The 60,976-nt window shown below is 41.4% G+C and overlaps 1 protein-coding gene across 5 annotated transcripts; it reads left to right on the forward strand.

The window, feature by feature from the left end:
* Window positions 1–47,851: 47,851 nt before the first annotated feature.
* Window positions 47,852–59,991, forward strand: tbx1 (T-box transcription factor 1). 5 transcript variants are annotated; one of them, XM_084055793.1, is made up of 8 exons: window positions 47,852–48,504; window positions 49,761–50,151; window positions 52,713–52,814; window positions 52,988–53,159; window positions 54,623–54,778; window positions 56,756–56,823; window positions 57,991–58,145; window positions 58,691–59,991. In XM_084055793.1, exons 1-8 carry the CDS (start codon window positions 48,324–48,326, stop codon window positions 59,068–59,070), a joined length of 1,605 nt encoding a protein of 534 aa, XP_083911919.1. In that variant the 5' UTR covers window positions 47,852–48,323; the 3' UTR covers window positions 59,071–59,991. The 5 variants fall into 5 exon arrangements, with proteins under 5 accessions (XP_083911919.1, XP_083911920.1, XP_083911918.1 ...); XM_084055794.1 differs by having other exon boundaries at window positions 47,853–48,504; window positions 49,812–50,151; window positions 58,688–59,989; XM_084055792.1 differs by having other exon boundaries at window positions 47,854–48,504; window positions 58,688–59,988.
* The last annotated feature ends 985 nt before the right edge of the window (window positions 59,992–60,976 follow it).

The following is a 60,976-nucleotide window of genomic DNA, read 5'->3' on the forward strand; positions in this document are numbered from 1 at the left end:
TACTCACACATACATATACACAGACACACATGCATGCACACATGCAAGCGCACACGCACGCTCGCACGCACACACTCACAGCTCACGATCAATTTATGACAGCAATTCTGATTGGACAGTTGATAAAAGCAATTCTGAATAGATTAATTGAAGATTTTCATTTCTTGAACAATACCCTAACGCAGGGTTCCCCAATAGGCGGCCCGCGGGGAATTTGTGGCCCGCGAGAGGCAACTGTCCGGCCCGCGACGACTTCTGTCATAAAACATTTTTTTATATATATATATATATATATATATATATATATATATATATATATATATATATATATATATATATATATATATATATAGAGAGAGAGAGAGATAGAGAGAGAGATTTTTTTTAATTATCTGTATTACTGTTCAAACAGACTGTAACAAACATCTGGAAGTAAATTGTTGATTCTGGACTTATTTTGATTTTCAGTATGTACAACTGGCTGCTGTTAATCTGACTGTAACAACCAAATATTTTAAGTAAATGGTTGGTTCTCTTATTTTGTTTCCAGAGTGCATTTTTTCCTTGTGTGACCCTCAACACAGGATTTAAGAATCCCAGGCCTACCTAAAATAACAGTAATAATAGTGTCAAATTAGCTAGATTAGAAAAAAATAATAATAAAAAACTAAACATTTTAGGGTTAAGGTTAGGGTCGTGCGAAAATCGGTCGTGCAAAATTGTGCACTCGCGGGCGCACGATTTCGGCGCCCGCGAGCGAAGGCCCTCGGCTTGGTACCCTAGACATAATTTGGCCCTTGGGGAAAACTAATTGGGGAACCCTGCCCTAACGGTTAACCCTTCACACTCGTGCCTATTCTGCTTCAAACCAGAATATTGCTATCCAACAGTGTATTGTGTAATAAACTACAGGCTACATGTACTGTATTAGCCAGGCCAATAGTGCAAACCCCCAGCACACAACAGTTCTGCTCCATTTGGTGCAGCAGTGTGAACAGTACATTGGTATCCTGCGGTGAAGTGCATGCTGTAACCAAGGTGTCTATGTGCCAGTGTAAGTGGACCCAGCGATAGAGTCATAAGGACTGTGGCATGACCCAGGGCTCACTGATCGGACCCCCACTGTCTACCCCTTTCATCGGCCGCCCCAGTTGTTGGTTTAACTCGGACCCCTCACAGCAGGACCCTGGCACTTGGCTGGATCCTGTAGCCAAAGAGGATTTGGTCTGAGGAGAAGGCAGGGGAGAGGAGAGGGAGGGGGAGGGGAAAGGGGAGAGGGGAGAGGGAAAGTCTGCTGCTCCCCATGCTCTGCTGCAGCTTCTCCAGCATCAAGCACCACCTATTCCCAATCACGCATGAACCCCACCTCCTCCCACAGCCCCAAAACCCTCCCTCTGCCTGCAAAACCTGCAGGACCAGAAAAGGAAAGAGGTTTAGTCACTAAATCTCTTACCTCAACTTGGCTTGGCTAATACACATAGCCTTTAGTGTAAATATATATAGTAAATGGTAGCATAGACAAAGGGAAAGCTTCATTTCAAAACTGGATTGTCCTTTAGAGGATATATGAATTTGCAGACAGGGCTTTATGATAACATAATAAATCAACACAACATGTATTTACAGTATACAATACACATGATCTGATGCAACTATCCATGTGTGCCAACAGGGAATGATCTACATAGAAACCTGGACGCTTGAGGAAAATGTGTGAGTTGGTGTGAGAAGATCTGTACCAGCCAAACATCAGCTGATAAGATCTGAGATCATATCTCAAGACAGTGCAAAAATAAGATCCTCGTCAATGAAAATTGAAATTTCACATAGAAGCAGTAACAGCTACATTGTTTCACATGCATGATTAAGCAATCTATAATTGTAGTGGGGGATAAATTAATTCCTGGTTCTTTCACTTGCTTCCACCGCAAACTAAACACTCAATAAAAGCAGTCTCGCCACCTGAAGCTATCAAAACATACTAGCGTGTATCCAATTAAGTAAGCGACATCAATCAGATCTCGCCTTAGATCTGTCTTAGATGTTATTACCGCGTTTATCTTTTAGCGGGTGCGGGTGCACATCACAGGCAAAGAGATAATGGCATGTTTTATTGAAAATGGAGATGAATACACCCTCTCCTGTCCTCTCTCCCTGGGTGGTCTGCATGGAAGAAACCCCACAGGCAATTAGCATGGCAGTCAGACTGAACATCTCTGGTGTATGCATTACTCACAGCTGGGCTCAAGACGTCGTTCAAGCAGACGATTCTGTGAAGCCACTTTTGTGTGTTTGTGAATCTATACGTTTAGAGGCATACTGTATTATGTGTACATGTGTGCATGTGTGTTTCTGAGCATGCAAGTGCAATACACAATAAAATCATGAGTGTTAATTTAACTCTGAAAATGCAAAACATTTACCCGTACAAATGTATACCGGTACTTAAATCAACCACATTAAAAGGAGTAGTTCACCCAAAAAAAATCTTATTTTCTATCAATTACACATCACATGAAGCCTTTAATTCATGGTGATTCTTTTGTTTATGAACCATTCCTGAGCCAATAATTTGATGACCGGGTCACCGATCGATAGGAGACTCAATGGAGACCTTTTGAGTCTCGTACCGGACGCTCCACTGGTCATCAAATTATTGGCTTAGGAATGTGACAAAAGAAAAACTCCATGAATCTCCATGAATTCAAGGCTCCATGGGGTGAGTAATCGATAGAAAAAAAGTCACTTTGGGGTGATCTATCCCTTTAACCCTAGTGTCCCTATTGTGAAGCATATTTAGGAAAATGTTCCTAAATATGCATATATATACTGTGTGTGTGTATATATGAATATAGTATTATACACACACACACTTTTTTGTATTTTATTTATTTTTCAAAAATAGCAGATCTACAAGTTGTTGCGATGTGACATGCTGTGATCGAATATTTCTTGCCATTTGCTGTACGACAAATGACATAGGGCTCAAGTGGTGGTTGACACTGTGGATTTTGCTGTGTGGGAGAGTTTGAGAGGCACTTGTCCTAAACCATTCCTAGCAGAAGTGGTGCTAGAGAGCCTTGTTCTGTGGCTTCAACGTCCTCTGGCTCCTACAGTAAATCACACAGTGTTTACAGCAGTCTGTCTGAATGGCCAGGATTAGGGAGTTGTGTGGTCTGTGGCCTCAGTAGGCAAGACAACAGACAACACTGTCACAGCCCCAGAGCACAACAACTGCTCATAATACATAGTACACACTGGCATTATACCCACGCACAGTGATGGAAGAAGATATGTAGATATACTCTGTTATAAAATGTACTTGAGCACAGTACTTGTGTACACGTACTTAGTTACTTTAAACCACTGCCCACGCAAATGGTCGGGCAGAAACCTCTTACCTCCATATATCTTTTTTTCCCGTAAATGAATGCCCTATTTCATCATATTACAGTGTCACACAAAAGTAACAAAAATAGAGCTTGTAGATCGGTTATTTTTTAATTTGAGTCGTGAAACAGTTTTGGACATATGAGGACGGTTTCTGCCCGACAGCAACAAACACTGTATGTCAAGGTATAGGAACATGTGTACATAACACACACACACACACGTCAAGGAATACAAAGACACACACACACACACACACACACACACACACACACACACACACACACACACACACACACACACACACACACACACACACACACACACACACACACACACACACACACACACACACACACACACACACAAATGTGTACAGTACATCAATATACTACTGTATTAGACAGTTGCAGACATGCAGATTGTACTACACACAGCTGGCAGACAGTGCACGGGCAGAAATCAAAATAGATAGTTGATTTTATCAGCTGTGTTTCCTACTTCTACACAATCAAAGGCATAGTTGAGACAAGTGTGTTCTCCATTGCCTAGAGGGATCGTCCTGGCTGGGACATGAATCAAAACCACATCCTCTTTACAGGTACAGTGAAGAGATGTCAAAACTCACTACACCAGCGGTTCTCAAACTCCAGGGACCCCCAGGAGTCCTTGAGGGGGTTCCAGGAGGTCCCCAGAAAAATGTGTGAGCATCAAACGGCTATTTGAAAATAGCTACAACACAAATTTTGTATGGGGGTCCCTGGCACAATTCTTTTTTTAGATGGGGGTCCACGGCCAATTACATTAGGGGGTCCTTGACATGAAACAGCTTGAGAACCATTGCAACATAAAAACTAAGTAGTAAGTTTGTGAGTGATTGAGAGTGTGTATTTCAGTGTACTGTGTGTGTGTGTGTGTGTGTGTGTGTGTGTGTGTGTGTGTGTGTGTGTGTGTCTCCATCCTGTAGAATAGAGAGCTGCCACATCAGTCATCATCTCATTAAAGAAGCTAATGCGTAGAATAGGTCCCCACTGTATGGTCAGGAGTAATTCAGTGGACCTCAACGCCTTACACACACACACACACACACACACACACACACACACACACACACACACACACACACACACACACACACACACACACACACACACACACACACACACACACACACACACACACACACACACACACACACACACACACACACACACACCCCTAATTGGCAAGCCGCCCCAAATACACTCAGCCAAAGCCACAAAAGATACCTGCAATTCATTGCCCTTATAATATATTACTATCCATCCAAGTGATGCATGGAATTGCAGGAGTTTGTATTCTATGAGTTGTGTTTATGAAGGGGTGTACATTTAGTATTAGATCAGTGTTCATTACAGTTTTATTATCATGAACTCAGCCAGCCCACCCCCCCAACACACGCACGCCACGCACACACTCTCTCTTTCTCTTTTATTTTTATACCAGTTGGCAAGGACAAAGTAAGGATTTAAAGGTGATATGTAACACCAAAGACTTGGCAGAGAGCCAGGAGACGGTTTTCTCACCACACCATGCGTGTCACTGTGAACCTCCAGCTCACAAGCAGAGGGAGGGAGACAGAGACAGAGAGAGAGAGAGAGAGAAACACTGTGAGGAGAGAACTCAAGCAAGGCGGGCAAAGAGACAGAAAGCTTAAGGTGAGGGGGGGAGGAAGACAAAGAGGGGGAAAGGGAGAGGTCAAAGGAGAAGAGAGGAAAAAAGGAGAGAGAGAAGGGGAAAGAAGGGAGAACAAAAAGCCCAGTGGGGCTTGTTTCCATTCTGGTCCATTGTACTCAATTAATCAACAAGATGAAGCTTGTATTTATACATGGCGAGATGTAGCCACAAACCTGCATAAATGGAGGGTGAGAGGCGAGCGATGGCGCATGGGTGTTCATCTCCTGTGTGATATACCTTAGTTACATAAGCAGTTCCCAAATGGTGTGCCGAGGTACACAGGTGTGCCTTGAGAGTTTGTGGCAAGTTCTGGCAACCATATATTATGATTGGAATATTGTATTTATTCCTACTGTATTTATAACTACTATACTTCTGTATACAAAGCATTATGCAAAAACAAATTATTTACTATATCAGTACACACTTGTTTCCCAATAGAGGCAATCTATACCCTAAAAACATATTCTAACAACTTTGGGCATGTCATAGCCAAAAAATATATTTTTTTCTTTTTTCACAAATGTTCCAAAATAGCTAAAATATCAATTATTCAAGCTCATAGCTTATCTGCCATTTTTTACGATTTTTATACATTTATAAATTATGAAATAGAGCTAAGTGGTTAGACTTCAGTATTAGTCAAAATAAATACAGAGTGATAAGAGTGGCCTTGGGCACAAAAAATGTAAGTCTGAAAACCACTGCCTTGCTCGTCATGCATGGCCATGGGAAGAATGGACATACTACACTGCTAAATGAAACCTAGCACTGGAACCTATAAAACTAAATATGGCAATGGATCCTCTCACCAGACCATGTATTACACCCACAAACGTGAGACATCCTATTTCTAAAATGACGACTACATGTGGTTTCAGATTCTTTCTTCGCAGGTACTAGAGTACATGTGACTGTATATCACTGTATATTTGTGAATAATAATCTGTCAGGGTTTAAGTAACCCAGATATTGTTTTATCTCATGTTTCTTTATGTATTCATACTGTACCGTTTGTGTGACTATTGGTGTGCGTGTGTGTTTCAGTACTGTATGTACCCACATGCATCCATTTGTCTGGGAGCAGTCAGGTGTAGCTCCTGTGCAGGTAGACATTCCAGCAGGATTTCCTCCCGTGGTCTCAGCAGAAGTGACGCACCTCTGCGTTTACACAGCTTAATCATCAGATTTACTGCCATCCGTCTGTTTCACACATCGCAAACACCCTGCTGTCTGGTGTGTTCCCCCATTATGCCCAGCTTATCACTGTTATATAATATATATATATATATATATATATATATATATATATATATATATATGAGAGAGAGACACAAACACACAATCACATGACTTGTCAGGGCAAATTTTAAGGTACTAACACTATGGAAATTGTCACTCACATCCGTACAAAGACCAATGGAAACATGGCACAAAGGAACAGAAAAATTGCACAGATTGTGCAAGTGTACTTTCTTGTAAAAAGTAAAAGATCCAGGATATAAAGACAGTATAGACGTATACAGTACTGTATGTGCAGAGGCATGGACATAGCCATGTGTAACCAATGAGGGTCACTTGGTGAGCACTTCACTACAGGTCTGGAGTGAAACACAAACCCTCTGCTCATGAGCACAATGTGCTCATTAAAGTTGAATGGGCCCCGTCTTACAGTATCTGCACCAGGTATCTAGATACAGTACGTCAACTAAGTAGTACGTTTACACCAAAGGGATCTACCACAAGATATTGACCACGTTAGACATGCCAACAGTATGTATAACCGCTAGAACTCTTGTATCAATATTGTAGATGGTATAATGTGAATATGTATCTGATGTTTTGTTGCGTTATCCTTTTGATTATGGTGGGTCAATTGTATGTTACATGTGACATATGTTTTTAATTTCATGATCAATAAAGATATCAATAATTCAATCAACTCTAAAAGATGAATTAGAAGAGGTGAAGAATTGACGTAATTTTGGTCTTGGTTGGCTACAACTTTGCAGAGCAGATTACAACCTTGGCGAGGGTTATGACAACAAGTTCTTAAACATCTAGTCATATTTCACTTTCACTGATGTGTGTGGCGTGAGACAGCACCTACAGCCAGATCTCCGTGAAATGAAACAGGGCCAACCATTATGCATTCATGACGTTCACACGGTTTTCTACGTCACGCTGAGAGTTGAGAGGGACACTACACAGTTACGAATGCATAATTTAGTGAGGATTATACAGTTTTGTCTCCATTGTGTAAGTGCGCTGTACTATACTGATTCCTATCCTGTATCTGTGTATAGAATCCCTGGTGTACAAGTGAGGTCACGCACCTTCATGCACAATTAAAATTAACCAAAAGCTGCATGGGCAGTAGTCCCTCCTTCTACCTTTATGAATGTCTAAATTGCATTATTCAGGAAAAAAACTAACTCGATTTTTTAGATTTTCCTAATCAGAAGGTGCTGATAACACAGTATATCCACCAGATAATTTCCAGTAGTGGTCTGAGATGGTTCCTGGTACAGCACGATACTTATTAGCTCTATTGAAAAAAACGTGTAGAATAACATGAGCTGTACGTAAAACACTTTGATTGGCAGGGCCCACTGTGGAGCTGACTGGCTGGCTGGCTAGCGAGGGGTTTTCCTTCTCTACAGCTGGAAAAAAAGGGTGGGAGGAGGAGGGGGAATAAAGAGAATGAAGAGAGTGTGAGGTAGTGACACAGAGAGAGAGACAGAGAGAGAGAGAGAGAGAGAGAGAGAGAGAGGCAGCATGGACAGTTGGACACAGAGGCTGGAGCCAGCAGTGACAGAACGTGAAGCCAGCGATTAGCTCTGCTGTTGCATGGGGATCTTTAATAAACACATCCACCCTCATATGCCCCATCTCTCCCTCCTTCCTTCTCTAGCTGCTTCCCCGACCGAAAACTGGGACGTAGTGGAGGGTAAAAGCCACCCATACATATGTCACATGTATGTTTCAACTGGAAAAATGTAAAAAAAAAACAAATGTTAAAAAGGAAAATAGTACGCATCAGTGGATATGAGCACCCAAGGTATTCATTAAGACACCCAAATGTGTAATGTTTACTGTGGGAACTGATCTCCAGTCATGCGTGCTACACATATTTCTGATACCTGTACGTTTCAAAATATACACAAATCTTCCAAAACTATATTTGCAAATATTATTCGGGAACGAGACACCCACAATTATAATTTTTTGTTATACATTTCAGATTCTTAGTCAATAAAAATATATTTTCATCCTTATATTTGCTCCACAATATTAAGTCTTTGACCATTTTTGGATAACCTATGACAGATATCTACAGCATTTCAGTACTGGTATTCAAGACGTTTATGTGATCCATCTATTTATTGGAAGTATCTCAAACTTTCATTTGAATCTTTACTAATTAATTAGTGACAACTAATAACCAAACAACACAGTAATGTCTTCTCTGACCTTCAACCTTGACCTCTTTATGTCTGTCATGTCGGACTCAGTCTCCCCCCCGCCCCCCACAGACACACACACACCCACAAATATTCCCAACACCCCCCACACCCCAGCCAACCCTGTCTCGCCCCACAGACACCGCAGCTGTCAGAGCCCCTGCTGGGGTCAAAGGGGACATCCTAATGTACGTCCCCCTGAGACTGGCACCTGTTAGCCCTGTCTTAGCCTGGCCTTCATAAAGACAACACACGATTCAATAAAGCAGGCTTAGTGCTGTGTGAAGCCAGCCTGACGATTTGGGGGGTGAGGGGGGTGTCTGAGAGAGGCCTCTGCTTCTGTCTCTCCATCCTCCTAGGTCCTCCTTTCCGCCTACTTCCATCTGCTTCGTCCCCTTCACTCCTCACCCTTTCTTTCCCTTCATCTCTACCCCTCCTCTACCTCACACCTGCTTGTCCTTCCATCCTCTCACTGCTCTTAGCTCTTCCTCCTTCATCCATCGTCCTGTCCTTTCCCTGTCTAACCACAGTTCTCTTCCTCCTCTCTTTCTTGTCATCTTCTCCCGCAATGTGTGTTTGTGTATGTGTGTGTATTAGTCACATAACAATTCTTAGGCCACTAATTCAGCTAAGTCAACGTAGTACTGATATATGAGAAATGCGTTCCATAATATGTTGAATTTTTTACAACCATCTATAAAGAGAATTTGAAAGAAGTTTGGCTGTCCACCTGAGAAGAAGGCCATTATTCTAAAGACAACTTTAGAGAGACAGAAGGTTATGTGCAAATCCATGAATCCACTGTGGCTTGTTAGGGAGTAGAAAGAGCCATCAGTTCACTGATCAATGTATGAGATAAGATGTATCAATGTATGAGATAATACAAGTGACTTTGACTATAGAGACTATAGACTGCAGAGAATAGTCAGCATCAACTTACCAATGCCCTGCATGTGCATGAGCTCTTCTGGTAAGAGTGGTTCTGTGGTAGGTTAGATGGATAAAGTAGGCTAACACTCTTATCTGTTAACCACTTAAGCCTGATTTGTACATTGTCATACATCGGTGTCATACTATATGTCAGGTGTAAATAGCAGATCACAAATTGCGACTACACCCCCACCTCCTCTATAATTTATACTTCATAATGGACGGTATGTATCCCATGCCAAAATAGCCAATTTACAAGCTCACAACATGTACGAATAAAGAATAAATGAGGCATAATCAATATATTGCACTGTAGCCCATTCCAGTTGCTATGTACCAAATGTGATGTCATGTGATACCATTTTTGTATTGATTGATTTATATTATATATGTTCTTATTGACAAAAATGCATATACATAGGGCAGGAATTTCATGGAGGCCAGTGGTCTTGATGCCCCGCACACATTGCCATAGCTGACTGTACCATACTGTTTCTTTCCTGTCAATATGTTTTTTTAACACCAGTGTCTTTTGTTGACATTCTGAGTTCTTAACTCATCCTGACTCCCCATTTTCAAATAAGTCCAGTCTGGTTAGTCCAGGACTGAGCGTGTATGAACTTTTGACTCAGTAGTTTCTACCAGTATTTGTCATTTTTAAATACCAATACATTATTTTGTGAAATAAACAGCTTCTTTTTTTTCACAGAAAAATGCATACATTTAATACATTTCTTTATTTCTGTGGACTTAAAATTAGGGATGTCCGATATTATCGGCCTCCCGATATTATCGGCCGATATTAGCATAAAAATTGATATCGGGAAAATATCGGTATCGGGTTTTTTTGCTTTATAAATAAGTTACAGGAGTTCTTACTGTATATGGTGTGTGTGATATGAAATTTGAGCTTACCCTAATCACAATAATCCCCGCATATATCGGTATCGGTTGATATCGGTATCGGTAATTAAGAGTTGGACAATATCGGTATATCGGTTATCGGTAAAAAAGCCAATATCGGACAACCCTACTTAAAATCATTGTTTTATTTGGTGGCCTTCCTGCCCTGGCATTTGACATTTGTGCCTTAAAAAATGGCCAAACACCAAACACCAAGTGGCCGTGCCCCAAAAACGACGAAATTCCAGGCAAAAGGATGGAACACAAAAAAGCTTGAGAGCTTATTTCCATTGTGGTCCTTTGAGTGCAAATGTGTGTAAACTGAGTGCCATGTGTTTTGGGGGTAGCAGAGACATGCAGAGAGAATACAGTCCAACATTAATACAGTCAATTCCAATATGCTAGACAAGTAAGATAGCAAAGAACAACATGGGTACTTTAAAAGGAATGTGTTACAACGCAACTAATTAATAGTTAGGTCCAGCCGCTATTCAGCAAGCTCTTTCTGGAGGACTTGAAGTGGACAATGGAGCTAATTGACTTAGGGATTGCAGGTAACCCATTCCACATAACTGCTGCAGAGAATAAAAAGTAGTCTTTTTACTACTTTTACCTCAATACAAGATACTGCTAACTTGTGTGAAAATAGAAAAAAAGATCCGAGCACTCAAAAAGGAAACAGAAAATAAACACAAACATGCATGCAGAATAAAATAAAGAAATCTTAGAGCTTGATTATCTAAAATAAACGCACTCAAAAAGGAACGGAGGAGAGGACGTCAAATCAATGTACTTAAATCATGTCTGTTACAAAGTTTTAAAAGCCATCATGTTTCGACCGAGCTGGTCTTCATATGGGCAAGTATGAGACTGACAAACATACATGTCCATAAATAGTGTAAGAAAACGTGAGACATGTCCTTTTTCTTCTTGCAGTCATGGTTCCCGTCATTACTAATGTGCAGGTATCACAAATTGTCAGGTTACCCGACCAGGTGAAATATTACGTTAAATATTATATTAAAATGATAATTGGTTTATGACTATTGCGTGAATAGCTAATGTTTTGAATGCATTCATATCTATAGCACACTTGCAGCTCCGTTGCAATAAATATAATAGGACCAAAAACGGTTTGAGCACCTAGGCTGCCTTCAAAGTTATATAGATACCTTTGTTCCAGGCCACAATGAAAGCATTTTCTGTATCAGGAATTGAAGCAGCAACCTTGTCATCTGGGCCCGTAAGGTTCAAGGTTACTTTATTGTTACAACTTGTGTACGGGACCCGGTACATAAGAATACAATTATTTTACTCTTAGCCTACAGTAGCTGCGTAAGATGAGGACATGATGAGTGTTTCTTCCAAACTTCTATATTTATATATATGCACATGCAAGGAGATGATCCCTATAATGGGATATTGGGTATCATAGGATATAAATCTCATTCCCAGCATCTTGTGCACATTTTAGCAACAGTTGTGTTTTTGATTCCATCATTATATGTTGGTCTTATTGACAGACTAATGTGTTTTCAGCTGAGTATAGATAATGTCCTTGACAGACAGGCGTGTTGGTCTAGCTGTGACTCTGACAATGTGTGAGTCAGTCCTCTGATCCCCTGCTTCATTTAAACAAATCCCTGCCACATAAAAGACCAATGAAGAAGAGATTTAGTCTGGGAGGTCCCTCTAAAGAAAAGAAAAAAAGAGTGCCGTGTCTCTTGCTCTGTGTGTTTGTGCGTGGTAACCGAAGATGTTTTCAATTTGCTTTTTCTCTGGTTCTGTGTTTTTATTCTCTCTCTCTCTGCACTCCCCAACGCGCGCGCACACGCAGGCACGAGCACACACACACACACACACACACACGCCCCCTCTGTGCCTCTTCCTCTAACTTCTAATTAACTACAGTTGTTAATGGGCTCAAGAAGAATTTGGCTTGTAACATAATCCTACAATTAGCCCATATTGACTTTGCATAAATGTTGGGGGCCGCTCTCCCCAGGGACTGAAGGAAAGAAGGGCGTCTTTTAGGGGCTTACCAGCCGTGGCCGGACCGCCTGAGATGAAGGGTTGAAGTTCAGGGGCTCTGGCGCGCACGCACGCACACACACACATGGATTTCCAAAAATCTTCCTCTGCATCCTTTGGGCTCACACAGGACACCGGGTTGCTAACCCCTGGGAGCACAGTGGGATTCTCCTATACCACTTAAGACAATGTTTTAGACCAGTTAAACTTTATTTGTATAGCAGCAAGCTCGAGCACAGTCAAACTCAATGTGCCTCACAGTCAGAAAATAAACACCAACATGCATGCAGAATAAAATAAATAAATATTAGAGCTTGAATATTTAAAATAAACATATTTGGACTATAATCTTTTTCACTGGCAGGAACTTATTCTTAATTAAGATATGTTTGGGCTTCTCTGCCGTTATTGGATAGTACAGTTGAGAATGACAGGAAACAGGGAGAGAGAGATGAGAAGTGACACGCAGCAAAGGTCGTCAGGCTCGTGAATCGAACCTGCAACTCACTGTCAGGCATTAGGGTCTATATTATGTGGTATCCGCCTTAACCACTCGGCCATCGGTGCCCAGGGAATTTATTCTTAAGAGCATATTCTGCTAAAAATGTTACGTTAGAATCGTCCCTTTTCCAGTCATGCCTCCAACATGGTGGTATGTCCTTCGTGACCACTGGTAACCACTCTCTAAACATTCTTAGACAGGTAGCAATTTGTGGAAAGGCCTCAGTGCTCAAACTCCTTGGTATGTACTAAATTAAACAAAATTAAGCTTTTTTACCAATGAATTTATTTATTCACATATTCAGATGGTTTACTGCGTATGGTGTGCAGGTTGTGTTGAATAATGAACCAGTGACAGTTAAGTCATTGGTTAAGTACTTGGGTTGTATTTTGGACAGCAACCTGGATGGTAGAAATATGGCCATGAAAGTGCTGAGTTTGATTGATTGATTGAATACGTTATTAACAGTTTGCAAAAAGTACAGCGGTACGATTGTACAATGATGCTAAAACACCTACACCACCAGAGGCTACACCTCTTTGCATTTTGAAATCAGATCTGTAAAGGATCTTTTGCATATTTAGGTGCCAATGTAACAACCTGGACACAGAGATTAAATTAATTCCTAGCCTGAGCACTTTTAAAGAACTAAATCCTGGCTACGAGGGAGCTCCTAATTTATTGCCTTATTGTATTTCAGTGACAATCCCATTTTATTGTAATTGTTTTGTTGTTGTATTGTTTGAACAAAGAATGTAATGTATTTGCTGTAATTTGTTTTTAGCTTTTGAAACATTTTTATTCTCCGTTTTATTTATGTATGTCTAAGTTTTTCGATTCTGTGGAATTAAGTCTATGACTTAACTGTGTTTTATCCTCAATTGTCTTTTGACCTTCCATGTATGTATCAAATGAAAAAAGTTTTAAAACATTTTTTTTATTAGGTTGTAAAAAAGCAAATAATTACACTCCCACTGGGGAAAATATTACAAATATTCATGTGATACCACTTCTGTTGAAGGATCAATTTAATTCAATTTAAAATCTTAAGCAAAAAAATATATACCGTCTTTTGTGGAATGTGCTCCTGTTCCTTTAACCACATTAACCCTGGCGTCCCTATTTTGGCCATTATAGGCAAAGATGTTCTAAAATGTTCCAAAATAGCAGATCTACAAACTCGCTTGCAGATTTTCAACCACACAAATCATTTCAAAACATTTTTAAAAAGGGCTTAAGTGGTTAAACAGGGCACAGAAGAACACAAACACACCGTTGGTGGTTCTCCTCACATAGCTGTGGCTTTTCTCCAGGAAACCAACCAGCTTTTTAATTGTCTCTTCCTTTTATTGGGATGCTGCAGGTTGCAACACGCACCAGTGTCAAGGAAGGGAGGGAGGGAGGAGAAAAGAGAGAAGTGATACTCCTTTTCTCTTCCCTCCCTTCTTTAAACCTCATTTCTTCTCTCCTGTGGGTTCACCCGCTCTCTTTTCTCTCTCCCTTGCTTTGCATGCTCTCTCTCTCGCTCTCTTTTTTCTCTTATCTCCTTTGTGCATTGTTTCTACAACATAAAATCTGAGACTAAACAATGATTGTTTTCCTTACACAAAGACTTTATACCATGTAGTATATCTCTGCTGTCCAGCCAGAAACTGCTAACTACAAAACGCTCATTGTTCAGGAAACGCAAAAACAAAATATACGTTTTTCAGGAAATGAAGAAAACCTTATATTTTTAAAACAAAGCAATACTGCCTCATCAAAGTTGGTATAGTGACTTTATATATTGTCAGATACTTGCATGTGTCATTATATTATCAACACTTTAACCAAATCGCGGGTAAATCAACACTTTACCCAGCGCAAGTGGAGTTAGCAGTTTCAGACGAGCAGAAATCAAGCTGAAGTGGAGTTAGGTGTCCAAACAACAGTAGCTCCACTCGCTGCTGAGGGAGAGGTTTCAAAAGGGTACAAATTCTCAAAAGCTAACAATGGATCTCCAAGCTCACAATGCATCACAACAACGTGTGAATTAATGCCCTGATGCTTCATGCCACTTATTATATAGGCCTACAATAATAAACAGGACTTTAAATATTACAATAACTTCTGCAAAGAGGTAGTAGAATAGCGCCTTTCTTCTTGTCACATTGCTCTCCTCATTAAACACTTAATAGATTTTAGAAATATAATTACTTGTTTTCATAACATTAGCGTCAGTGCTAAGTTTGATAAACAGGTACACTGCATAGTTTTAACAGACTACGGGGAGCTTGTTTACGTGGTCCTCCTCCTCGTTCACTGCGCAACGCGCTCTACTCATGCTGTTGAAAAGCAGCCCTGTAGAGGAGAGGGGGGAGTTGTTTGTTTTTGACGGACAGTTTGAGGATCCAATGGAGTTGGGAGTTTTCGTCAGAGGCGCTTTTTAATACTTTTCACTGGTTCAAATGTTTTGATATTTTACACAGACCTAAAGGGTGTTCAATAGCCTTGATTTATGAAAAAAAAAAAAAAACTGAAAATGGAGTTAGCTGTTCCTGGCTGGACACCGACGATATGCTTTAGTTCATATTCTGCCTGAAGGGATATCTGCATAAAAAAGGTCCATACCTCAACATATGATTCCACTATAAAATAACACCGATTTATATTCTACAGAACAGCTTGGGTAGGGTGCCTTGCTCAAGAGCATATTGACTGCAGTTGTGGAAGAAGGGGAGATTTCTCATTCATTCAAAACAGGAAGAGAGAATGAGAGGGAGCAGGCGAGAGAAGTAAAAGATAGAGGGGAAAGAAAGAATGAGAGAGAGAGTGGAGAACATTGGACACAGAGAGTTCCATGAATCACTGCCAGGGCCAGACAAACCCAGAGTGTATATCAAACTCTCACCGCATGCACACACCGGGACCACAGGACATTACGGCTCTATTACTTCCTCTGATCACACAATTAAGGACCAATCGCTCAAACCTCACACATTCCCTCCACTCGGACCATAAATCAATGGACTGAGCCAACACAGGCACAGTTGGGAAGGGTCTTTTAGTCTGAGAGCTCCAAGGAGCAAATCAATACACGCAGCAAGGACTCAAAAGATCCTCTTCAAGAAGATCTCATTCCGACGGATTGGACTGCCCCGAGTCTGGCGAGAGATTCAAATCTTCTATTGCAATATATAATGTATGAATTTCCAGAGTTGAGCATCTTTTAAGTACAATGGTGCACGCTAGCACACACACACACACACACACACACACACACACACACACACACACACACACACACACACACACACACACACACACACACACACACACACACACACACACACACACACACACACACACACACACACACACACACACACACACACACACACACACACACACACACACACACACACACACACTTGTTTGCATAGGAGACAAATGAGTAGTGGTCCAGGCCTCATATCATACCTCCCAGAGGCCTATGAGTTTATATAACACCAAATGAATCCTTAATGAGGTCATCACTGAAAGGAATGCTGGGATAGGCCTGCGGCAGTGCGTTGAATACATGGGCGTCCCATGCCAAGCAGCCGGCCGATCGCTGGTGATAAACGAGCAGCACAGATTTTTGCTAATGATCGTTTTGGGGGAAAGCAAATACATGGATCTCGATATTTCTTAATTACTGCCGTTTCCTGTGTAACTCTCCATTGACCAAAAGCGGTTCAAAACGATCAATCAGCCATGAGTGGAAGTGAGAGAGAGACACAGAGAGAGAGAGAGTGTGTAGAGAAATGTTAGAGGTAGAGAGAGGGAGCCAGGTAAAAAGAGAGAATAGGAGAGAAAATATGAAGTAAGAGTACACAGAAGAAGACAGAAAGAGAAGGCAGAAACGAGAGTTAAAAAGATGTCTCTCCCAAGACAAAAAGATGGGAGAGAGAAAGGGATAGGGAGGGAGCAAGAGAAGAGGCAGAGCGAGAGACGGGCAAATACAAAGGTAGAAAGTGTAAATGAGACATAAAGAAAGGAAGAGAAGACAGAATGGTGGATGAAAATAGACAGGGGAGACAAAAAGAGAGATATGGAGATGGCAGATACAAAAGAAAGACAAGAGAGAGAGATGGAAGAAAATAAATATTTGATGATATGCTTTTTCTTACACTTGTGCATGTGCACATGTCGTGTGTAAGACAATAGACAACAAGAGCAATTGGAACACAGACCAAGAAAATGTCAGCGTGTGTGTTTTCTTTTTATTTCTATCTATGAGAGACCGATAAGGACAAGCAGAGAGATAAAAGAAGACACAGACATACTGTACAGAACATACACCAGCTGCAGTTTACATCCATGTCTACCCTTCTCTGTCAAAAATTCCAATACCCCAACTTCCATACTCGCTCAGTCCACTCGCAGTCCACTCGTGCATTAGTCCTGAAGCCTACACTCGATGTACACTCGCTGTTTGACGCTGCAAGCACCTAGGAGAGCTCACCCACCCTCCGGTCTCGGCTCCTCCAAAAGCAAATTACCATTTGGTACAAAACTATTTACGGGTTATGCTGGAGGACCGAGTGTGGAGTGAGCGAGTGAGCAGAGATTTGGGTATTAGAATTTGGCTTGTCTCTCTCTGTCTGTCTGTGTCTCTCTCTCTCCTCCTCCTCCTCCTTCTCCTCCATCTCCCTCTCTCTCTTGCCTGCTGTTCTCTAGTCTAGAGCAGAACAAGTCCCCTTGCTAGACTCCCCAGAGTGAAAAGGCCTGGATTAACCTTGGATTTGAGCTGGGCCGCAAGCCCACACTCTCCCCCGATCCTCCCCATACACTGCTCCAATACCTCCATCAGCCCCACCCTAATGAGCTCATCACTCACTTAATGAATAGGCCCCACTCACAGGTGAACTAACACTCGCGTGCACACACACACACACACACACACACTCCTAAGTACCCGTGCGTGCGTGCGTGCGTGCGTGCGTGCGTGCGTGCGTGCGCACACAAACACACACACAAATTCATAAGGTAATTTGCATGCGTAAATAATCACGTACATGCAAAGTCACACACAAACACACACAGTCAAGTCACACAAACAGTCAAAATAGAAAATAATATACAGACACATTGGGGAAAAGGCCACACACACGAGAACGCATTCACACACAGAAGGTCAGTGTCTTAGCAGGGCTGTCTGCCTCCTTTGTGTGCACCAGTCTTAGTTTATTAGTACAGATACCGGCTGTATTGTGGCCTTGTCAGGGCTAAGTCTGACTGGAAGGCAGCTCATGTCAAACCAACATGTCTTAACCCCACACGGCACACAGCAGCACACAGCCGGGCTCAATAGCACAGCACTTAACTTCAGCCACGTCATTGGAGGTTTCTTTTGAGAGCCAAGGAGCCTGGGAGCTTGGCCTGGCTTGTCAAAAGGCGGTTGGGTGCAAATGGCTTAGTGGGGCGGGAGAGACTGCGTGTGTGTGTGTGTGTGTGTGTGTGTGTGTGTGTGTGTGTGTGTGTGTGTGTGTGTGTGTGTGTGTGTGTGTGTGTGTGTGTGTGTGTGTGTGTGTGTGTGTGTGTGTGTGTGAAAAGGGAACACACACACTTTTGCAAACCTTTGGAGACAGGAACACTTTCCCATCCTATCCATATCAGTACATGCACAAAATGCACACCTATATAGGCTACAATCTCAAATGGTTACAAAGGTTTCCACAAATTAATACAGAGCGTTTCACAAACATGCATATGTTTTGATACTGTTCATATACTGTACTGCACTGGTTCTCAAAGTGGAGTCCGGAGACCCCCAGGGGTCCTTGAAGAGGTTCCAGGGGATCCCAGGCTAAATTATTGAGAGTAAAACAGCACAAGGTACAGTCTGACATTTAGGCTAAAAAGGATAACACAAAAAGGTCCTGGGGACTTGTTTCATTGTGGTCCAGTTAGGATACAAACAAACAATGTAAAGTGTTAACCATCAGTGTTAACACTGAAGGGTTTACATTGTAGCTTGGGGTCCCAGAGATCAAAATCATATTATATGATTAATTCTCTCCCTTTCCTCTCTGTCACTTACAGTCTCTTCTAGCATGCATTTAGCTGAGTAGCAGTTTTTATCTCTCTCTCACACACACACACACACACACACACACACACACACACACACACACACACACACACACACACACACACACACACACACACACACACACACACACACACACACACACACACACACACACACACACACACACCTGCTGTGATCTGTAGAGGAGATAGTACTTATTAGTGCCACATAAATCTCCACTACCTCCCAGTGGGGGCCTCACGTCGTATTTTACAGCAACAAGTGCTGTGGCTGTCAGGTCTGTGGAGGCGGATGTGTGTATACCTGGAGGTGGCTCTCTATATATATTGGGAAGTCAGCACAAAATTACTACAATCAGCCAGGGAAAGAAAGAATAAGTGAGAGAAACAAAGAGGAGGAGAGAGGAGGAGAAAGGAGGAGGGGAATGAGGTCAGGGCAAAAATCTTGTCACTCCTGTTCACGCCAAGTTAAACAATGTGACAGTTATCCTCTGCAAGCACATAATAACCATAACTTTAATAACGGCTCCACAATACTGGGGCTTATTTGAAGTTCCCAAATGAGAATTTATTTTACATCTAGCATCTTCAAAATGATTGATAACTTGACAACAAAACGTTTTTTTTTTTTTTGTTGAGACTTTCACTAGAAGAAATAATTATCATTGAATTTCAGGCAGCACTTTTATTCTCCAGGTATTATTGATATTTTTGCTTGCCTATCGGGTGAAGCAAGTTGAATTGTTATTGAGAAAATATTTTTGGTCTTGACTTGATTTAATTAAGCCTTCTTGAATCAAAACCTTTCCATTTACAGCAGGGCCTGGGGGAGGTGCTGTGTAGTGTGAGCCTCTGCAAAGCGCTACACAATGTCTGAAATAAGCCTGTAATCTGAGGTATCGGGTTCAATACGTCTGTAAACCACCCTGGGATAGAATGGAGGCTTTGTGGACGTCCGTGGTTCAGAGGGCCTCATTTGCATGTAATGATAAACGCTGTTTACACTGGGCATGCAGCTCTGGGAAGTGGCAGGTAAACGCAGTGAGAGTGATAAATCTGCTGTCTGAGTCTGAGACTACAGCCTAGCATGGAATCCAGGCACACACGCGCACGGTGCAATGCACATACGCATCTAGAGAGGTTGTACACATGCATAGGGATTAATTTAAGCAACGCAAACAGCTTACAGATAGACAAACAGACAAACCGAATGACAAACAAACATACAGGCATCCAAGGACATGCACACCTCTTTAAGCAACAGGTATGCAAATATCAAAACATGCAAACAAGCGCTCACATGCACGCACGCACACACCATGTGACAAGTACATACAGATATATATAACCTTCAAAGACACATACAGACCAATTTACGTAACAGGTAAGCAAACATAACCTGCACTAACAGTCACACACAATTCAACCAATTCATATCAAGTATCCATTTTCCTGTCTGTGATAAATGCTCAGCTCTTTTGGCTGCGGCTGGCATCCATATTTCCAGTGGCGGCTGCTTTACCAATCTATCAACATTGCGCTCCAACAGTGTTTATTTTCTCCACCATGGCGATATGGGAAACACACACAGATACAAGCAAGAGCTCTTGTGTGGCTGGCGGTGGGCGACAGACAGTACGCTTAATTTATGCTCCGCCAGTACGACGAAGTATAAGACGGGTTTTAACCCATTCAATCCGGGAACGCATCTCCGTCATTTTAGATTTATTTTGGCGATTCAAAAATAGCAAATATACAAGCTGCCATTTTTGAAAAATCGTGAATATTTGAGCAAATCTTTGAATATATATTTTTTAAAGAGAACATTTGTAAAAGTAATTGTTCCAGGGACCCACAGAAGCAAAAGATTCGAGTTACAAATGTCTGCTTTAAAAATATATATATTCAAAGATTTGCAAATATTTTCACGATTTTTCAGAAATAGCAGATCTACAAGCTCATAGTTTATCTGCCATTTTTGAATAGCCAAAGAAATCTTAAAATGACAGATGCGTTCCCGGATTTAATGGGTTAAGACTGGATCAGGCAGACGGGGCGCTGCCTCATTCCAAAATGAAGAATCTCTTCGCTGAGCACACCAGGCAGGTTACAAGGAGAGGTAGAGGACTGGCGCTGATGCACGTTGCCTCAGCCCCAGTTCCAAAAGTGCATGGTGATTTGTCATCATCCTCCCAGAGGAGAGAGGAGAGAGGAGGGGAGAAGAGAGGAGAGGAGAGGAGGAGTGGAAAGCAAGCAGACGGGTGGTGCTGGTAAACGATGGAAGACGAGAGGAGGGGGTGAGGGCAGCGATCTGAGGCAGTAAACGGGTTTTGGGTCACTGGCATCACACAGTGGCCTTAGTCACTCAGCCGCCACACACAGCAGTCCTGGTCTGGGGGGGAGGGGGAGACTTTAGGTTTGGGGGGCGTTTTGTTATACATTTTTTTCATCGTATTTCAGGCAACCCACCCCCACCCACAATCAAACCTCACCCTGCCTTACCTCTAGAACGGTGGTTCTCAAACTGGGGTCCAGGGACTCGCAGGGGTCCTTGAGGCGGTTCGAGGGGGTACCCAGCAAAATGAGGAACAGTTGAACCTCTGAAATCGGCCATGTTCGAAACATTTAAAAAAATGTTTGAACGATTGTGTTGGAAATTGGAATAATTTCGAAAATTTGTAACAGAAATCTTTTATCGGGGATCCTGGCACAAAATATTTTCTGTGGCCAAATACATAAGAATGTGGGTCTCCTTGACATGAAAATGTTTGAGAACGACTGCACTAGAACCTCCAAGACATTAGAAATGATCATTTTAGCCCCACTACACACACACACATCTCTCCCCATCAAAACAAAAGCCAGACTCAGTTCAAAGCCTGGCCAGGCATGTTTGTTTTATAGCACCAGGTAATGTCGTTTGCGGCACAGTGGGTGGGTGGATGAGTGGGTGGATTAACAGAGGGAGGGCTCAGTAGAGCGTGCAGCCATTACAGCTCCAACCTTGCCCAGTAAACTCCCAGAGGGCAATGGTTTCGGGGAAGTGGAGAGGAGGCACCTTGGATGTACCTGCTCACCCTCTCTCTCACTCTGAGTCTGTACACTGTAACATCTTGTGTTCATTTAAATCTGAGTGTACAAATGTAACCAAATGGACACTCTAAGACAACACCAGTACAGTATGTTTGTGTGATGTGCCACCGCAATAAAGTGGCACACTTTTTATTTGATCAATCTTCTTAGTGAATAAAGACATCAACCTGTATGAATCAGGTATCAACTATATGAATAGGTTTGATGCAAAATACATCCTTGATGGTAATTTTTGGACAGTTTATTTAGTCATGCCCCCGGCAAAGACCTTTACGAATAGATAAACGAACACTGAGGATTTTACTGTGTACCACTACTTCTGCCCCCACCCCTCTCTATCTTTCCCTCTCTTGTAATTACTAACCCTGTGCTGTGCTATAAGTGGGACACTTTCCACATCAACCCACCACCCTCCTCCTCTCCCCAACCTAACTGGAGCCATCATGGCCGCTAGCTAAGCTAGCATGACGCAGCAGGCCGTATAAGCGCATCCCTAGCACGGTGGCAGAAATAATATTGAGCTTTCCCATTTCCCACAGAGTCTTGTAGCGCCGCAACGGCGTGGGGGGCTTGATGCTTTCTCATGCGCTGCTGCCAGTCTACCACCGCAGGAATGGTCGATAAATCAAATGGAGGGTAAACATGGTGTTAGAGTCTGACGAGGAAAGAGAAACAAGGCATCAGGAGAATAAAAAAATAAGAAAATGTGAAAGGTCAAAGTTCAAGTGTTTAAATTCTTAATGTATTAACAGGAAAATGCACTGGATCTTAGTGGGTGGGGAGGGTGAAGAATGGCAGAACATTTGCCCAAGAAACTGAATAATTATTGGACAAATAATCTGTAATTATAGCAAGTAAAGACATGTTCTAGACCTGCTGCTTCACTGTGGGGTGCTATGCGAAATGGTATGGCAGATTATATAAAAGACAATTTTATTCATTATTCGATAAGAGGAAAAGTGCAGTGCACTAATGAAGACTGCCATTGTTTGAGAACCTCATATCTCCAAGTAGTCAATATCTCCAAGTTGTTTTCATAACTCCAAGTAGTTCAAGAAAACAAAGGAAAACAAAAGCAGCTTAATGAAATTGAGAATTTTGACTTGACTTATTAAGCTCAAGAATAAAGAACCTTAAAGCTTTTAATTTAAAACCAAATGAATGATTAATGAAATAATCTACCTGGATTTGGGGGTTTCCATGCGTTGGCATCAATAGCTTTCCGGTTTTAATAAAAAACGACATAACAGAGAAGAATCGACCACAGTTTCTCACTAGGTCTCAATGACTGACAAATATTTTGACTGCCTTGGTGGTGTTCCTTTCGTAGACTTGTATTCAATCAAGCAAGCGTGTACGCATACAAAACTAATAATTCAAATTTTTCTTGTTTTTTTATCTGTATTCATAACCACTTTGTGAGTTTCACTTCATAAATAAATACTTGACCGGACTTAGCCCAAGCTAGCGGGGGCCCTCACTGCAGCCTCTGTCTCCATCTATGTCTCCGTCTCTGGGTGGGCTGATTTAAAGTGTCCCCAAGGTCTCGTTCCAGGTACGGAGCAGACAGGGGCCTGGAATCTCCCACCCACCCCTGCTGCGGCTCCTGGTGAGCGAAACAAACCACCTCCCTCAGCACCATGAACACCCTCCTACTTTACTCAGAACAGTTTTTAACAAGCACACATAGCAACCAGGATTTCTCACACTGGGCCGAGGCGCGTATGGTCGCCCCTCGCTCTCTCCCTGCCCCCTGTCCCCCCTGATCCAACGAAGCACCGCACATTCCACCAGTGCCCACGCTTATTATTGGAGGAAATTTATAGGGGCCATTTATTTAACTGGATCTGAATGACATGGGTTCTGGATGAGTGGTCTTAGTGCAAACTCCAGGGCCATGTGGTCCAGAAAAAACAGAACAGGGGATAAATCAACTGAGCGGGAGACAGAAGGAGAGAGAGAGAGAGAGGAGAAAGAGTTAGAGATAGAGAGTGACAGGAAGACTGAAAATTACAGAAAGAGAGAAACGGAATGCTAGCTTAGCTACAGAAATTGAGTAAGCGACGGAGAAAACGTGATTGTCAAATTAAAAGGAATGACACTATCAAAATAAACTTCATTATAAAATGTTGTTACACAAAACTTCAATCTCTCATCCAAACAGATTATAATCATACCATTTCTTGTGACCTCTTACAGCACAAAATAGAGATCACCATCTTTGCCTGCATGGAAAATCTCAGTCTTACATCACATTACATCACTCCCTCACATGTATTTAGATCAGCCAGTCAAGTACAACTACAACTTGGTAACACTATTGAGACCGGTCCCCCAGAGTGAGTCAGCTAGGAAGTTGTTAGCCAGTGCAGCAGAGCCAAGGCGTTGACAGACACTCTTTGTACTGGGAGGACCGACCGTGTCAGCGCCATAACAAGCCAAAAAACTGTGACCTGCTCTACCAAAATCAAGAGGAGCAAAAACAAGCAAACTGCTCCCACCCATTAACCCATTTCCAAAGCTAAACGGCTCTTCTCAATGACATCATCAGCACGACAGCACCGTGAAAAGACCCATGCAACATGCTGCATTTCCAGTGGTGAAAAGTAACTAAGTACTTGTACTCAAGTACTGTACTTAAGTACAATTTTGAGGTATTTTGACTTTAATGGAGTATTTCCATTTTTTTATACTTTATACTTCTACTCCACACTACATCTCAGTGGCAAATATTGTACTTTTTACTCCACTACAATTATTTGACAGCTTTAGCTACTAGTTACTTTGCAGATTTGGATTATTAAGGCGAAACATACATTAACCAACTAAGCCCTATTTTGTACTCCAGCTATTTGAAAATAGCTGATCTACAAGCTCATAATGCGTTGCTCTGCGGCGCATTGTGAGCTTGTAGAACTGCTATTTTCAAAAGATGTTTATACATTTTGAAACCTGAAATGGGACTTTCTGCAATAATGAGTATTTTTTACTTTTGGTACTTTAAGTACAATTTGATGCCAATACTTTTGTACTTTTACTCAAGTAAAATGTGAATACAGAACTTTCACTTGTAACAGAGTATTTCTATATTGTGGTATTGGTACTTTTGAGTACTTCTTCCATCACTGTGCATTTCATCTAGGTCTGCACAGATGCCTGGATTAACACAGTGCCAAAATAGTGCCACCCCCCTCCTCATAGTTTACACCTACAATAGTTAAATAAGACTATAAACACCGTATGCCTACATGAACTTATAGCTAAAGTACTACACATATGATAGCATACCATACCATAGATAGATATGGGCCTACAAATGCTATATTACCCCTCACATTGATGCTCAAATCTGAATGCAAGCAACTCACACACTAATGCAACATGTCATGCTAAATATCATTATTTTCATCATAAATTGACTGTATGGGGACTAAATGCAAAATAATTATAGAGTAGGCCTATGTAAAAATAAACAATAACTGCAATATCAGTCTCTCACTCATACACGCCCGCGCACACACACGCTCCACGCGTTTGTGGCGCTGAAACATAATTTATACAAGGCAATGTCATTCAACACTCAGCAGTGGGTTCTGAATGGCGCTCAACACAGAATAAGCCTTACCTTTAGATAGAATAACTTCTTTCTTGACTATGTGCATTCCAAGTCGTTAGTAAGATCCGTAAAATAAGCTTGTAATGCAGTGGGGCACTTCTCCCATCCTCGTCGGCCGAAACATCCGCACCTGACAATAATCTCACTGATTATGACAACAAACTAAACGCATGCAGGCCTATTGTGAATCATGACTATGTGCTGAGCCTGTGATTGTTTTTCTGTTCATGTTTAGCCTAACAAGTGGCACAAGCACTTGGCTAATGTCTGCATTTTAAATTTCAGCTGTACCAGCGTTGGGCCCAAGACCATCTTTGGCTGGGCTGGGCACAGCATCGATGTAGGCTCTACCTCTACTTACTTAAGATGCTACAATGCTACCTGGCATCTAGAGTTGCAATACCAACCTGACAGCCCATTCATTGAAACCGAAAAGTCCTATCCTAAATGTTGTTAAACTCACCAACATTGCAGCTGTACGGAAAGCTTGTTATCCTCTTTGTATCCACATCATCCATAGACATGTTATGAGCTACTTTCTGTCAATAAATTCCGTGCAGGTGATTGTTCAAAGTTTAGTGTTCTGCCTCCAATAGAGGATATGCGCATGCTTAAAGTGAATGGCACATCGAGTGGCAAAGCAAAATGCAAAGTGAGTTTAACATTGTTTAATGTTGTTTAAGGCAATCAGATATGACTTTTCTGTTTGGATGCATGGGCTGTCAAGGCCAGAAAGTATTTTTTTGACACTCAGTAGGCATTCCTGCATAACTTCCGGGTTTGATGATGATGTCTCACGCATATCCTCTATACATTATGTTCAATTTAGAAACAGGTGGTGTGCAGCATTTTTGAGCTGGCCAAACGTGAAGCTCCTACTACTGATGACTGAAAGATATTCTCTGCCTCAAAATGGCTTAGTTTCATTGTTGAGGGTTATATTTCAAACAACCAAAAAAGATCAATACACCAGTGGACATATCTCTGAAAGGGCAAAAAGTGATGTCAGCTCCTACCTGCCTGGTCACTTGAAGGTATTTTCTGGCTTATTGGTTTCATTCTTGGGGGTTATATTTCAAACATTATAGACCAACCACACAGGAGTAACAATGCATATTATGGCTTGGCCTTTTACATGTATGCTCACTGGTATATATAGATTACTGTGATTCTGGTAAGCTCATATTTCATATCACACACACACACACACACACACACACACACACACACACACACACACACACACACACACACACACACACACACACACACACACACACACACACACACACACACACACACACACACACACACACACACACACACACACACCATACAGTAAGAACTCCTGTAAGTTATTAAAAGTAAAAAAATAATAATAATAATTGTTTTTTTTAATGCATGGCCAGGGACCACCTGCAATATCTCCGCGGACCACCGGTTATAAACCCCTGTCATCATTATTAGGTAGAAACACACTTTTAGTCACCTGGTAGGTACTACAATCACTTTTTAGCAAGAGGAAGTTGGCTTTTTATGACATATATGGCCTGTTAGAGGTCGACTGATTTGGTTATAATGTTTTAAATATAACCCCCAAGAATGAAACCAAGCCATTTTATGCAGAGAATACCTTCCAGTAAACACGTAGGACCTGCTATAACTTTTTGGCAGGGGTAAATAATGCATGTTATGGCTTAGAGGTATGTCCACTGTTTATATTGGTCTGATTGGACTATAATGTTTACTTAAAAAATACAATTAAAATACAGGCCCTATGGTCATAACAGTCACATGAACCATAGCAAAGGTGCCAACAGGAAGTTGGGTGCAAATCCTGAAAGCATCTCCCCAACAATTGATCCACTTTAAATTGAACAGTAGACACTTCACGTCACAAGTCATACTAGGCTGTCATTGTTTTTTTGGTCCCTGCTCTTGGATGCTTGGCTCCTCATTACTGCTTAAGCTATATTTGTATTTTTGTGTTAGTGCGTAGGACCCCTTTTGTTTTTGTTAGCGTTCTTCTTATTCTTCTTCCGCCGCTCCAGGCAAAACTGTGCGGACAGTTTTTATGAAACTTGGCAGTATGGTAGAGGGTCATGAAAAACTCAAGAGAAATGAAACTCACAACCATTGGCCAAAGGGTGGCGCTATAGCACTCAATTGGAAAATGTAAACTTTGAACAGGCATAACTCATGAACCATTTGACCTACAGCCATGAAACTTCATTACACATATACGTCTCAGAATGAACAAGTTTGTCACTTTGACCTCTGACCTTTAGATCTCCCACCATTTTAAATTATATGAAAAACTGTTCAATTCTCCTCCTAGGATTTTTGACGTCACAAACGTTACATGGTACCTGCGAGGCGTACCGTTGCTCTGATCCGCACCAAACTTGGCATCAATTCTGGTCAGGTGTCTGCCATCACAATAGCCACACCAGGGACCACGTGTGGCACCAAGGGGCCCAAAACGCCCCCAAACATGGTAGGTGCTCTTAGACGGCCAATAGGGACAGGCTGCAATTATTTAAGCCACGCTCCTCTGTGTTCCTATTGGCTGGCCTTTAAACAGCCATTACTCCACTTCCCAGCATGCTAAAGGCCCCAAACGTGGTGGATGCTCTTAGGCGGCCAATAGGGACGGCCTGTAATTTGCTGACGCCCCCGCCCCCTCTGTGTTCCAAAAAAAAAACAGCTGTGCAAGGTGTGCATGGGCTACTTTCTCTCGGGTTTCATTTCTGGGATTTCAGTAGCTCAGAAGATATGAGTTTCTACCTATCAGTCAGAAGGTCCCTGTTTCAAATTTCGGCTTATCCAGACTTAATTTAAATTGCTGCACAGAAATCATGACTTGATTAATTAAGGTACGTCCACTTTTTAAAGACAGCATGAAAGGGCCTTTTGACTGTATTTTTTTGTGATGTAATGTCCCAGTGAAACGGACATGGTGCATGACAGAAGACAAAACATTATGCTTTTCAGCAAATTTAAACAAGGCTGTTGTAGCTAAATGGGTAGAGATGATGCCTGGGAATTGTGGGAAACAGAAGACCACAGGTTCGATTCCAGGCCCTGGTAAAAACCGATTGGCCAGGAATAGTGATGAAAAGCTACAGCCTAATTAGAATACTACAATTGTTTCTGTTCTGTAGATGAAGCTGAGAAATTGGCATATTTGTCTTGATAACTGAATATTTATTTTATTTTTAAAGAGTTTTTGCATTTATAAACAACATAATAAAGACATGCATTTTAATATCCACAATCCCTCAGAACTCTGCTCAGCTGTTTCCAATGCTCATTTGTTAATTGCATAGTATTTTTTCTCTCAAATTCAGTCTATTATGTTTCCATGGCTTATTGCGCATATTGCATATTTAATTACTTGGCCCCCGTATTGTTGCAAGCAGCTCTATTTATTATTAGTATTGTGATCTAGTGTCGATTACAGTGCAACATAGAGTATACAAGCTTCAATTCATACCAAATGATGAATGCAGGGGTCAAAACTGCATATTTCTCTTGGTCAGGTGGGGTGTGGTGGGCTGTGGAGGGCTGTGGAGGGAGGGCAGGTCAGTGGATGGATAATGTGGAGAACGTTGGAGGCAGCTGGACAGAACTCCACCCCACCACCCAAGTAGAATTCCATGCCCGCTGCTCTTGTGAAGGCCCCGCCAGCGGCTAATTTGCATCAGTAAACACAACCTCAAAGCACCGACATCACTAAGGCCTGACACGGGAATACCCATGGCCTTGTGTGTGTGTGTGTGTGTGTGTGTTTGTGTGTGCATGCCTGTTAGACTGCTTGCAGGCATTAAATGTCAGTGTGTGTGCGTGTGCGTGTGCGCGTGTAAGAGTGCATGTGTTTGCACATGTGTGCGCCTGTGTCCGTGTGTTTGCATCCATCAACGTGTGTATGTGTGGCCGTACATCTGTCTTTATCAATCTTTCACTGCATGGGGTGTGTGTGTGTGTGTGTGTGTGTGTGTGTGTGTGTGTGTGTGTGTGTGTGTGTGTGTGTGTGTGTGTGTGTGTGTGTGCGTGCGTGCGTGCGTGCGTGCGTGCGTGCGTGCGTGCGTGCGTGCGTGCGTGCGTGTGTGTGTGCGTGCGTGCGCAAGCATACATGTTTGAGTGCACTGCTGTGCCTTTATCTATCAGTGTGTCTGCGTGCGTGTGTGTGTGTGTGTGTGTGTGTGTGTGTGTGTGTGTGTGTGTGTGTGTGTGTGTGTGTGTGTGTGTGTGTGTGTGTGTGTGTGTGTGTGTGTGTGTGTGTGTGTGTGTGTGTGTGTGTGTGTGCAGTGCACGCGTGCCCGTGCAACTGTGCATCCATCAACATGTGTGCATGTGCATCTGCCTGTGCATGTGCATGTGTGTACTCTATGTTTCTTTGGAGTGTTCGCCACCCACAGAGACATGTCAGGTAAATATTTGTAGGGGTGAACAGGGAGGAGTGGGGTGTCGGGGGGAACCACTGAAGTGGCCGCTGTCCAGAGAGGGTACATGCCAACTGAAAGCCCTTTTCCACTCCACCCAGGCCATCAGGCCTAGCCATCTGATCTGTCTGGAGACACCTGATATGGCTTTAGACACTCCAGCAGTCTCTGATGCTCAGCACATCACACAACAGCCATAAACATCACCTTGGACCAAAGAGCCCCGAGACAAATAGCCGGCTGGGTGTGAGTGTGAGTTTACGAATTTGTGTGAGCTTGCACATGCACGAGTGTGTTCACTGCTATATCGGTGTTTACAAATATATAATATTACGTTTGCAACGTTCTGTGTTGTGTTAACACTTACACATATAAATGCACACTTTCATACACATATACACAAACAAATCCTGACTGTTAATTTAACCCTGAGCGTAAAAAAGGACCCGTAAGGTGTCAGCTTGTGAACATTGTGCTTGTCAATATGTGTGTGTCACATTATTTAACACTTACAGCAGATTCAAAGAAAGACGTCAACGAGACTGAGTAATACCAGTAAGACTCCCTAATCGGGAGATAAGCGACCGTAGGTCACATGTGTACAGAAGAGGGCTGTAACGGCGATTGGTTCCTAGTTGTGTGGGCAATGTATAGTTTTGTTTGGTGGTCTAAGAAATGTGGTGGCAGGCATGTTGATGACATGAGTGTACACATACTGTGTAGTGTGTAGCAATTTGCGTGTTTTTAGGGGCAAAACTGTAGGAGTAGTGGGCAAAAATGTGTTGTGAAAAGCGGCCTGAAGGTGGCGCTAGAAGAGGGCCATGTGAGAAATTAGGGGTGGGGTGTCCGCGTTGCCTTGGCGGACGAATAGGTACAGGCCGCGGCTCTCCCGGACGCTCCTAGCCCGAGTTACGGCATTTTATGTGAGCTGCAGTGGCAGGGGGTCCTCCACTGGGGGCGCCACCACTTTTGCATCCGTTCTGGAGCACCAGGAGTGGGTGGTCCCCGGGAATGCCCCGTGAGCAGCCCCGTTGGGGTGGTCATTTGGTAATTTGTCCACATGTGCTCATTTTTTACACTTGGGGGTCCCCGAGGCAGCTGGGGGTCCCTGGAGCTCCGGGGGTCCTTGGAGGGTGTAGTTTGGCAGGTAAGGAGTGTGTGTGCAAAATCTGGCATGGATCGGGGCAACGGGTGCGGAGATATGAGCAGGGCAAAAGTGTGACGGGACGTGTGTGACGGAGGGACGGACGGACACCTGGAGCAGGTTTCTATAGTAAATGCGACCTACGGTCGCAACTAGCCTCGATAACTCCTTTGAGCAGAGGAGAAGGATGCACAGGAAGAGATGTAGGGAACGCTGTCACATGTTTGTCATAAGGAGAGCCTGGTGATGACAGACCATGTCATATCATCAAGGCACACATTTGCATGTACCTGCAGTGAGTGCCATTGTCCCACCACTGCACTGCTGTCTGGAGGCAAGCTAAGTATCCTCTTTCAAACATCAACGCTGTCAGGCACAAATCTTGTACCTGAATAATTAATCTCTTAATGTTTTATTTTTCTTCACAAATGAGTGAGTGCCCTATTTTAAACTTCATCACATGACAGTGTTGATCATATGACATAGCCAATCTACAAGCTAACAAAGTGTCACAATGTGACACATTTAGTTCAATCTGCAATTGTCACTGTTTTATAAAAATCTAGAAACATTTTGAACATTTTTTATTTTTTTCACATATGACATGCTTAAAATATGGATGGCAGGTTTAAACTGGTTACGTCTGTGGGTTTTATAAATATTTAACTAATGAAAAGTATTAATGAGCGCTGGTGACTAAATAATACATCCATTGGAACACAAGTTTTTTTTTTCCATTTTCTGAAAAGTAATAGTTTTGGACTAGTTTTCCACCCGACAGCAACAATATCTTCTTAAGACTCACTATTAATTTTGTTTTATCTTGGGTTTTTTGTATCTTATTATCTGTTTTTATTGTAAAGCAAACTTTGTTTTTTAAAGGAGCTACACATGGAATGGAAGCCAGAACCCCCACAGTGTTAGTGCCACATTCTACCATTTGTGCAGTAGGGGAATGGAACCTCTCAACCTCTCACCATTACTGTGGTATAGTGCCGGATTCTACATTGCCATGTCCTTGTAAAATCCTTCATCATTACACATGGTGAAATGTAATGGCCTAATCTAGTGGAACCAAGGAGAAGGTAAAATATCTGCACACTGGTTTAAAGCTCCCAAAACGTATTTTATTAGACCTTATAGGTCCTTATAGACCTTATAGGTCTTCATCATGCCTGATGAACACACCGTTTTACCTTCTCCTTGATTCTTGCCTTGATGTCCAGCACCTGGCATAAATACAGGTACAAGATGTGCACACAATCTCCTCTGTGAACTAATCTAGTGGAACTCCTAACCATTGCTGTGGTACAGTGCCATAGTGGAACCCCTTAACCATTGTGCCCGGTGTAGTGGAACACCTAACCATTGCTGTAGTAGAGTGCCATGTTCTAACGGAACACCTAACCACTGTTGTGGCATAGTACCATGTTTCAACCCACTGCACAGGAACACCTCTCTGATACCCAAATGCCCACCTCTCTCCCCCTGTGGTGCCAAGTGCTCTTACAGCAGCATACCACACAGGGGAGCTACAGCTTTTTACAAGGACCTGCATTAGAAACACAAGACACAGTCCAGCCCAGTCCTCCATTTACCTATAACATAAGAAAAAACAAAGATGCAAAAGGACAGAATATTTTATTTTTTTCCTGCAACCATTATATAAGCATATAATATAGATAAAGAGACTGCCATGAGATGTGTTTTAAGCTATAGCTAGCTGCTGGACTTTTGAACATTAACATTGGCTTTACATAATAATTTAGTGTTAGAGATCAGAGAAACCCTTCTATCTCACTCCTTAGTGCTTACAGTTATCTGTATTTCAACTATTTCTTTAGATCTTAACACTTTTGGTCTTCCATTATCATTCTACAGTCACAGAAATATTACCTGGGCCCTATCCTGTCCTGGATCATGTTCTCCCTTAATATTGGTTTGATTTTAGGGAGGATGTTCATCATTTAATCAGTAGTTCTGGATAAAAGTGTCAACAAAAGCAATGTAAAATGATGTCATCAATAGTGCAAATTGTGCATACAATGAAAAATAATATCCTACTTATTTTATATTGTCCTCTGACTGTAATAAAAGAACCAATGCCAAAAATAAATCATGGCTTAAATCAGTATGGCATATCAATGGACATAATGTCAGAACGTATTCTTTTCTTTATGCATCACTTTTAAAATGGTACAAAATGTAGGTTATATAGCATATGTGAGATAGCATTAAATGAGGTCTCTCTCTTGTTGCTCTCTGGTCTGCATGCTGTGGTTTAGTGTTAGCAGCTGTCCTTACTGGCCTTCAGCGAAGATCAAATACCAACTACCTAGAGTGATCACTGATAAATCATATCAGAGACACACCATTCAGCACTATAAAAAAAAGAATAATAAGCAGTCTCATAGGCAAGTAACTATATGTTCATGTTGTTAAAAGCCTTGAATTACCTAGGCCAGCTCCTGATCCTGCTTTTCTGCTATAGGCTATTAGCTGCTTCCTTTTGCATGCTCATATTCTGCCTTTTGGCTGTGGGCTGGCTTTTGATTTGATTGTATTTTTACCTTTATGCGTTCATTTAAGTGTTGTGTAGCCTAGAACTTATTTTTTTATGCATGAAAATCTTGTCTCTGTTGTCTCTAAGTTCATTGAAGGTAGACTACTATAGTTAGCTTAGAACAAGTTTATATATTTTTTAAAAGCAGGGTGGAATTTGTTTTTATATAGCCTACATTTCCCGTTAGTCATAATCGCTTCTCTGTAAATAGGAGGGTGATGTCATACTACACATTAGAGCAAGCAAGGACACGTCCTTATAAAGATCATTAAATCTGACACAAAATAACCCAACCTGCGAGAACGTGCTGGAAAAATAACGTCAAGATTTACGAGCTGAGAAATCAGACCCTAAACACGGTTGGGCCTTTTGTTTTTTAATCCAATTCATTGGAACATGTTGGCAGTCAGTCTGCTCTCTGCCGCATGGGAGGTTGTTGCAAACAGGCATGACTGAGAGGGATTTCTGCTCGTCTCTGTTGCTGGGCTCGTCTGTCAAACATTCCGTCCATATTTTACAGGCCTCGGAAATTATTACAGTAGCCTCTATATGAAACAATGGGCATCATAGACAAAAAGCTAAAAAACAAGTCGCTAATTCTGCAATGGCAATCTGTCGTTGTGTGGACATAGTGGATTAGCAATGAGCAGAGAGCCAACTTGATTAAAGGAGCTTGTGAATACTAGGCCTGTTAGATAAGGGTGACCGTTTCACACAACACTGTAACGGTTGCCCTAGATGTATTAAATGGACAACAACACTGTGGCTACTGCTAGTATGACGATAAAAATCACTGGAATACAATGAAACAAACCTGTGCTTTCATAATCTGTTTGGCCTCTTGTTGCCCAACCAGTTTTCTACTGTAAAGCACGTCCAGACATCCATCTGAATCTGATGAGTAATGAGTTATGACTGAAAAATATGTTATCGGGATTATGAATCATCACTCATGCATGTTTTAGTGTCCACATTTCCTTTACACGAGTTAGGCAGTGTAGGCACTAATGTGGAACGAGCATGGTTTGTTGCTTTAGGCTATTCACTTTAGGATCAGATCAGATGAATAGCCTATTAAATGCCCAGAACACTTCAAATGTAATAATATAATAATTGAAAAAGTGATTATTTGTGAATAAGGTAGGAAAAGGCTTGTGGAAATTGTATTAGCTTTTTAACAACAAATGAAAGTTTTGTTTTGGCTAACAATTAATCTTATTGAACTACATAGTTAAAAGAAATGCTGATCAGTGACTTGTTTGTGCACGAAATTGGTACATTTGTAGTTTATTGAAAAGATAAATTCAAAGTTAAGCTTTTTTTAACAGTGTCCAGAATATATTGTGATTGACAAATGTACTCAATTAGTTGTTATTCAATAACATGAAGTAATACACTTCATAAAAGTTTTTTTCTAACATTTCTATAATATCTCATGGGTATATACCCATATAGACCATTCTCTCTACACCGAATAAATTATTATGAAATAAAACATGTTAGACTAAGTTGTGTATGTTGACATTAATTAGTATTAGTTAAATACACAAATAGCATTTTGTAAAACTTAAAAATGTAAAATTATCCTAAATTTACCCCACTACAACAACAACAAAAAGGTTATCAACAATCCTAAAATGAATAGATTCCTTTGGTGAATTTTGCAGTTGACTTCATACAATAGACCAGGGAACTTTTTCATTAAAGACAGGGGCCACAATCTCTACAACCTTTGTTTTCCTTCGGCACTTCAACGTTCCTCGCCAACACAGAAAAAAAAACACCTGGCTAATGGATGCAGGAGAAGGAAGTGTTTGACATTACGGACACAGCAGTGCTTGTTTTAGAGGACCGGGTCACATGGCCGTCCCTGCCTGCACAGGGCTACACAGTACCCCCTTAATGTGACCCAGAGACCCCCCAAGTCCACCTCCAGGGGGTTTCAGGAACTGTCCTCCGTGGGGAGGGAAGAGAGTGTCAGTTTAGCCCCCCCAGTGAGCGCAGGTCAACATAACTTAATCCCCCCATCACCTAATGTTACACTTTTGGGCCTGCAATTAGCTAGCCTGGCCTGCCGAGGAGACCAGATCTGCCCTAAATGTCCCCGCATGAGCTTGCTCTCATTAGTAGGCCCCGAGACGGAGCTCTGAGCTGGGGCCTCGGAGCTTCTTGGCAGAGCTCGGTGCCGGGACTCAGGAGGGCCAGTGCTGACTAGTGTCGATGCAGGTTTCCATGGCGCTGTGCCGATTTAGGCCTTGGCCATAGCCTGGCCACATGGTCCCTCATCTTTCACTGTCACCACGCCGACGGGGGAACAGATCAAAACAAACATGTGGTGGCAGGGAGGGCTCTGGATGATGAATCACTGTAATCAGTATCGGACAGCCCAGCGCTCATTCGCATTGGCGGAGGCGACTTTTGACAAATTCCTTTGACAGATCCCTGACAAGAGACAAAGAGTGAGATCTGTGACCTGAATCCACAGATTTCGGCCTTAAGACCTGCAGATATGTGCAGTCCAAGGAAAACGGCGCACAACTCAGACCTCTACTGTAGAGTGGAATTTACAGGACACTCTACACTGAGCCTCCTCGCTGAATGTAAACATTTTCTGAAGAAGGAGGGGAAATGTGTGTGCAACGTGGAAGCGGGGCGTTTTTCTGGTGGGCGCCACCGTCCATTATCGGCTGGCCGAGGGCCCACGGCGATGGGGGATGAGGAGGGTGTGAATTCCTGGGCCTTGGTGTATCGCCCCTCATTCTCTGCATTGTTCACCTCCCATGTGACTTCCTGCCGCTTCATCTGGGGCCTGGCCATGGAAGACGAGCACAAGAAAGCCTGATATTACCTTACTATCCCCTGCATACACACACACACTCAGCTCCCCCAGATTCTGTACAGATTCTGTACGCACAAACACGTACTACCATCCTTGACGCAAATCATTGCTAAATAGAAAATCCACGCTGTAGCTCATTTTCCTCCCTCCTGTCGTCTCCAGGGCATGGGTGTGGTGATGTTGGCATTCCTCAAGGTCAAGTCTCTTGGCACTTCTGATCCCCTAATTTCACCGTCTGGGGCACGACTCTGTCGGATGGGCCCCCGACTAATGGACATGTTATCTGTTTCCTGCTGCTACTGAGAAAAAGGGATCGTCATCTCGCTGTCACAGGACGAATGGCAGCGTTAAAATCCCACTAAGCACCCTCACCACCCAATGGTTCTTCATTTAGGAGGATGGAGGCTCCGGTCGTCAGGTTACCTTCCCATGGGGGAGCTGTGAGCCTCGCCATGGTCAGGCTGAAGAGGAGGATGAAGAGGAGAGACTAATGTGAGGAGGAGGAAGAGGAGGAGAGGAAGGAAGAGAATTGGGTCCTGAAAGGTGCATTTAAAAACTGGAGTGACTTCAAAGGAAATCCTCTCTCGGCTCAGTTTCTAGATGGAAGGAGAAGAGCAGGCTGTACAGACACCCCACCTCTGAAACACGACACAAGCAGCGTTATTAATTACCTATACCGGGAGGATCCTCAGAAGGAATGCAAAGAGGAAAAACAGTTAACTGGAACACACACACAGACAGACACGCACGCACGCACGCACGCACGTACGCACACACACACGCACACACGCACACGCACACACACACACACACACACACACACACACACACACACACACACACACACACACACACACACACACACACACACACACACACACACAGGGCCAGTCTGTAACGACCTCTCACTATAGAGGTCTGCAGAGACAAGGGCTGTGGTTCAAGTTCATGAAAGCAGAGGCCAAGCCCTAGTGAAGAGTGAACAAGCCAGGGTAGCAGAGGACTGCTGGAGGGAGGGATGGTTTTGAAGGATGGAGTGGAAGGAGAGAGGGATGAGGGAGGGAGGAATGGCAGAGCTGTGAGGGGCGGGGGGGGGGGGGCTGAGCTCCCCTTGTCTCAGCACTGAGCCCCCTCTGCCAGAAACAACACCAAGTCTGCTCATATTCAAATAAATACACAGCTGGTAGGATGAAGGGATGGTGGAGAGGTTGTGTATGTATGTGTGTGTGTGTGTGTGTGTGTGTGTGTGTGTGTGTGTGTGTGTGTGTGTGTGTGTGTGTGTGTGTGTGTGTGTGTGTGTGTGTGTGTGTGTGTGTGTGTGTGTGTGTGTGTGTTGGGAGGGGGGGGGGGGGGGGTATGGGGACAGAGTCGGACTCGAGGATGGCTTCTCCACTACATTAAAACCTGTTTCAGATCACGGGCCCTATTGCTGAAAGAGGAGAGTAAAGCAGGCAGTGAAAGATTTATAATGAGCAGAGACTCTGCCCCGGCGTTTAATACCCGGGCTTAAGACGTATTAGAGAGACAAAGGCCACAGATCCTGCTCAGGGCAGAAGAAAGGCCTTAATTAATTTGGGGGGAGATCACTGAGGGAGGGGGTGGGGGGAGTGTGCTGGGCTGGGGCCCCACATCATCGGGTCTTTGTGGCAGGAATGCCAGCTATTCTCCCGATGCGCCAATGAGGGCGAGCGAGGAGAGGTGAGGTGATGACGAGCAGGCCGCTCTGCCACAGATAGGAAAAGGATACTTTTCAAAAGCTAAAAGCTTCCCCAGTTTTAAAACAAAGGTGGGGAGGGAAAGAGAAGAAGTGATTTTGAAAAGAGATCTCACCCCCCACCCTTCACCCCCAACACACACACACACACACACACACACACACACACACACACACACACACACACACACACACACACACACACACACACACACACACACACACACACACACACACACACACACACACACACACACACACACACACAGTCCCCCATGCAGACATTCCAAGCTGCTTTCCTCTCTCCTGTCTCTCTCTCACTCTCTCTCTCTCTCTCTCTCTCTCTCTCTCTCTCTCTCTCTCTCTCTCTCTCTCTCTCTGTGTAGCTCTATGAGAAATTTTGCTTTAATGAACAGCGATAACACTCCCTGGAAGAAAATTCCACTGTCTGTGCTGAAAGGCATACAAGATAGCTATTCCTGCAGGTCTAAAGCATTGTTATGAAGCTATCGGGAACAGAGTATCACTGGCAAAATGTGAAAAGCAACTAACGATCACATGTAAACAGACCTGGCATCCCTATGCCATGTCATGGGTGAAAACTTTTAATTAATTTAATTTATTTTGTCAAACATTTTCAAAATAGCGTAAATAGCTGTTGTACAAGTTCACTACGCCTCATGGTGTGACATGTTGTGAACTTGAAGATTGGCTATTTCTGAACACTTTGTAAAGGGCTTAAGGTGTTAAGTTGTGTTTTAAAGAGGTATTTCACCCATAATACATTGTATTTTTGTGTTTCCATTCTTTGATTAATTGATTCCTCAAGACTGAGAAATGTTTGTTACAGAGTGTTGTAGCCTACTGTAGTTCATGGGGTAGCTTTTTGAATTCTTAAATAGGCCAAGTCACTGTAAGGCGTATAACAAACAGATCTTTTGTTTTAAACCTTTATGCAAACAAGAGCATCCCTGAGTGAAGTCATGCTGCTTTTATTTTTTATATTTTCCCATTTCACAGTGTGTATTTAAAAACACAGGAATCATTTCCCCCTTTTGGATCAGAAAATGTTCATCTTACCGTATCTGATCTTAATCAGAAGTTTTCTATGGTGAAAATCCCCTTTAATCAATTCGTCACACCTGATTATCCTGATCAAGTATAGGCTACTCCTTATTTTGTAGTGTCCTATCATTTAAGTTGCAACACCTCATGGATATGAGGTGGAGATATATATGTCTTGGAGATATGTGTGCACTGTAAGTGTAGGGTCGTGTATGTGTATACCTATATTTTACGTCTGTATTTAATGGTGCATTGTCAGCGCTGACCATTTTTATCAGCCTCAGTCGACATAGCGAAAAGTCCTGTATCATGAATATTGGTTGAAGGACAGTATTTTACACAACTTGGAACAAGTTTCCTGATGACATGTCCGAGAGGCGAAACACAAACCATTAACTGTCAAGTGATTTAGTATGAGATGATTTACTGTTTTAGGGATTTATTAGAGAGATTATCTGCTGAATAAATCTATTGTGTTTTTGTGTGAAATCCTATTTAGACAGACTACAAACTCCAGGGATTAGAGTTGTACAGTACTTTATTAATCCAGTGGTGTGTTTGATCATAACTCCCCCACGCCTCTCTCTGGGCATACTTTTAGGCTTTTATTTGTTATTGTATAATGGATATTATGCCTGGGTATATAGGTATATGTGTGCCTAATGTCCTGCGGTAAGTCCTAATGGCAGTGGCTGACATGGCAATATACTATTGAATATAGCTGGAGCCAAGGGGAAAGGGCTATGGATTTTACTCCATTAACCGACATTTCCATGCAGGGCACTGAAGATGTGAACTGAATTGAAGAACATTTAACTGGGTTCATTTGAAAGCTGGAGCAGGGGCTGCATTGCCTGCCTGCTTTAGCCAGGCTACAGACGTGTTGAAGGGCACAGTTGGCAGCTGTCAGGCCTATATTTGTTAGCTCTGCAAAGACATGCAGAGAGAAGGCCTTCCTTCCTAAAATAAACAAACACTGGTGGCACACATCTTCCCAGAGTCTAGGAGGGGTGGGAGAAAGTGAATATTGTGTCTTTCTCTCACTATTTCTTTTTGTCCATGGCTCATATAGTTATCGGACCTATAGCCTTATATGTATGCAGGAAAGTTATTGAAAACCTCAAGGTGCTTGCCTTAAGGCAAGAGGTATATATTTAGGTTGCAAATAGAAATATATACCTCTTGATGCATGCTTTCATGTGAACAAAAAAAGTGAAGGAGCAGTGATTGTATTTTGATTTATTATTATGTTGTGATGTTTCTTATGTGCAAAATGTAGTGCTGTATTAATATAAAGTAAAAGGAAAGGAAATGTGACATGAACTTGCCAGCAAACTGATATAGGCTTACAAGCCTAATCACACTCCAATTTATTTAAGAATTACCATTTGTCATTTTGACTTGAGAAAATGATGAGCCACAAACACCATCAGATGTCCAATACAATTCCTAAACGAATTTAACTTTAATAGTCAGTCAAGCCCGTCTTTGTCTTCATTTATTTGTGTGGGAATATGTGCTGGAATTTTCATCGGACACTGGGGGATAATGATTTCATCTTTAGTCGTCCATTGTGTTAGTTTCCGTTGTGTTTTTATACGTGTGTCCTTTCAACATGACCAAAAATACAAAGAACAGCTAGGGCTGAACAGGAAAGCGACATTAATATCTGCCAAAACGGATGCATGTTCAGACTGTTTTTTAGCGATGTTCACAATGAGACATTCGCTTTAGCCTAGTGTCTGAAAGATTGTATTAACCAACTACCAAATATGCTATAGGCTAATGTATCTATATTACAGCAAATAGGCTTCTCCATTGAATGGAAGATAAATGTTCGATCACATAGATCACGTGATGGGCCCCAGCACCGCCCGACTGATCAACCGCTCATTGTGTTCGCTGATTGGCCCTCGTCTGAAAACACCTGTTGTGGAACTTTTGTTCGACAACTTCGAAGCACTCTTCTCCTTTCTGTTCCAGTGGTTCTCAACCAGTGGTCCGGGGACCACCAGTTGTCCTTAAGGGGGTTCCAGGTGGTCCCCAGCTAAATGATGGAGAGTTGGTAACCAAATGGACCCTTATAGATCTTTAACTCTTGAGTGTAAAATAAAACCAAATGGATTTGGTTTCATTTTACGAGTTAAATTATTATCCGCATAACTTAATTAACATTTTTAATTTAGCTTGTTATTATCTCTCCTATGGTACCACATCAATACAGCATGGAATTGTGGACAAAATCGTATCCAACGATAAGAAAATATTCTAAGTCTTGGGTCTGAGAGTCTAAATCTCATCAAATGATGGTCCGTGGCTCAAATGTCGAATAAATAATGCACCTTGATATGAAAAGGGTTGAAAACCACTGGTCTATACAAATTCCAATGTAAAACAAACAAAAATGTTGAGAAAATATTAAATTACACCCAATTATGCCACTAATAATGTAGGCACTCACAGGGGCACGTGAAATAGCCTATAAGTCAGTTACTGAGGCCCAACTTGCAATATAGGTACGTTTCATTGAAGCCTTGATATTTTCGGTCAAACCGCTTAATGACAGAAAACTCAAATAATATCTAAATAATGATAAGGCAAACCAAATAATGATAGAAGTTAAACAAACATTCGTCACTGTGGTAAAATGTTTAGACGTGTATACTGAAAACAGCAATTAGGATTTATTTACGCAGAAGTTGAGGTTCCTAATTTTTGGCGAAAAAAAGTGTTTGGTGCTTCGTGTGAAGAGTGAATGAAAGCATTCATAGATGAAAGCAGTCAACAAATGAGGCTACTCGCCGATGTAACAGTCAGGACAGTAGGCTATAAGCTACATGCACTTAGATTCCAAAACGCTTTGTAAAATAAAGATAGCTTTGTTTATTCTGCCATCCATTCGAAACAACATTTATTCATTAATTTTACAGTAGGGCCTGATTAGAATCTATAGCCTGTACTCTATAGTTGTTCCCAAACAGTGGGTTGGGACCCATTCGTGGGTCGTGGGTCCATTTTTATTGGTTGCGAGTAAATGTCCACTTTATTTTTTTCATTTCCTACATTTTTATAAAAAATCTAACATTTTCATGAATTAAAAACAAATTAAGACATTTTTCAAAATAATTTCATAAATAAATGGCAAAAATAAAACAAATTCCATAAATTAGAGAACAGTACATTGTGAGCTTGTATAGATCTGCTATTTTCCCTAGTTTGGTTCATCTAATTTCACTTTTGGGTCTCGAGCTAAAAAGTTTGGGAACCACTGCTCTAGCATATATCACAATAAAGCAAAAATGAAATAACCAGTTAGTAAATACATCCCAATAGGCTGAAACATTTTAATCGCGCGTAAAGAAGCATATTAGTATACTTTAAAAGTAGGCTATAGGCACATGTGGACACACACACCGGTTAAAGGTGGAGGTAGGATATGCTCTGAGGGAACCTCAGCTGTCAGCGGTCAACTGCTCACTTCCTCCAGGTCTTATTCGGGGATTTGGACTAATATTTGGATAGGATAGAGTTTTATACTTGGAGCGCGCCACCTCGGTCCCCGCAGTTTCAGTCACGCAACGTTCATGTTAAAAATTATTGTTTTTTGATCGCTGGGATACCGTGTGATTAATTATCTGTTAATTGATCCCAAGTTGTAATTAATATGTTTTAATGTTATTGGAGGACAGTTAATGCAAAGTCGTGTAGGCTACCTATATTGCAGCTATTTGAACTGAAACAGCAAAAATAAAAGCAAAAATAGTGTGTGTCTTTGTAAGCAAGGTGTGTTTAATTGCATCTACATGTTTTAGAATAAACACACAAATAGTGGAGAAAATAGCCTGCACGTTAATAGCCTACTATAGGCTAGCAGTCTAGCACTAGGCCTACATCTATGTTATTTAATGAGGCATGGGCCGGGAGCCTTTGTTAGTGATTTATCAAGTTACCACAACAGAACTCACGGGACCACACAGAGCTTAACAAATAAGGGAATACGATTGAAACAGGCATATGGTCTTATAAAAAATACAGAACAGGCATACATGGGCTACTATGATTTTGTATCGGTATCATTGAATCAGTTAAATAAAAGTTTCAAATAATGGAAATGACATGCAATGCAAGATGCTTCTTTGAATAAATGCGACCCAAATAAATAAAAATGTGATATTAAAATTCTACTGAGGGAACAATAAATGACACTGAAGCCAAGTGTTCAACATTTTACCTTCTCTTGAAACCTAATAGCCAACTAGCGTACTATCCTGTACATTGATACTCAATCTCATTGTGCCTTTTGGACATAAACTAAACATTTAGATGACGGCGCAGGCTACTATAAACTATGGTGCAAAAGATTAAAAAACTAAAACATAAAACAATGATTGTCAGGGGGATAATGTTCCATAGGCCTATATGGCAACTGTTGACGAGTCGTGACGACAAGACTGATATAAAAATTTGAAGAACAACAAAAGTGATTTATAAAAATGCTTTTTTGGGGGGACAGTATTCATTTTTTTCTGTAATCTAAAATGTTACGTTTTTTATTTTGGTTTATGGCCTTTGAGGTGTGCTCAGTTGTTGGTGCACTAAGAAATACCAAAAATATAGAAATAAAAAATATAATGGAACATTTTAAACGCAAAAGGTTAATGTTCACAATGGTAAAATAACTAACTTTAGGCTACTTTGGTCGTTTTTGAAAATGCTCGCTACCAGAAATATGTTCTGTAAATGGTAGGCCTATCAGTATCAACTGAAAACGTTCTGTTCAATAAGTAATGAAAAACAAGTTTGAAAATCTCACTTATTCGCTACAAGCTATATCCATGTGGCGTTTAGGTAGTCTATCTGCGCCTCCAATTTTGTAAATAACTTACACACTTGCATTAATCACAACCGTTCCGATTGCCCCTAGGCTACGTTGCAAAGTTTTTCAACATAATCAGATTTTAAAAGAAGAAAAGACTTGATATACAACCGTATAAATTTAGTGCTGACAATGGAGCAATGGCTAGTAGAGAAATGTGATTGTGTGGCCATGCTTTGCTATGTTCATACTGTGCCCTGCCCATCCATCATCCAAAAATATGTATACACTGTAGAACGTGTTTGGGTTTGTATGTTCCTCGACCAATAAACTTTCCTCAGACGTTATACGCCGCATAGTCGATTATTTGTCTCACACTCTTTTAAAAAAAACACACATTCACGCAACATCCATTTGAAAAACACTTTTATATACACTGCAAAATCGTAAGTGTTAATCTTACTCAGAGAGTCTACAAATGTAATCAAATGGACCGGTAACTTATTGTTAAATTAACTCTGATGATTTCACTGTGTAACCTTTTAGAAAACCCCTTTTATAATACATTTACTCACTTGTTAATAGAGGCTATCCGCCTGCGCGCCACGGATTATATTGCCGTCCCAATATGTATAGCAAAAAACAATGATAAGGGTTTAAGGGAAGGTTACTTTCACTGGTGCAGTGTAGGGCGTCCAATAGGGCCAGGCTACACCTGAAGGCAAGTGGAAATCCAAACAGATGAAATTATAACGCATATTCAGATCACATTTTGAATGTAGTAAAATAGAGGGCTTTAAAATGATCAGGATAGCCATAATTACCCCAGTTTCAAAATGACAGTAGCCTAGATAGGCTATGTGGCTATATCATTTAAATTGTTGCTTAATATATGCCTAATAGGAAAGCAGTATAGGCTATAGGCTATAATTTCCATCATAAAATGTATGTTACATTTTATGATGGAAATAGGCGATCAGGCGATTGCTTCTTTAATAGCCTATGTCAGTGGTTCTCAACCTCTTCAGGCCGCAAATATGAAATAATCATATTTGAACAGGGGACCACCACCCCAATAAACGCTTGGAATTATAGGCGTTGAGGCATTACAGTTTCGGTTCCACAGATAAATATCGTGAAAATAGCCGATCTACAAGCTAAAAAGATATTTGCATCTTTCTTATATTATTTGAGAATAAGTAGTGGTCTTTTTTTCTCTTTCTTTTTGGGGTATTAAAAAGGTATTAAAAGTCCTTATAATTGTCAAATCGCTGTCATCTGGGGACCTCCCCCCCCAAAAAATGTATCATTATGTGGACCCCTGTAGGTCCAGAGCCACAGGTTGAGAACCCCGGGCCTATGTCTATGCTGTCCATGCACATTCGCAGCCATGCATACTGTACTTGAATGCTTCCACTGTGTTCTCCTGGGCCGTGTGCGCACAGTGTGCGAGCATGAAGGCCCTCCAAGCAAATTCCAACACACTCTCTTCCAGTTCCGATCTGGTCCTGTATTTTGTCTGTTATCACCTGAGTATTTACAAAGGACGCTTCCGACTTGGCAATGATTAAGTGGACTATAGTAACAATGGCGTCGTCTGATAAAATAAAAAAAAGGAATACACTGACTGGTTTACCTTTCAAACGTGTTTCAGGAAGATTCTGGCAGTGCTAGTAGTATTTATTACAAAAATCAGTGCATCAATGGTTCCTGAATTCCCTCTTTCAAATATGAAGTGGTAATTAAAATGCATGAATGTATTCCATATAGTCTACATTGAGTTACTTAGACGCATGCGTTATTGCTGAGGTTAAACGTCACCTTTTCAAATTCGTTAATTTTAATTGGTCAACTGTTTGGTACAATTTCTAAATATTATTTGTAGATATTTATTGAATATATGTTTTCTTTCTTTCTTTCTTTCTTTCTTTCTTTCTTTCTTTCTTTCTTTCTATCTATCTATCTATCTATCTATCTATCTATCTATCTATCTATCTATCTATCTATTTATCCCCCTATCTCCCTATCTGTCTATGTATCTATCTATTATCTCTCCATCTGTCTACTGACCTATTAATTAAGAAGAAGGCTTTGCTAAAACCAGCACATCGTGCCACGGTTTGTTTATGCTTTTTGGCTCCAAGAGAAACATCTAAAACAAATAAAGACTAATCCCTAAAGATTACAGAAGCGCCGATAACCACGTTATCCCATTAAGACCCCGCATGCTGCTTTCGCACGTTATTCAACTGCTCAAAGTGTAAATTAGACACGATCCTGTTGCTATCGCAGCAGCTCGACGAAACACAACTGTGTTGCTGCTCATTAATTATGAATGCTGATAAGCTGATAAACCAACTAGAGAGGTCAAGTGCCCTTTTTAACCAAGCGCCTTCTTGCCATATAAAATGCCACGTGTGTTTATTCGTTTACACTTTAGTAGCCTGCGGCAGTGGTTCTCAACCTGTGGGCCGGGACCCTCAGGGGGTGGGTCCCCGTGCAGATGACAGTGAAGTGACAATTTTAGGACTTTTAAGACCTTTTTAATATAGCCTACCTAAAAAAAAAGGGACCATTACTGTATCAAAAGTGAAGTGATCAACAAACTATACTACAAAATCTGGTCAAACATTGGGCAAGAAAGACATTTTGAAAATAGCAGATCTACCAGCTCACAACCCTTGCATTGCAAGCTTGTAGATCTGCAAATTTCACAATATTTATCTGTGGAACCGAGTCAAACAAAATTGAATGACTCACCACCTACAATTTAAAAGGTTGAGAACCACTGGCCTATATTTGTGTGTACTGACTTCGTGGTTGGCGTTTAGTGCTATGATCTGCTATCTATAGGCTACGTGGCCTGTTTGGTATCCTATAAGGTTGCATGAATATGGCTTAAAGTTGAATGAATATTGTATGAAATGACGCAAACGCTTTAACGATTTGATTGTTTTTCGGCTGTTAGTTATATTTCAGGCACAGCATGCACTTCACGAGTCCCATCAACAAGTGTTATTTATTTAAATAAAAAAGTGAAACCTAAATAAAAGATGGATGGATAGATGGATGGATGGACGGACGGACGGACGGACGGACGGACGGACAGACATCGAGTGGATGAGAGTCACTGCACATTGTGTTATAAAGTGTATATAAGATAATAAAGTAGTATGTAAAGTGTAATCTAAGCTCGTCAATGAAAGTCATATCAGCACAAACCAGATCCAGAATAAACATTTGTTAGCTTCACTATACGTTGACAAAGTATTATCCCAGGCAATGTCGGCAATGTAGTGCTTAAATACGCACAAATACAGTATCATTTACAGTAAACTGGTGCACTTTGGAGCTGGACATAGCTATTTGCCCCTCTCTCTCTCTCTCTCTCTCTCTCTCTCTCTCTCTCTCCCCATATAGCTGAATTTGAATGTGGCACACATGATTGACAAGGTCTTATTCAAATAAAACATCCATTGGAGAGAGCAGACACTTTTTTTCGTGTCGTGCATTTGGAGGCGTGGAGCTCTCACTTTTGACATTCTCCTCGGCAGTAGCTTCTCCTCCAGGGCAGGCAGACTAACAGCGAACTGAACTCACATGACATCATAACATCAACCCCCGCCACCGAATGACTGGGGGAAGAAGAAGGGAAGCTCTCGCTGCGGATGAACAATGTTTTGATACGAGACTAGGACGTGTTGGGGCAAACCAAATGAATTTGAGTACGAGACAAAACGTTTTTTCCCCCGAGATGCAGATGACCATGTCTTCAAAGTAGCACCGTGGGAATTATTGTTGCTTCTATAACATACGGAGGTTCCTATTATATCCAGCTCGCCAAAACTCACTCTCTCTCCAACGATTGCTACTGTGGGGCGGAATGTAAAACTATTCCAGTGCACGTTGCTTTCCATTCTGTGCAGCTTCTCTTCTTGCTTTCTGAGCGTAGGCTACCGAGCGGCTGGAAAGCAAAGCGGGAGGAGGGACGGTGTTTCTCGACTCGATCTCTCGCCTATGGACGACAGCGGTCCCCTCTCTCCAAAGGCGAATGCTTTCAGTATTGCCTCTCTGATTTCGGCCGCGGAACAAGCAGGAAACTCGGCGTTTGACAAACAAGGCACTACTGCTGCTACTGGTCCGTACGACTACAGTTCCTTTAAAATGCACTACAGCACTGTCACCCGGGAAATGGAAGGTACGAGCGCCCACTTGACAATAATAATAGCTTGATGTTCTGATCGCTGGTTTTCTTGGTGTTATTACAGTAGACTACAGTAGCTGTGGCATGCGCAGATCTGAAGGCTATATGATACCCAAGATAGGACTACAGTTGTAATTAAAACCTCCCATAAAAAATAAAAATGAAGGGGTAGCTGCTTGATGCACAGATGAAAGAAATATGGAAATAAAATGCTTGCACAGTTAGGAAATTCACGTAGTAACCACCAACCAGAGTTGAGAGTAGACTAAAAGCAGGCAATCTGAGGGAGAAAAAAAAGTTTCACACCCAAAGCGTTGTGGAGTCATCTTGAATTGGCGAGAGCAGTGCTGAAAATGAAGCTAGTAGGAGGGTTCTTAGGGGCACCCGTGCGTAATGGTAAAAACAGACTATAATAGACCTTCTCAGCTCACATGGGGTCAGTTCCGTATCCCTGTTTGTCAAATAACGATAATATAGTCACCTCAACCAGTTACACCGCCTGTTTGTTTGTTCATGCAAATCAGTGTTTGTTTACCTTGTAAACCGTTTATACTCCACTGTGCCAGTTAGCCCCGTCCTATTGTTAATGGTGGACGATGTGGGCGATACCCTTATCCAAAAGTAAATGAGTGCCGGAAAGCCCATTAAAAAGGGGCGCACTTCACTGTCAATCAGTCTCGTCCCAAGGCGAGGAAAGGCACATTACCTGCAGTTCCTTATCTAAATAGAAATAAGAACCGGTTTTATCGTGAAGGGGAGGCCCTCCGAGTGAGATAAGAGAAGACTCTGGATTGCAGTTTAGCACACAGCAGTAGCGCAGATCAGACGAAGTTAGGCTACTTCTGAGAACACAAATCAATATATAGCCTATATTTAAAAAAAAATGTACACGCACCAATGTCTATTTTTTTGGCACCAATTAGTTCGATAATTCCACGGGAAGGACGCAAAAAGTTTTCAGTTTGACTTTTTGTCGCCATTCGGACATTTACATTAAGCAAATGCAGTGAGACATTGTCTTAGTGCAGACAGACAACCCAGTTCGCTGCTGGTGGATGCAACCTCGAGGATTAATGAATGCTTGTGACGGAAACTATTTCTTATCGAAAGAGGCGCATTCTGCGTGACATCTTTTATTCAAAGAAGATAAAAGAATCTCGCTTCTATTTTTTTAAAAACATTTTATTTTTAGCCATTGTTTTGTAAGTGCAACGCATATCAGTAAAATCCAGTTTTTGGAATGATTTCAGCAATATCCAGCCCGTGGTTGACGCAGCTGTCCCATTTTTGCGATGTTGCAGCCTTCACGACAAGCAGCCTAAGCAGCCTCAACACGCCGGGGAGCTACCACCTCTCCCCCTCTCCGGGGGACCCCTACAGCCAACATGAAGCCCACTTCGAGCCCTGCCCGGCCGCCCAGCACAACTACAACTATTCGGGGTCGAACCCCGGCCAGGCCCAGCAGGGCGACACCGGGACTTCCAACTGTTCGTCTTCGTCGTCCAGCTCGACTCCCAACAGCAAGTCGATAGTGAAGAAGAACCCCAAAGTAGCCAACATTAACGTTCAACTGGAAATGAAAGCTTTATGGGACGAATTTAACAACCTCGGGACGGAGATGATTGTTACCAAGGCTGGCAGGTGAGTTGGAGCAGTGGTTCTCAAACTTTTACATTTCGAGGACCCCCCTTAACTCTGACAAATGGAACCAAATGGACCCGTTACGGTCCATTTGTATACTGTCAGAGTTACATGCTTGTAAGGGTCAATTTAGAACCCCATCAAGGACCTCTGAGAGTCCCTGGACCCCACTTTGAGAACCACTGAGTTAGAGGAATGACCGAACAAAATGTTAACAAGATGGCTGATTTCTTGGGTTGACAAAACTTTGAGTATAGGCTAGATTATTCTCTGAATTAATGTGTTGATTGTTTGGGCCTCATTTCCAGATGTCTATAAGACATGTGTTATAGGCTACTAACATATGACGAATGGCTGTTGTAAAATAATGTAATAATAATAATACAATATAAGTAATAACCTAAAACGTTTATATAAAAAATGTTATTGGTCTGTAATGCTTTAGTAAATCCATAGTAAAAATCATAGCTATAGAAATAAGCTGGGAAGTCGCAAGAAATAAAATAGCTTCAGATTTGTTTTTTTCTGAAACTATTTCATCAAAAAAGCAGAGAATTAGTTATTCATTTAATAGGCCTTGTCTGGGTTATTAGACATGTCGCGTGTGATATTGCAAAGGCGTTGTGCAAATATTCACCTATTATGTTTGGATCTATGAGTCACAACAAGTCAACAACCATTATATCTGTTATTAGTATTATTTACATTTTTAAAAACCACGATGATGCGCGAGACTTTGGATATAGGCATAGTCTACTCAAAAGCCATTTTTACGGCATTAACGGCATTAAATAAAGTGTGAGCGCAGATACGTGTATTAAACACTGACTTATGTTATTGGCGTGACATCTTATTTGATTACTGTCACTTTTAATGTCTTTACTCAGGCCTTTAAGTGCGTCTGGATTGGATGACAATTGTTTCCAAATTATAGGTATAGCTTACAACTGGCTACCTGCCACCGTTTCCTCTTTATAATATCAGAAGACATTTTTCGTTTACATTAGCACGAGTGTGATTTGTTTTTGTAAAAGTAGGCTACTGAGATGAACAGAAGATGACGTGCGCAGGAGCAATTGTGCATAGGCAGCATAAATTGGACCTCGATGGGCCAATTCAGCGGAATTGCCTTTTCAATTTGTACAAAAGTTGTATCAATAATTACCAGAAATAATGTGCATCACTGATTTCTCTTCATTAATTACCTATATATATTCTTTTATATATTTTTGGGGGAAATTCCAAAAGTGAAGGCATGGACACGCGCGAGTTTCAGTTTACCTTCTCTCCGTATACCTGACAACTGATCTATCACTCCAAAAGCCAGGACAGCACTTTAAAAGCTACTTTAGCCTCACCTATCCACGACTGCCGTCTTGAATAGAAGCTGACGTTAATTGAGCGGTGATTGTAGGATCCCTTTCACTTTGTGCGGCGGATTAGTCCATTTTCCATAAAACTTTTACCATCTTGGGAGATATGGCCTATAGAGGCCTATCACACCACACAACACATACAGTACTAGGTTACGCGAGGAAGAAAGACAAATACATGTGTGTGTGTGTGTGTGTGTGTGTGTGTGTGTGTGTGTGTGTGTGTGTGTGTGTGTGTGTGTGTGTGTGTGTGTGTGTGTGTGTGTGTGTGTGTGTGTGTGTGTGTGTGTGTGTGTGTGTGTGTGTGTTTGTTTGACTGGGTCTGGATTTCATCAGAAGGCAGAAGAGAAATCGCAGTGAATTGCCAGAGGTTATATAGCCTATAAGTGAAAGAGGCTACAAAACCAAATCCCCATTTGGATATAAACCCAGAATCTAAACCATGGCCTGCACAGCACTCGCACTTATTTTATGCAGGCGCTCAATCACGTCATATTCAATTGCTGGCGGCCTCTGTCTTCCTATAGCCTCTGCTCTGCACATGCAGGCTCTGCTTCCAACGGAAGAAGCTAGAAACAGCGAGCATGAAAGCCCTCAGAATAACTACAGGGGTCATCAAACAGACAAACGTGTCCGTGGCAAGACTTGACCTTGTCTGTGGCAAATGATTTTGTCTTTACACAACCAGGGTTTCTTCAGAATATGTATGACACTATATGTCTACAAGTGGATCTCAAACTTGTTTTTATTTTCAAGGACCCCCATAACTCTGAGAGTGTACAAATGGACCCATATGATTCATTTGGTTCCATTTATATACCTCCATTTGGTTCCATTTATATACTCAATTCCATTTGTACACTCAATTCCATTTTGTAAACTCAATGGTCATTTAGGGCTAGCTCTTTATCTGTGTTTCTGGTAGTATTTGCATGTCCATGGCAGAAATTTAATTTTGACAAAAATGTCCACCACAAGCAAGCATGGCCGATGACCCCTGATAACTGGGCCTACATTGTTTACTGCTTGATATTGGACAAAACTCCAAAAGTGAACCTATGGTAAAGAACTGAACAAAACAGGCCTATAGGTTCTGTATAGACTCCTCTCACAACGAGCAATAGTGTATTGTAGATTGTAGAAGACCAACGCTCCACTCAACTCAACCCACATTTTCTTCTTCGCCAGGCGAATGTTTCCAACTTTCCAAGTGAAAATATTTGGAATGGATCCCATGGCGGACTACATGCTACTAATGGACTTCCTACCCGTCGACGACAAACGATATAGGTAAAATAAAATAAAGCAGTTACAGTAAAACATTATTATCCACAACACCCTGAGGCATTTTAACTTTTAGTTCTAAGATTTAGCTGTAGGTTTGTTTTTATTTAAGCGAGTCACTGTAAATTGACGCCACGTTTGGCCTGTCGTGGATGTTCATGGTGTTTTTGTTCTTCTAGGTATGCGTTCCACAGCTCTTCGTGGCTGGTCGCTGGTAAGGCTGACCCCGCGACCCCCGGGAGAGTCCACTACCACCCCGACTCCCCCGCCAAAGGCGCACAATGGATGAAGCAAATCGTTTCTTTCGATAAACTCAAGCTCACCAACAATTTACTGGACGATAATGGCCATGTGAGTATAGGCTGCATCTAGGGCTGTCACGATTACAAAATCTAAGTTGACGATTCATTGTCAAAGAAATAATTGCGATTAACGATTTAATTGTGTTTTGGCACTGAATATTTGGAACATATGAATCAAAATTACATTTCTGTTTGTATTGTATTGTTGTTGTTGTTTAGGCTTCGTAATAATAATAAAAAAATCATAGGGCAGATATGACAGATAACTCAGATAACTACAATATATAATAAAAATATAAATATACAAAGAAATTACATATTTAATATTTTTATATATTTTTATATTCTTTCAAAAAAAATACAAAAATAATAATAATAGGGGAAATAGCTGATCTACAAGCTTACAACGGGTCTTGTTGTGGGCTGATAGATCAGCTTTTTCTGCTTTAAAAAAAAATCTTACATTTTGACAATTATGATTCTGCAAAAATAATTGCATTATCTCAAATAATTGCGATTAGACGATTATGTAATCATCGCGACAGACCTAGCTGCATCGACAAGAGTTAGTAATGGAAGACGAAAAGGGGAAGAAAACATATGCATTCAATTAAGACCGTGGACGTTAACATAATCTCTTCAACCCAATGCACATAAATGCAGGGGCGAGGCCTGGTGTCAGATGGCTTCTAATAGGATAATTACGACACATTTGTTCATTCTCAATTTAGCTATTGATCCAATCGTTATTATTTGTTAATGATTATATGCGTTGCAATAAGCTGCAGGCCTACATATGTGTTATAGCGTAAAGTTAAAGTCACAAAAAAAGCATAGCCTAATCATAGGCTAATTTAATAGTTAGGGACAGGGCACAACGGGGAAATAATATGCAGTGCGTAAGTCTAATACACACCACACATACACAAGCTAATATTATACATTAAATGCATTAGCTGTATTCTGATGTTGCATTATCATTGCAATCCACAATTTAGGCCCATATAGATGTTAATCACGAGCATTAGTCGTTCCATTCAGTCAAGTTGAACAATCTCCCACTCATTAGTGCAGGGTTCTTCAACGTTTTTCAGGCCAAGGACCCCCTAGCTGAGAGAGAGAGATGAAGCAGGGACCCCCTTTATATTGTATAAAATTGTGTTTCAGATTAAACTTTTTTTTTAAACTTGGTGACAGCTGCTGCTCAAAACGCCTCGCACTGCGAGGCGTTGTGAGCTTGCTATTATAGATCTGCTATTTATTTCTCCTCAGAAAAGGGATGCTATAGGGTTCAAGTAGTTCATGCAAAAAACAAAAAAAAAGAATCATATCACTCAAAGATTTTAGCGGCCCCCCTGTAGTAACTCCGAGGACCCCCTAGGGGTCCCGGATCCCCTGTTGGAGACCCCTGCCTTAGTGCAACATTAGTTCAAATAGGCGTCGAATCACCACCAATGTGCATTTTCTCCTTGCTTAAATGTATGATTGGTATATGTTGTTCCCTCTGTGCAGATCATTCTAAACTCCATGCATAGATACCAACCGAGGTTCCACGTCGTGTACGTCGATCCCCGGAAAGACAGCGAGAAATACGCCGAGGAGAATTATAAGACATTTGTTTTTGAAGAAACACGATTCACAGCGGTGACAGCGTACCAGAATCACAGGGTAAGAAGCTATTATTATTATTAACCCATTAATGATCCCGGTCCGGCAAGTGAGAGACTTTGATGGTCTACTCGATGTGGATTACACTACATAATGTGTGGCATGTAAACAAACGCATGTATCCATAGCTTCAAAAGGCCCAGTGTGTCTATTTTGATTCCAAGTTAATTTTATTCATTGTTTAAATATTAGGGCCTATATGAATAATAATGACTAGCCTACTAAATAGGATATGTCGAGGCATAGGCTACTATGGTGCCAACAAAACAGGAATTGACAGACGCCCTCGATGTTTCCATGGTTTAGGCTAAACATCTTTAGTGATTAATAAATATGATTAAATATCCAGTTCTAAACGGTCATTGGGGAATATCATTAAAAGCTATGCTACCAGAAAAAAAGTAACGTGAAAGGCAAATGAGTAGGCTATTAAATGATATTATTTTCGTTTAATTTGTGTAGGCCTATTAATTAAATTGTCCTGATTGGACACACCGTTTTGCAAACGTGCAAGAGGGAGTAGCCTACTATTTCTCCACGAGGCACTAGAGGTTATGGTCAAAATGTCAGGAAATAGATAAAAGGTGAATGAGTTCAGTTTTCTTTTTTTTAAATGTCAAAAGTAAGGAACGAATTAACAAATGATTATGTTTGGAGACGGTCAGTGTCACTATACAGTCCCCACTGTTTTTTGTATTTATTTTTTTGTTACCACCTAATCATACCACTGTAATACGGGTCGGCCTACATTCACTTAAGTCTCATACAATATTTACTCTTCTGATTTCAAGGTTGTCACAAGTGACTTCATCTAAATGTTACGGCAAATATGCACGGAGTAGGTCACGGTCACGTATGCATGCCTTTACGCCTTTTATAGTTGTAGTCTACATATGATCTACTTAACAGTTGATTGTAGTAACTAGACCAGGGGTCTTCAACAGGGGGTCCGGGACCCCCAGGGGGTCCTCAGAGTTACAACAGGGGGGCCGGCAAATCTTTGTGATATTTTTTTACATTAACCACTTGAACCCTATCATCTCTTTAGCCAAAAATAGCAGATCTACAAGCTCACAATGCCTTGCAGCACGTTGTGAGCTTGTAGATCGGCTATTTTTTGGCAAAGAGGTATGGTGTAGACTATAGGGAAAAAAGAGCAAACCATGTTAAAAATGTATCTTGTTAATCTACAATTTTATACAATATGGGGGTCCCTACTTCATCTCTCTCTCTCTTAGCTAGGGGGTCCTTGGCTGGAAAAACGTTGAAGACCCCTGAAATAAACACTTTAAAAAAATAATATGGTGTCCATCTCACGAAGAACTAGACTAGATGGATATTCTTCACCATATTATTTCTTACTGCAATTATTGAAAATAAAACAGTTTTCACTCTGCAAAAAGGTATAAGTGTTCATGTGCAAATCAAAGGATAGACTACAGTGCAATGGCTATGCATCTGAGTAAACAAAATAAACTTTCATGAAAATAGCTTTGATTTATAGGCTATATTGTAAATGGTCAAACTTTGTAAATACACCTGTAATTACGTTATATTCCTCTTTGATCTAAATTCCCATCTGTCAGCGTTATGCATATCTTAACTAAAATGTTTCATGCTCAACATAATTGTGTACAGTCATAGGCCTAACTATTTTAAATGAAGGTATTTCATCAAACGTATAGGTTCAGGTGCTCATTGCAAATGGAGGAGTGGTTACATTCTTTGTATTGTTTAGGCTACGTCTGGATGAAGAGACGTTTGGCTTTACAGAAACATAAAAGAAAAAAGCAATGCCTAAAGAATAGTTTTTACTTTGCATATATTAATGTTAATATAATATCAAATATACATAAAATATAAAAGTTATATGATGAACATGCTTATAGAGTAGGCCTAGACTTATCTGGTTGAGTTGGAGATGACGTTCTTTCCAACAAAGCTACATGGCACATTTTATGTTCTTTTTCATTCCAGATCACACAGCTGAAGATAGCCAGTAATCCTTTCGCCAAGGGCTTCAGGGACTGTGACCCAGAGGACTGGTATGTGTATATTTAGAATGTATATGTATATATATATAGGGGTGTAAAATACCAAATCAAACTGAACGGCCTGTACCGAATGAACTGAAATTAGTTTTTTTTTAAATTATTGCAGAACTAGAATACAGAGTTTCACATCAACATATTAAGCTTGTGCACCATATTCGCTTGTTTTTCTTACCTCAACGTCCATAATAGTGAACAGTGCTTTTTTTTACCCACTTTGAACGGAATGTGTGATGAAAAAGTTCACATTTGTTTTTTCAAATAGCTTATGTATATAGGGTTAAAGTGGTTAAACAGATCTTTATGCTATATTAACTAATTTTGCTGGGGACCCCCTGGAACCCCCTCAAGGACCCCTGGGGGTCTGCGGACCCCACTTTGAGAACCACTGCCACAGAAGTTGGGTATTGTTCAAAGTTAAAACAAATTAAAATGTTTTGGTAAATTACAAATGGACAAAATCAAGGAAAAAATAACCATGACACCAAAATATCGAACCGAACCGTGAATTTTGTGAACCGTTGCAGGCCTAAAAATAAATAAATAAAATAATGAAAAAAATAAGAAGATTTAATAGTCCTGATTACAATATCTTTGTTTATTGTAGTATGTTTGTGTTGGGTGGGCAAGGTTTGCTGGAATGAGTTATAGGTTAGACAATCCTAGGGCAACATTATAAAGTCAATACACATTTCTCTGAGATTGACAACTTTGCTGACACTAATTGGTCTGATGCTGCAAGAATGTTGCCATCAAGGCTTTGAAAGTAAGACTGCATTTTTTGCGTATGAACTGAATCCACAAGCTTGTATTTATGAGCCTACTGTCTATAACTACAACTCAATTTGAGTCACGCAACTGACTGCTTTACATAAACAACACTATATTCAGTCTTTTTTGGCCCCGTTGAGGGATAAATGCAGGAATTTAGCTTTTTGGTTGCTTGTAATGTTGATGTACTGTATATATGGAATTGATGCTTATTCTAGAAATGAACGTCATCTGAATACCTAATGCAAATGTACATGGCCTTTATGCACCTGTATCAGTATAGATGTTTATTGTGCCCACACATCATCTATCTTTAATGTACAATAAAGGAACTGTGGTGCTGACGCTCATTAACTGTCTGTGTAACTGAATCTTCTCTCCCTGCTCCAGGCCCAGGAATCACAGGCCAGGCTCCCTGCCAATAATGAGTGCCTTTGCCAGAACAAGGAACCCAATGTCGTCTCCCCCTCAGCAGAACGGCTCAGAGAAAGGTCTGCAGCTAGCTCTCTTTGTTTCATATTCACCTGAGACAAAGTCATATTACGGTAACTTAGATGATTTTGAAAAACACAAAAAAAGTCTTCTTACAAAGTTTCCATACACATTTTCCATACTTCTTCCACTCCTTAATTTTGGGCAGTATTATGGGTCTTTGTTGGGATGTATTGAAAGGATGTTGATAGGGCTAAGCCAAAGCCAATGCCTATGCATATTGATTAACCAACAGAATCTTTCCATGTTATTGAAGATCTTTATCCAATTCCTATTCTTTGCAGGACGTGGAAATCAACTCTTACCAAATATGCCTAAAAACCCTGTCTTAAAATGTAGTGCATTTTTGTTTAAGTGTTGTGTTGTCTCTTATTAGTAGTTTGTTTGCACATTGACAATATATACGCAAAGTGATTACAAAACATTGGTAAAGCATAAAAAAAAAAATGCAAAAAGGATCAAATAAATATAATAACAAAAAAACATCACAGTTAGTATTATTAGTACAGAACAAGGCTCACTTGTTGGAACATGTACACAACCTCTCCAAATGACTATTTCTGACTTTCCTCTATGTGTGTCCGTTGCTCTACAGAAGACAGCAGACGGGACTACGAGCGGGACCCCAGTGCCACACCCATACACGCGGACCCGGCTCACCAGCTCATGTCCCGCGTCCTCAGCCCCGCGTTGCCTGTCCCCGGAGGACTCCACGCCGTGCCCCTAACCAGCGGCCGCCCCAGTCCTCCACACGACCTGCGGTCGGATCCCCATTCTTTACCCCCTGACACTCTGCACCACCACCCCTACAAGTACCCCACCAGCTATGAACACTACCTGGGGGCCAAAACCCGGCCCTCGCCCTATCCTATACCCAGCATCAGGGGCCACACGTACCACCATCACATGAATCCCGCAACGGCTAACATGTACTCAGCCACGAGTGCTCCCTCTAACTATGACTATGGGCCGAGATAATGATCATGACTGCTGCCCACCGAGGGCGAACTGTGATTTTGGATAATGGCACTGTGGGGAATGCATGCGAACAGGCGGAAAAACACACAAGATGACTGTCTTTGTGGCTCTTATACAACCTACAAGGGGGGGTGGGTTCGCAAGCTATGGTCCTGGTTGCTGGAGACCCCACATACACACACCTACGAGAGAAACTAAATCCTGCCATATTTATTTAAAGGAAACGTATCTTCACGGGATGGATGACAGCCAGGTCCTCCGAGGAGCCCTCGAAAGAGGTCTGATTTGACCTTTAACCCCAAACAGCAATACCTTCTCGTCAGGGCACCCGGTTGCCTGTGCAGTGCATACATTGAGCCATGCAAATAAAGGACACGGGCGGGAAGGGACGGACGACTCCTTAAAATGGACGGACAATTGTTTTGATCACGGACTGGAATTGAATGATTATTTTTTTTGTGTTGGATGCACTTTTTGTTTTTTCTTCGTTTTCTTGCTTTCAAAAAAGCCATATGTTATCATAGTCCATCAAGCTTCTAGGTAGATGAGATTTTTGCATGTTGAGCTCATCAGAGAGGAGGGTGTCGAAACACATTGAAATGTTTTTGTTTGAGGAGGAAGAAGCAGAAGGTTTGATTCTGAAACATTATGGACGTCTCAAGCAGCTCTGAGAAGCTTGTACCATGGCACTGACTTGCAGCAATTCTAAAGTAAATAAAAAAGAAGCAGAATGACTGCTCTGTATCTGTAAAATAAACATTAAATTCTTTTACTTTTAATTCATAAAAACATATGGGTCTCTCTGACAGTCTTCCATTCACAGCCCCAGTCTGCTGCTGCACGACTGCACGGGGCGGAGGGAAACACGAAAGCTTACTTCACTGATAGTATTGTTCAGGTCTCTAGGACCGGATTTGCTGTGTTTGAAATGGGTTGCGGTGTTCAGTGCTAGTGTATCGGTGGGAATGAGAAGCTGGAAGCTGTCTAAACACTGGACTGTACTATGGGCTGCAGTTCAAATGTCACGTTCCCTGCACCTGGCTCTATGAAGAAACACATGCATACACATATCCATCATATGCATGTTAATACATGTAAAGAGACATCAGAAAGGAGGCGTAGATTCTCCCGACACAGATAGTGTACTACTTTCACAGTCATTTCCATTTCCATACAGACACCCGAAAACGGAAATAAAAACAGTATTAACCGTGCCAGCCACCTCAGACTGTAGTTGTCCATAATTTCCTTAGAAAACCTTTCATTGGCTGATGAGGAAAGCAGCATAATATATAAATTATATATATATATATATATATATATATATATATATATATATATATATATATATATATCAATAATTTGATTGATTGATTACTTTATTAGACAGAAATGCAAACAGCACGAGGTACAGTCAGACATTAGGGTTAAAAGGATAAGAAAGGGATAGAAAAAGGATAAGAAACAGCAGGAGAGACCACATGAACTACCTGTGTTCCCGGAAAATGAGAACTCCATGTCACACAAATAGGAAAAAGGCATTTACATTTCCTCTCCAAAAGGATATCATTTCTCATGTTTAATGGGACAGTTGCAGTCTGGGCCTATATTTTTGGAGCGTCGAGAAACCCCCCTATCTGTCGAACGATTTCCATCTCCATTTGAAGTTCCGTGAGGAATGCTTTGTTGTCAAGGTTAATCTCGTTGAGAAAAAAAACTGTCTGCTTCGGGGATTTGTGACTGTCACGGTAACAAAAGGAAACGTACCCTAATGATTCATTCCGATAATGTAGATCCTATTTTTCTCTCCCTGTCGCAGCTTTGAGCTCCAAGGTAGGCCAGAGGAAAAGGATGCCGCTAGCGCCTGACCTTTGACAGTTTAATGACTTGTAAAAATGTCAAAGGT

This window comes from Gymnoscopelus microlampas (assembly GCF_963454915.1).
Source record: "Gymnoscopelus microlampas genome assembly, chromosome: 4".
NCBI classification, from domain to species: domain Eukaryota; kingdom Metazoa; phylum Chordata; class Actinopteri; order Myctophiformes; family Myctophidae; genus Gymnoscopelus; species Gymnoscopelus microlampas.

Bases quoted from the DNA above. Each gene is read 5' to 3' on its own strand.
- tbx1 (XM_084055792.1), top strand. From the start codon at position 48,324: ATGGACGACAGCGGTCCCCTCTCTCCAAAGGCGAATGCTTTCAGTATT. The intron at 56,824-57,990 runs GTATGTGTATAT...TCCCTGCTCCAG, and splicing joins GACTGTGACCCAGAGGACTG to GCCCAGGAATCACAGGCCAG. The intron at 58,146-58,687 runs GTAACTTAGATG...GTTGCTCTACAG, and splicing joins TGAGACAAAGTCATATTACG to AAGACAGCAGACGGGACTAC.